Below are 63,665 nucleotides of genomic sequence, written 5' to 3' on the forward strand. Positions count from 1 at the left end.
CGGATGCAGTGAACTAGCTTGCAACAGCAACATTCCTGCTAGGCAGCCAGCGCTGAGGGCCAGGTGCAGACTGAAGCCATCTTAAAACAGTTCCGAGTCAGACCACTCACCTGGCCATGCTAACCACATCACATGCCATCCGCCTTCTAGCTCTGCAGGCAGTCATCCCTCTTAGCTCCAGATGTCTGAGGCAAAAATGAGCTCTTACATCAAGTCCCCAGAGGCTGTGGGCATGTGCCTTCCAGGGTGTGCTGAGCCTTGCTGCCCATGGGGACTGGATCATTTGTGCTTTTATCTCCAAGTGGGCCCCATCCTCCAATACAGGTCCTGGAGCCATTTGGCAGTGCTACAGAATGCTCTTCAGGGCCTTCCAGAAGGTCCAGGCAGGGAAAGGCTGCATGCATGAGCCCATCGTGTCCGGAGCAGCTGGGACAGTGTGTCCTCAGCATGGTCTGGAACTGAGTGGTGTCAGTAACAGTGGCTAGCCTGGCAGTCGAATGTCAGCACAAATGGGCACGCAGGGCCCAGGCCCAAGCTCCCAGACCCCAAGACATAGTGTTGCTAAGGCCTCCGGGGGAAGAAGCACCTCAAATGACTCCTCATCTCCTCTCCCCCAGGAGCAGAACTGATGAGCGTGGCCGGGAGTGCCACACATCTCTCTCTAGAGGCAACTGAGTCTTTGGAGAATAAGTAAGAGAGCCTGGCCCTTCCCCACTTCTATCCCCCCAAACGGGTTTGGCCCCTTCAAGGCAGCAGAATGGAATGCATGTTGCACTGGGCACAGCAACACCCTGCTGCAGGCCCTGGCAGGGAGATCCAGACTAGCTCCGTGTCTGTTCTTGTTCCCCGGGCAGCTATCGAGTTCCCCTGCTAACAGGACTGATGCTGTGTGACCCTTCTGTGCTGCTCTCTCCTGGCACAGGTCAGGACTACAAAGACCATTGGTGTTGATTTTCCCCAGGTCTGCTGTGAAACGCTGGCTCGCTGCCATTGCACAGGCACTCCCTTAGGCAGCTGTTGGAAGTGGCTCCTGTTGGCTGACTGACTCTTTGGTGTGTTGGCTGCAGGTTTTGTGATGTTCCTCTTCTTGGGGATTCTGACCATGCTCAGGCCCAATATGTACTTCATGGCCCCTCTTCAAGAGAAGGTGGTGTTCGGGATCTTCTTCCTTGGAGCAGTGCTATGCCTCAGCTTTTCCTGGCTTTTCCACACCGTCTACTGTCACTCGGAGAAGGTCTCCCGGACGTTTTCAAAGTGAGTCGGCTGCAGCAAAACAACCACAAAACTGTTCAGCAGCAGCTGCTAACTCCTGGTCGTGTCCTAGCAGCAGGCTGACCTAGCCCAGCCTTAGCCTGCCAGGCACTGAACAACATAGTGTGCGGGGCTTTTGGAGCAGATCTTGCTCAGGCCAGTCTGCCAAAGGGATTTGTCCACCAGGTGCTGCTTTGCACAGCACTAAGATTGGGGGGAGGGAAGAGGGGGGTGCCCTTAGCCAAAATGCCTTGATGTGCCATGGGATGTTACATAGCTGCTGCTCTTCACCCCAGCACTGGCTGCATTTCAGTAAGGAAGTGATTCCCATGTGTATCATTTGCAAGCACTTGGGGATGAAAGAAGCTGTCAGCATTCCTGTGCAAACAAGGACTAAGAGCTACTGCTTCCCCCTGAGATTGTGCCAGTGCTTGTCCTGTCCATGCTGTCACTAAACAGAAAACTGCACAGACACACCTAATTCTGCTCCCACCTGTACCGCCCAGACAGACCCACCCTCCTACGCTTCTGCTCCACAAACTCACTTGGAACGCAAACAGAAGCACCCACAATGCATTGCTGCAGTTCTTCCCAGTCACATTCCCCCTAGCTAGGCCTACAGACGGAGGTAGGGTCGCAAAGTCTGGAGGGCTACAGCTGGAGAGCCCGCGGTTGGGCTGCGAGAACGGGATCTGAGGGTGTAGACATGCCAGAGTGAGGGGAGTGCACTTCCAAACTGACCCCTGGGTTTCTCTCTCTCTCTGTGTTCTAGATTGGATTACTCAGGAATAGCACTGCTGATTATGGGGAGCTTTGTCCCCTGGCTCTATTACTCATTCTACTGCTCACCGCAGCCTCGGCTCATCTACCTCTCCATTGTCTGCGTCCTGGGCATCTCTGCAATCATTGTCGCTCAGTGGGACCGGTTTGCAACCCCCAAGCACAGACAGACCAGAGCAGGTAGGAATGCTTTTCATTCAGCCACAAGCTCTTCAGCTGGTGTTAGTGGATGTTGACTTTGTACATGCTGGGTGTGGGCGGGGCCACTCCCACTGGGTGTGACATGGAAAGCCCCACAGCCTGACAGAAGGGCTTGCGGCTAAGGCACTTAACAGGGACTCAGGAGATCTGAGATCATTTCCCACCTCTGGGTAGGTCACTTCATTCCTCAATCTGTAAACTGGGGATAAAGAGGCTGCTTCTCCCAGAGAACTACAGTGGCTAACTTCAGTGCATGAGCCATTTGGGGATCCATAGAAAAGCTACCAATCGCTGTGGGCACAATCCAGTTGCCCCAGAAGGATTCACTCCACCAGTTTTCTGGCAATGGAAACTCCCATCACTGTCCTTGTCTTTAGCTTCCTGCAGTACCTTCCTTGCTTTGCAATACAGCAATGTTCCAGGAGAGAGCCCGTGTTGGGCTTCGAGTGCCGATCTGGGTAGACTGGCCTGGAAATGCAAGTGGCACAAGCCTGGTGCCATTGATGTTAAGGCCACAGCTCTTAGTGTCCTCACTGGAAACAGGATCACACCCTTTATTTGTAGGCCACTGAGTGCCTGGGCGAGCTGTCACTTTTGTGGTGTGATTCTGGTGTTGGCTGGTGTGGAGCAGTGGCAGCCTCCTAGGAACTGGGGTCAGTGACTGACATACACATCTGCTCTTGATTTGGGTATGCGGAGCCAAGCCTCCACAACCCAGCTCTAGTGAGAAGAGCAGGAGAAGGGCCTGAAGCATTCCAGTGTGACAGCTGTATCTGGCCAGCCTTGGTCCTGAGCTGCTATTAGAGTTAAAGGCAACATACATTTCCCTCCCACAGCCACAGGGCAGAGGCATGGCTCTGCCACCTGGCAGCGATGGCTAGTGCTGGATGTTTACTAGTCCAGAAGGCACAGGTAGTTTTCACTTAGATGTAGCTTAAATGAATGTTCCTGTGCTTCGTGCCCCAGCTGGAGTCCTGGCTGCTTCCCCCAGGGCTGTCCCACTCCTGGCTGTGCCGCGAATCGCGGGGTCATACCGTTGTCAGAGTCCCCCTGATCCGGGAGACTCGGGCTCACTTGAAACAGAGGCTGCAGGCAGCACAGGGTTCTTGTGATCCTTGTTCAGGATTGTGCCACAGCGGGAAGCTAGTCAGCCTGCTTAGCACTGAGGCCTGGAAGTGGATGGAGGTCATCTAGTGCAGGGAGTCTCGACCTTTTTCTTACTGAGGCCTCCTCCTTACTGAGGCTGTAAAAACTCTGTGGCCTGCCTGTGCCACAACAACTGGTTTTCTGCATATAAAAGCCAGGATCAGCGTTAGGGGGTAGCAAGCAGGGCAGCTGCCTGGGGCTCCATTGTAATGGGCCCCACACAAAGCTACTTTCCTCAGGTGTCGACTTCAGACGCGGGTGGTGGGGCTCAGGGCCCCGAGTTTTAGACCTGTACAGTGAAGCTTCCGCTTTCTGCCCTGGGCCCCAGAAAATCTAATGCTGGTCCTGCTTGAGGAACCCCCTGAAACCTGCTCACAGCCCCCCAGGGGGCCTCAGAGCCCTGATTGAGAACCACTGGTTTAGTGAGCCCAGGGGTTTCCTCTCTGCTCCCTCTTTGACCGGCTGAGAGCCGGTAACCCTCCAAGGGGAGCAGGAGCTGCAGAATTGCTGCCAGAGGTTGTGACTTTGTCCAGGGAGCCCTTCCCAGAGCAGCATTCACCAGAGACACCTGCTTTTATCTCTTCTTCCCCACCCCGACCCTGCCCCATGCCTCGAGCCAGGTTGGCTTTGCCAGTCACAACAGTTACTGGTGCCGAGGGCACGTGGAGCCGGAGCATGGGAATTGTCTTGCAGTACAGCTGAAAACTGGTTGGCTTGTTCTCAGCAGGGAATGATTCCCCTGCTAGACACAGACCCAGCAGCTCTTACCCCAGCTTTGTGTCCTCTAGGCTGTAACCCTTGCTGGAAGCCAGGGTGGGTGTCCTGGCAACTGCTTGAACAGGACAGCCACTGAAATGGTGGAACCAAGATCCTTCTAGCCCGCCTGAGGATCCATTGCTCCCTGAGCGGTGGAGATAGCCCAGCTGGTGAGATGTCCCCCATGGGGGCTGCCGCATGGTACATCAGGAACAGCTGTGCATTAGAACAGAGCGGGTGACATGGGGCCCTTCTGCCAGAGGCCTGAAGAGGTAGCGCCTGGTTCTATCAGCCAATGGATACTCTAGAACGCGCCTCCTTCCCAAAGGCTCTCTGTTCTCTCCACGGCTACCGCGTCTGCTATGCTCAGCGCTGTGGCTCACAGGCCCCCTCCCAGCAGCATGGCCAGCCTGTGTCCTACTATCCTAGGTCAGTCCATCTCCCCTGGTGCCTGCCCCTCGCTGAGCTGGAGCCCCCCGTCTAGCTGTGCTCCAACCGGCAATGCAAGGGCAGCCAGACCCCATGCTGTGAACACTCCTCGCCTGGGGAAAAGTTCAGAATCTGGGCCAGGCCCACACTTCATGGTTTGCTGCTGCTTTTAATGTGCTGCACTGACCTGGGAGGGGTGGCTGGGAAACCACAATGCACTGACTTGCCCCCTGGCCAAATCTCTAGGGTTTGTGCCTTTGCCCAAGGGGTGGCACAGGGCATGGAGCTGCCTGCCTTGAACTCCAGCTCTGCCTTCTGGTTCCCCCATCCTGCCCCCAACATGCTCCCTATGGGCCATGCACGGAACTTCTCTATGTCCTACAGGCCCTGTGCGCCTCCTTTCCCTCCACCCCTAGCCTCTGATGCGGCCTCTGCTATCTGAACAGGAGCATTCCTTGGTTGCTCAGATTGCAGGGCCTGGGGTGACACCTCACCAGTGTCTGGTCCTGGCCAGGCATAGAGCTGTGACCTGTGGGAGCTAGGAGTGCCCCAGCAGTGCTGCCACCAGGGCAGCTGGCAGTGCCCTGTCAGGGACCCTTTCCTGCACCCGGCTGAAAGATGCTGCTGCTGGTTGGGCCTGCTAATGAGGATGGGATGGAGTGAAACAAGGAGGGGGCCGTGCCCTGTTAGGTGGAGTGAAGCTGGCCTGAAGCCCCTAAGCTGAGCTCTCAATCTCTGTGCCTGCAGGACCCCCAGTGCCGGGGTTGGGGCTGGTGAGGCCTCACAGGGGATGCATGGCAGAGGCCAGCAGCCCCGTCCCCCACGGGGAGCTCATGGAGTGGAAGGCAGCTGTGGGATATGGCACTTGCTGCACAGTGGCACTCCAGCTGGTAGACTTCCTGCCTGAGGGGCTAATGCATGAAACCTGCCCTGGGACCACAGGAGCTGGCGTGCAGCCCTAGTGGAGAGGTGTGGGACAGAGGCTGGGGTAGAGGGAAGAAGCGGAGCTGGTGCCAGGCTTGTTTCTGCCTGTGCTGTAGGTTCTGAATATGCTGATGCTGGGCACAGGCTGCCAGCTGCCCCAAAGGGCAGGAGGTTCCTGCCTGGTGGCACACCTTCTGGAGTTTGAAACCCCTTGATTGCTATCTGGAAAGGCCCAGAGGCTGCTGCAGCAGAGACCTCCTTTCTCTGGGCAGTGGCTTGGCAGCCAAAAGCTGCCACTCAGCTGTAGAAATGAGCTCTCTCCTCCCCAGTCATCCCTGTCAACCTCCCTCTGCTCTCCCCAGTGGGGGGGGGGGGGGGGAGTGGAGGGGCAGCATACCTGCATTGGAGCATTTCTGCACTTGGCCACTTGCCACCTGGGCTCTGGGCTGAGCAGGGCTGCAGTGGTTAGTGCTGCCTGTATCTCGGCTGAGCTGCTGTAGCGGTAATGATTGTAGTGTCCTGGTGTGCTGCCAATGGCCCCAGGTGCTTGGTGGAACAGCTCACGTGCTCTGTTGTATGTGCCACAGTCTGCTACAGTCCACACTGTATCCCCACGGGAGCCTCTCCCAGTCAGCACCAAGGTCACAGCCCCAGAGACCAGGAGGGAGTCACATAGGGGAAGGCCACGCTGTATAAAATACAAAACCTGTTATTGCTGGCCCTTTCCGAAGATGAGTAGAACTGCACCAGGGTCAGCCAATGCAGGGTTAACCCAACCAACCCATTCAGCCTGGGCATCTCTCTGGCAACACCAGTGTATGTATTGAGGGGAACAGTTTAACACGACACAGAGACTGCACAGCCATGGCCGGTCCCCGTCCCAGAGTGCCTGAACACCTTCACTGCTTGACTTCTGTGCAATTACATTTGGTGCATTGACCTAGATTTTGCTGTTTAATTTCCCTGTTTTTGAAAAGAAAACAAGCCCCAGGCCAGTCAGTGCTTTTCAGTGCCAGCTGCTGGAGTGGCACGGATCGGCCTCGCTACTTTGGCCACAAAGGGGTGTGTATCTGGAGCTGGCTTGAAACCCCGCTCAGTGGCAGTGCAGATCATCTGAGCTGGCAGTGTTGTAACCTAGACTCCCCTCTCAGCCGAGGTTTTGAGCAGGCTTCCACCGACCATGCAGTGTTTGCTGGGTGTTTCTGCTTACATGACCACAGTTAACAATTCTGCCATTTAAACCTACCTGCTGCTTGTTCTGAATCCCAGACTGGGGGGGTCTCAGCTCAGCTGCTGTGGCGAGGGCGCTGTCTGCGGCCTCAGGAAGACATCACTACATCAGTTCCATTTGCAAATTTTTCTTTGCAATTCGACATCTAGAAATCTTTTAAAATGGTTCGATTCTACAGCAAGTGGTGGATGCTGCAGACAAGCTGGTTCCTGTGTGCCTAGTTCTAAATGCTGCATGGGCCCAGAGAGCTCAGTAGACAATCGGTCTGCAGAGAAGGCTATGGACACTGGGGAGCATGTGTCAGTGTTGGTTCTGAGCTGATCATAGGGTTGTTCTCCCAGCGTTAGCCCCAGGGCCTGCTGTGCAGAGGCAGAGCCCAGCTCTTTAAATGTTTACGTTTTTCCGGGGGACTTTTTGCAAACGACTAAAGGACCAAGTCCTTGGGGAGCACAAGTAACCCTGACAGCTCCGTGTTGGGCAGTTCAGCCCTTTCTGAATTGCCTATGCCAAAAAGCCCCTTGCATTTCCCAGACTTGGCTTTCATGGAACTCAAAAGCAGCTACCAGGACTCGGCTGAAACTTTACCCCAAAAGTACATTTCCATTTAGCTTGGAGAGAGCAAGGGGGAGAGCAGTGCTTGGGGAGCCGGCTGTACTGAAATCCAGCCTGCCCCACAGGCAGTGCAGGGCAAAGCTAGAACCAGCCCAGAAGGTGCTGAATGAAACCTGCTGCCTGGGTTCTGTCCGATGGGGGAATGACTGGTTCAGTAGATTGCTAGTGCGATATGTGGTCTCTTGGTCTCCCGTTAAATGCAGTCTTGGGGCTGAGCTCTCCAAACAGTTTCCATCTGACTGGCACATGAAGGAGTCTGGTCTCAGTCCACTCCTACTGTCCCATCACCAATGGCCCATGTAGGCCTCTCTGGAAGGCTAAGCAGGGCAGCCAAGGCTCCTGTCTGTGAAGTCAGCCTATTTCCATTGGTACTCATTGCTCTGCAACTCTTCTCCCTCCATGGGCAGCCTCTGGGGGGCAGCTTGAAGGGATGTGGGAGCTATTCATCCCAGAGCGGTCAGTCCAGCAACTCTCCCCAACACTCAACTCCCTCCTGGCCTAGAGGAGACCTGCATTCTGCTATCGTGGGAGCTGTAGGACAGCCTCCGGCTCAGGTGCCTTGGCTGTATTTTGAATGAAGGCTGAGGGCTCACACTCTCTCTCTCTTTCCCCCAGGGGTATTTTTGGGGTTGGGGCTGAGTGGCGTTGTGCCCACCATGCACTTCACCATCGCTGAGGGGTTTGTGAAAGCAACCACTGTGGGCCAGATGGGCTGGTTCTTCCTCATGGCTGTGATGTACATAACAGGAGCAGGGCTGTACGCTGCCCGCATCCCAGAACGCTTCTTTCCTGGCAAGTTTGACATCTGGGTGAGTACAGCCTTTGCTGGGGGCATGGGTAGAGCCTACCTTCTCCTTGAGGGGTATCTTGCTGAGAAAGCCAGGAGAAGTGATGCTAGATGCACTCCAGAGGGCAGCGTGGGGCTGGACCCAGAGCTTCTGGGTTAGACTCATCTGAGAGAGCTCTGGAATGTGGGGCTTTGCTGGGTAATGAAGGGCAGATTGTGAAGAGAGCAAGAGGGGCAAAAGAGAAGGCAGGGGTAGCCTGTGGTTCTAGGATTCAGCATGCAATGCAGCCTTGCTGCTTAGATCAGGCTGGAGCAGTGCATGTGGGGTTTGTAGTCTCCATGGGCCAGTAACAAGTGCTGTTACTGCCCCTAAAGCTCTCCAGTCCCTGGGTCTGTGGCCTCCCATTGCTCTCTTCAAAATGGACCCCGTACATCCCTTGCTTATTGCCTTTTGAGGCTGAAGTAGTGTTTCTTTTCTGGGGCAGTGATTTCCCATTGCCTCAGCCTTTCCAGGGGAACCCAGACTGAGCTCGGCAAGCCAGGCAGCTTCAGCAGTGGAGCCAGCTGTGCTCAGGGAGTTGCCCTGCCTAGGTCATCTGCGGGCTCTGCAGCCCAAACCATCTAGGTCCCTCTTCAGAATTGTAGGTCATGTCTATTGATATCTTGGCCTCAGTATGTATTTCAAACTGAAAGTTCGAAGGCCAGTGGGTTCCTTCCTGCAGCTCTTAGCTGCTGTCAGGGGCTAATTTCAGAGGAACTTGACTCTGCCATCAAGTCCAGCTCCAGGGAAGGCAGCTGGCTCCGCTCCCCTGCAATTAGCTTGGCTTGTGGTTCCACACGTACATAAGAGGAATGTACCTCTGTGTCCCAGGCAGTTTTAGTTCCAATGGGGTGAGATAAATGGCCCGTTTCAAATAGAATCTCCCTTTATCCTGTGTATTGAGCTTTTTCCCCCTGGCATTGAGATGTAAACTACCAGATAAGCAGTGGAACCAATAGGTCATGACTAGAGGTACTAAAAGGACCCTTGACCAGTCTGCCTGGTTTGTGATGCTGCAATATACATGGAGCTCTGACAGTTCAGGACAGGACTCACCTTTTGTGGTTGTTGACTTCTTGCTGGTCTAACTTTTAAGGGCTTTATCTCACCTTCCCACAGTTCCAGTCGCATCAGATCTTCCATGTGCTGGTGGTGGCTGCAGCCTTTGTCCACTTCTATGGAGTCTCAAACTTGCAAGAATTTCGCTATGGACTCGAAGGGGGATGTACGGACGACTCTCTGCTCTGAGAACATCTAATGACTTTAGTACCAGCTTCCTAAGTGCTTTTTTAAACTACTACTTTGCTAAAATCAAAGGAAGACTCAACTCTTTGGGTTTTCTGTTTTGTTTTTTAAGAGAATGTTCTCCAGCAAAGTCCATAATGACCAAATCCTTGCTCTGTCTCCTAGTGATTTGCTGGACATTGCCAATGGTGGCCAATAGGAAGAAGCACGTTCAACTATTAGCCCTTCCTGGGGAGTAAAAACCCTCCTCCACCACACAGTGTTCTAATCACATTAGGATTTTCTGTCTAGTGCAGAAATTCTGTTTCCGAAAGTCAAGGGTGCAGATTGCCTGCTCCCCAGCACACCAGGGTGGACCCATTTTTAGCCCAGTTCTGGAGAGACAGGAAACTCATGTATTAGTCCATGATCTGGATCTCCTCCATATCTGAAGGAGCAACTCACCGCCTTCCTGAGGACTGGCCTGAGAGCCTGCAATGCTAATGAACAGGGGCTGTTCACAGGTTCATGTAACTTACCTTTTAACTATCTTTTTCTTGACACAGTAATGTAAATGGAATAAGAGACTATTTAATATTTAATACTAAGCTTTAAAGAGAAACTTGGTGCCACTTCAATGTGTCTGCCCATGAGCTGTTTGTGGTAACACAAGAGGGTCAGGACAGTATTTTAGGGGAATGTAGAGCTGCTGTAGCTGACTGAAATAAAAAGGTCAATAGTTATTGTCATGCTGGGAGCCTCCGTGTCCTGGTTTGTCAGCTGTCAGCACTGGGCACTGCCAACCATGAGAATGGAAAGGTGGCTCCTGCTGAGGCTGGGGTAGAGCCTGCAGCTAAGCCAAGGGGGGTCTGCTGCTGGGCTGTGGGTCCGGACGAGGCCACGAGCACAGTGCTGAGAGCAGAGACTGCAAGTTTGGCAAAATGGTGATAAGGGGGGACTTCAACTAACCTGCTCAAATAGCATAGCAGCTCCAAATTCCTAATCCATTCAACGATTGCTTCTTGCAGCAGGAGAGACTGACTTGTCAGTAACATGCAGGGGTTGGATCAGGAAGTAATAGCAGCTTACCCACTAAATAATGGTGTCTTGGTCTGTTAGCCAGTTCAGCAGTGTAGGTTCGGTGCCAGAACCTTTCGAAGGGAAATTCCACCACAGTGAGACAGCTCGTTGCAAAGGCCCTGAACTCAAAAATGAAGGAAGTAAAATTCTTTATATGGCATAGATGCTCCATAAAGACAGAATAGGACAGTCTCTGAAGATGTGTGTACCGCTGAACAAGTAGTAAACTATCTGGCTAAAGGTCAGGGGGCTTGAGGTTATCTGAGCCTAGCGCTCCTTTGCAATGTGGAAATTTAGCCCCAGTGAAGCCAATAAAAAGGAGCATAAACTACAGCTGCAAGGTGAGTGGAATGAACAGGGCTAAGCCAGTATTCAGAAATCTAACAGAAAACACACCTTCATTGTGGCTGAGAAGCAGGAAGGGCTAGAGCCACAAAGCTGCTTGGGGAAGTCTACACTACAGCGCTGCATCAGCGCAGCTGCAGCACATCTGGTGCAGACCCCCTGTGCCCAGAGGAGAGCGCAGCACCAACAGCATTATTATGCCACCTTGGCGAGAAGTGGAAGCTCTGTTGTTGGGGGAGCAGCTCCTGTGGACAGCATGACACTTGTGTCGCTCAGGGAGGGGTGGGGGTGGCTTTTACACATCCTGAGTGACATAAGGTATATTGACTTAGGCAGCTTAGCATCTCAGGGCAGGGCCACACTGTCCACTCAGACCAACCACTGACCTGCTGCTGGGGCCTTAGTGCAACCTGACAGCTAATGAGCTGCACAGAGCCCTCTGTGAAGCCTCCCTGGTAACATTCTCAGGCTCGGGCTTCCCAACCTAATCCCACAGGTGTTCTCAGCATGCCCAGACAGGAATGTGGATGTGCATACAGACCCTGGCGTAGGGGGAGAGAATGGGGAATACTGGGAATAGAAGGGCAGAGCCCCGGGTCTGAGGAGAGAGTGTATGGATCCCTGGTAGGAGAGGGAGGGAGGAAGGAGGCAGGGCCCCACGGGGTGGGGCAATTTGCCCCAGGCCCCCATGAGAGTTTTTCAGGGCCCCTGGAGCAGAGTCCTTCACTTGCTCTGGGGGCCCCAGAAAACTGTCACGGGGCCTGGGCCCCTGGAGCTTCTGCTCTCGGTCTTTGGCAGTGGGGGGGTCCTTCCACTCTGGGACCTGGGGTCTTTGGCAGCAGCGGGTCCCGCTTCAGTGGTAATTCAGTGGTGGGGGGCCCCACCGTGGGTCTTCCGCTCCGGGACCTGCTGCCAAAGTCCCCCGAAGGACCCCCCCTGCTGCTGAATTACCTCCAAAGTGGGGGCCCCCTGCTGCCACCAAAGACCCCAGGCCCCCTGAATTCTCTGGGCAGCCCTGGAAGGAGGTGGCCACGCACACAGCTCAAAGCATGATGGGAGGAGGGGAGGGAGAGAAATGGAAGCATGTCAGGAGCCAGGCATGAGGGGTGAAGAACCCAGTCTGCAGAAGTTAGGAAGTGTGTGACCCTTGATGATCTGGAAATGTGAGGTGACAAAATTCACGCCTAGATCTACAAAGAGACTTAAGTGCTGAATTGTTTGTTTAAGCCCCTCTGACAGCTGGTTCTCAAAACCACCATTGAGCTACCACCTAACCCCTGAGGTGCTTAAGTTCCACTGGTGGGCCTGACCCAACCCACCGCCCCATGGCTGAACACGTGACCCCTCACGCTGAAACTGCAGCCCTGCCAGCCTCAAAGCAGGATTCTCAACTCGCATTCACCTGCCCATCTCAGCAGCAGAGCCTGATCCTGCAGGTGTTCTGGGAGCATGCCTAAGACCTGGCAGCTGTCTGTCACAAGGGACAGCTGGTGAGTGTCTATGTCTGTGTCCCAGTTTAGTGGTCAGGACACTCACGTGGGCTGTGGGAGACCCAACTTAAATCCCTGCTCTGTCAGATTTGGAGCACCACCTGGAAGCCAGCTCTCCCCCAGCTTGGGTGAGTCCCCTCTCCACCAGGCTCTTGGTTATAACAGGGTGATTTTGTGTCAGAAAGGTCTGGGTCATAGGTGTAGTTTGCTGGGGGGAGGGCATTGCAAGACTCGGGCAGGTGTGGCATATGCCTCCCCTCATGAGGCTGTGTTGGCCCCTCCGAACATATAAGTCAGACTACACCTATACTCTGGGTGTTGTCTGACAGGGCAAGGGCTGGCCTGGTATTCAACTCCAGATGAGGGTTCACCGGTGCAGGGAGCTGCCTCCTACCTGTCAGTGGGAGTTAGGCACCCAAATACCTCTGCACAGGTGAGAATCCTGAGTGCAGGGAGCTGCCTCCTGCCTGTCAATGGGAATTAGGCACCCAAATACCTCTGCATTTCACCCCTGGCTGGCTCTGGTGCGGTCTGCTTGGCTGGCTGGCCTCTGAGGACCTTTTCTTAGGTGCCCAATCCTCTCTGTGGTGAGGATGCCACTCTCTAGCAGGGCACCAGGAGTTAGGTGCTGCAATGCCTACATGAATTTAGCATTTAGTTCTGTAGATTGGTCAGGACTAGAGGGCCATGAGCAACACCAGGGTGATCGAACCAAGCTAGTTGAATGAGCAACATGATGGCAGATTAAATTCAGGTGATGCCTGTGGAAGGGGAAATGTGTCATCAGAATGGATGTTGATAAATTGCAGAGGGTTCAGCGAAGAGCTACCAGAGTGATTAAAGGATTAGACCACCTGCCTCATAGTGAGAGGCTCAAGGAGCTCCATCTAGTTAGTTTAATCAAATGAAGGCTAAAGTGTGACTGGATCACAGTCTGTAGGTACCTTCTTGAGGACCCAAAATGTGATAATGAGCTTCTATTTGAGCAGACAAAGGTAGAGTGAGAGCCACTGGCTAGAACTGAAGCTAAACAAATTGAAACTGGAACGAAGGTGCAAATGTTTAACAGTGAGGGAATTAACCATGGGAACAACTCACCAAGGATCACGGTGGATTGTTCATCACTGGCAATTTTAAATCAAGATTGAACTAGATTTCAAAAAATCAGTCAAACAGGAACAAAGTCACGACAATCCCATGGCCTGTGTTATACAGGAGGTCAGCCCAGATGAGCCCCGCTAGGACCTCCGGCCTTGGGAGCTATGAACACACTTCACCTGATCCAAAGTTAACTGTCACTTGAGGAAAGAGACTGGCTCATCCCAATGCACACCTCACTGCACACACCAGCTCACTGTGAGGCTGTGGGCAAATGAAACAAACAAAATATTAGACGGTCAAAGGAACGGGATGGAGAGTATTACAGAGAGTATTAGTAGCAACTGCACAAGTGGTGCAGCAATGAGGGGAAAAGGTTCAGCAATATAAAGTAAGGAGATAAAACAGAAATGTATAAGTAAAAGTCTGCAAGGGTATTAGGGAGACATCACACACATTTTAGCCATTCTGTAGCTTTGGGGTCAGCTGTGTGGAGTCTGGAAAGGCCTGACAGGCCAGCACAAGATGAACAGCCATCCAGTAGGTGTGCAGCATTGTTCACTGCATCGCAGCGACAGAGCGCTGTTCTTGAGACCCCAGGTGTGGTCATTTGCCTCTGAACTGGGGAACAACGCTGCTTTGTTGTTGTCCTGCACTCTGAGAGCGCCCGTGGGTGAAACGAAAGCAGCCAACAGAGGGCTGAATTTAGACATTCCAGATCCCAGTTATGGTGGTGCTGAGTGGTACTCGTTAGTGCTTCACTCTCCATTTGTCAACATGCTATTATAATGCCATTATATAAATAAATACTGTGTGTGGTACTAGTCCCCCAGCTCAGAAAGGATATTGAAGTAGCAGAGGCGGTTCAGAGAAAGGCGTGGAGAATGAAGAGGAACTTAGAAAAACTCTCCTCCAAAGAGGTTGAAAAGACTGGGATTATTACAGTAGAAAGGCGACAAATAGAAGCAGACATGCTAAAAATATACAAACTGATGCCTGGTCTAGAGAAGGGAGAATGGGAGCTTCTGTTCTCTGGCTCATACCATAAGGAAAAGAGACATTCAATGCAATTAAAAGGATGCAAATTCAAAACTGATAAAAGGAAATACTTTTTTTACACAGCGTGTAACTAAACTGCAGAACTCACTGCTAGAGGAAGTTACTATTAGCAATACTCAAAGGGAGCTTGGGCATTTATGTGGCTAATGACAAGTGTTAGACTATCTTGCTTTAAAAATAAAGTTTTGGCTGGGCTAAAACATTCTGCTTCAGGACTTGAACGGATCTGATTACACAGAGACTTTCATGGGCAGGAGGCAGCAGAATATACACTGTTTGCTACAGCAGGTTTCCTACACCTTCCTCTGAAGTAGCTGGTTCTGGCCTTGGGCAGCAACAGACCACTGGACTAGGTGGGCCTTGGGGCTGAACCATCTGGCCATTCCCCCATACCTAATTGCATGAGATCAAGTGTTATTTACCTTAGCCTCAACAGGTGGGCTGGGGGCATTACAGCCCCAGCTACACCATGGGGCAGCCTGGGCCTGCCTGAGTCACAGCCTCTCCCAGTGCTGCTCTGCACATGGGGCACTGACCTTGAGGCTGGTACAGCATGTCCCCTCCACTCCCCACTCTGCCAGTGCTGCAAGCAGGGCCATGGTCCATCAGGCTGCTCCACCCCATTGAGTTCCACAGAGGGGATGCAGGGTTGCAGGTGTGAGCAATGCCTTTGTATAGCCACACCAGTGAGGACAGCACAGGCAGGGTGATGTCACGAGACAAGGTTCCTACCCTGAAGCACTATAAGTGACTCCCAGAGTAGGGGGTGTCTCCCTGCCCCCACATCCTTTCCCTTGTCCCTGAACTACTGCCCCCCCAGCCTCTGGGCTGCCCTCCCTGCTGTGCAGCGGGTGCTGGTTGCAGCCAGGCCACAGTCCTCACAACTGCCCTGTCTCCCCCGCAGGTGATGGAGCCCTGGTTCTCCCATGCTGCTGTACTCTGAACCTTCTCCGGAGACACTTTTATGGGGCCTCCTGCCCTAATCTATAAGGCCCCGCAAGCTGCTTTGCTCCCCAAAGCTGTAGGCCAGGCATGCTCAGGCACAGGCCTATCCTCTATTGGCCCAAGCTACAGGATTGCCTGGTGCCCACCCCAATATGCACAAGTATTTTTAACTAGCCTCCTCTGCCAGAGGCAGGGCTCAGGCTATGGGCACAACCACCCTGCCCTTCTGCACCTTGGCATGGTCTAAACCCTGCCCTAGCCAATGGGCCAGTTAGCTTCTTTGCTGGAGGCAAGGCAGGCGCTTTGCCACTTGGGCCCTAGCTTTCAGTGATCTCCGATCCCCTCCCACACTGCTCTCAGCCCTATGGCTGTGTCTATTCTGGCAGCTTTGGCACTCTGCCACCATTGCATGCTGTAGCCTAGAGTGAACGCTTGTTGGCCCTGCTCGTAACTGAGCTCGAGGAGCACCTCAGCCCATCTATGCTATAGCTACCAGGAGCAGGAGCTTGCTTGAGAAGTGTCAGCGCATTTGTCTCATCCATCCTCCTGAATCTCCCCACTTAAAGCTAGCGCTCTTTCTTTCCTTTGCTTCCACTGCTAATCTCCAGTCCTGGTAGAGTGATGCCCAAGTGGTTATGACCTGCTGGCTTCCCACTGGGCATGTGGCAGGGGTGTACTGGCACCTCCATTTTCTGTAGTGAAGGCTGTGCCATGTATATGTCCTGTGACAAAGTTCCTCCTTTAACTTGGTAGGTCCTGCGCTTATTGGCAGATTTGCTCACCTCAGTGATCTTCCCCTCTGGTGGAACCTACAGTCTGGGTCAACTCCTCCCATGTCTGATTAGGAATTGCGAGGTTTGGGGGGGAACCCAGGCCTGCCCTCTACTCCAGGTTCCAGCCCAGGGCCCTGTGGATTGCAGCTATTTATAGTGCCTCCTGTACCAGCTGCATCACAGCTACAGCTCCCTGGGCTACTTCCCCATGGCCTCTTCCAAACACCTTCTTTATCCTCACCACAGGACCTTCCTCTTGGTGTCTGATAATGCTTGATTGTCTGATAATTCCTCAATCCTCCAGCAGCACACCCTCCCAGTCTCAGCTCCTTGCACCTCCTGCTTCCAGCTCCTCACACACGCTTCCTCTCCTCTTTGCCTGACTGGAGTGAGCTCCTTTTTAAACCCAGGTGCCCTGATTAGCCTGTCTTGATTGGCTGCAGGTGTTCTAATCAATGTAGCTATCTCCACTGCCTTCTAGAAAGATCTTAATTGGCCCCAGGTGCCTTGATTAACCTGGAGCAACTGCCATTTGGTTACTATGGTCCTAGGGATTTGTTTAGCCTGGGGCTAACATACCTGTTCCTCAGTACTTTACTGTAGCCATCTGGCCTTGCCCCATCACAGTCCCCAGAGCATGGCCTCACCTCTGCTCAGCATCAGGGCTACCCCTGTCTGTCTGTCCACAGGGCCTTCATGTTAGTATGGGCAATGGGGCAGTTGAGTCCTGCTGGCAGAAATGGGCCCACTATGGGTGTTTACTTCAGCAGGGTGAGATGGGCTGGGCCTGGGGAGGGGTTCTCTGCATGGAGAGGGGGCATCCAGAGCAACTGATGTACTCAACTGGGATAAGCAAATATCTAAGAATGCATAGTGTGATGGAGACGGCGCAGGTTGCTGTGTTCCTGACCTTTGTGCCTTCATCAGCAGATCCCCAACATGCTCTGCTCACCAGGTGCTCCAAGAGCAACTCATTAATGTGGGAAAGGAGGCCGCTGCCACACCCTTCTCTTAGCATTGCTTCAGCCTGTGCAGAGTCCAGAAGATTCCTTGGGGTAAAGCACTACTGGTCTGTGCATGTCTTAACAATACCGTTTCTTCTCTCATGACCCCAGCTCCAAGGCTGTGTTGAGCCCAGAAGCAGTCATTCATAGTGCTGGGAGACGCAGTCCCCTTCAAAAGTTCATTTTAGCATCAAAAGTGGAAGCCATCCCCAAATTACCACTGGACACCCACCATCCCTGCTTCACAAACCTTCAGATTTGGCTGCAGTTTTCTGGGTACTCAATGCAAGACTCCCCCGGCCTTTGGTTATGGCAATGAGCTTCCCTTCTCCACTGTGAGGTCATCGGCTTGAAAGCCAGCACCAAGGTATCTCAGACTGGCCCCCCAAAGACTTTCAGCTGTGACACACTCCAGGAGCTGCTGCTGGAGGGCTTGTAACTGTTCATAGACAGGGGGCTGCTGCTGAAGAATCTGGCAGTATTTCCTCCTTGCTGTTTTGGCCTTGATCCATCGTGGTTGCTCATAGACAAATTAGAGCCAGGGTGTGTGTATACACCACACAGACATACCCAACCACAGGGCAGAATTGAGATTGTATAGATGTCTCAGCTGGGCAGCTCCCTACCTTAACATATTTAGATTCTTAAATTTAACCTTAAATTTGAAATCTCCTTTTATAATTTTTGTTTCTGGGATAATTACACATCCCAAACATATTTAAATATGCAAGATTGGATATCTTGCATGCAGGAGTTTGAAAAAGACTGGCCAATAAGTTCTCTGAACCATCAATGTTGATTTTTAATAAATCTTGGAACACTGGTTATTTTTTCAGTCCTCTGGAAATTCCCCAATCTCATGCTGTCATAAACAGATAGTTAAGAGTTAATATCTCTTTTACCTGTAAAGGGTTAAGAGCTCAGTAAACCTGGCTGACACCTGACCAGAGGACCAATAGGGGGACAAGATACTTTCAAATCTTGGTGGAGGGAAGTCTTTGTTTGTGCTTTTTGTTTGTTCGTTGTTCACTCTTGGGACTTAGAGGGACGGGACATCAATCCAGGCTCTCCAAATCTTTCTGAATCAGTCTCTCATGTTTCAAACTTGTAAGTAATTAGCCAGGCAAGGTGTGTTAGTCTTATGTTTGTTTTCTCAACTTGTAAATGTTTCTTTTTGCTGGAAGGATTTTACCTCTGTTTGCTGTAACTTTGAACCTAAGGCTGGGGGGGGTCCCTCTGGTCTATAGGAATCTGATTACTCTGTAAAGCCTTTTCCATCCTGATTTTACAGAGATAATTTTTACCTTTTCTTTCTTTAATTAAAATCTTTCTTTTTAAGAACCTGATTGATTTTCCATGTTTTAAGATCCAAGGGGATTGGATCTGGACTCACCAGGGATTGGTGCGGGGAAAGGAGGGGGATGGTTAATTTCTCCTTGTTTTAAGATCCAAGGGGTTTGGATCTGTGTTCACCAGGGAATTGGTGAAGTCCCTCAAGGCAACCCGGGGGAAACAGAGTGCCCCAGACACTGAAATTCTGAGTGGTGGCAGAGTTACCAGATCTAAGCTAGTAATTAGGCTTAGAAGTGTCCATGCAGGTCCCCACATTTGTACCCTAAAGTTCAGAGTGGGGAAAGAAACCTTGACATGGTGGGAGCGGTAGGATTTTTTAGGAACCTTTGTCTCCTTTCTAGCTGCTTGAAAAGCAGCCTGAAGGCAGAGGTGTTAAGTTTTTTTAACAAGGGTCTTTGTTAAGAGGAGGCTTCAAGCTGTAAGCAAGCAGCCAGCAAAAGGGGGTATAGCTAGTTAGAAAGTCTCTGTTAACCAAGCAGCCCTGCTGACTGCATCCCAAGTTTCAGTGAGCTGCAGAGGGGTGTGGCCAGCACAAGAAAGCAGAAAAATGAGTACCAAGGAAGCAGTTAAACAGGAACTGGCTAGGCTGGACGCAGAAGAGAAAGCCAAAGAGGCTGATCACAGGAGAGCTATGGAGATGAAAGAAAAAGAAATGGAGATGAGAGAAAAAAAATAAAGATAAAACAAAAAAAATAAAAGAAAGGAAAAGAGAGAGAAAGCATGAACTGGACTTAGCAAAGGCTAAGCAGGAGGGACCAGCCAACCCTAACAACCCTTCTCCAGGTACTGTTTCCCATCCCAGAAAATTTCCCACCTACAAGGCAGGTGATGACTCTGAGGCCTTCTTAGAAAATTTTGAAAGAGCCTGCCTTGGGTACAACATCTCTGCAGACCAGTACATGATAGAGGTGAGGTCACAGCTCAGTGGACCCTTAGCAGAGGTGGCAGCTGAAATGCCTAAGGAACACATGAACGATTATAATCTTTTTCAAACCAAGGCCAGAATCAGAATGGGGCTAACACTTGAGCATGCCCGTCGGTGGTTCAGAGCCCTAAGATGGAAACCAGATGTGTCATTTACCCGACACGCCTACCACATTGGAAAGAATTGAGATGCCTGGATATCAGGAGCAAGTGCTAAATCTCTGGAAGAGCTGTCCTTCCTAATGCAAATGGAGCAGTTCTTAGAGGGTGTTCCTGAGGAAATAGAAAGGTACATCCTAGATGGGAAACCCAAAACTGTAACCGAGGCGGGGGAGATTGGAGCCAAATGGGTGGAAGTGGCCAAAAAAAAAAAAAAAAAAAAAAAAACTAGCAAGGGGAGCAAATATCAGAGGGGGCAAACCGAAAATAAACCCTACCACCGGTGGCAACCCAAGACCCCACCTATAACCCAAGGAAAGCCCCAGACACCCTATTGTCCCACCTCACCAGTCTCCAGCAACCCACCTCGGCCCAGTGACCAGTCAGCTGGGCGATGTTTTAAATGTCATGAACTGGGACATATAAAGGCCAACTGCCCCAAGAACCCCAGCCGAGTACAGTTCATTACACCACCATCACACCAAAGATCTCCAGGCCCAGATGCCTCTTAAATACCCTCGGAGCAAAGGGAAACCTTGAGAGTGGGCGGAAAGGTTATCGCGCGGAGAGACACCGAGGCACAAGTGTCAGCTATCCACCAATCCTTAGTGAACCCCAAATTCATCAACCCAGAGGCCCAAGTGACAATTCACCCATTCACGTCAAAATCTTGAAACTTGCCTACAGCTGAATTGCCTGTCCAGTACAAGGGCTGGTCAGGAATGTGGACTTTTGCAGTCTATGACAATTATCCCATCCCCATGCTACTGGGGGAAGACTTGGCCAACCAGGTGAAGTTGGCCAAGAGGGTGGGGATGGTCACACGCAGCCAAGCCAGGCAAGCTTCCACACCCGTCCCTGTTCCTGAGCCGTCCACAAGGACCCCATCTGTGTTACCAGAGACCCAGGCAGTGGTGGAGGAACCGGATCCCCTGCGAACGACTGCAACAGCCATAGTGCATCCAGTCCCAGAACCGGAACTGGAAAAGCAACCAGCACCAGAACCGTTGCCAGCACTGACGCCAGCGCTTGCAAACCCATCTACAACTCCAATGCCAGAGGGCACCAGCGGGCCTGGACTGGCAGAAGCAGCAGACAACCCTACCCAAGAGGCTCAGCCAGAGCCTGAAATATCACGTAGTGCACCAGCGGAAAGCGGTTCACAATCAATGAAAACAACCCCATCACCTACATCGCTTCCAGAGGGACCAAGCCCAAGTCCACAGTCTAGGGAGGAAGTGACCTCTCCAGCATCAAGGGAACAGTTCCAGGCTGAGCAGGAAGCAGATGACAGCCTTCAGAAAGCTTGGGCGGCGGCACGGAGCACCCCACCGCCTCTCAGTTCTTCTAACCAATCCCGGTTTGTTGTAGAACAAGGACTTTTATACAAGGAGATTCTTTCTGGTGGACACCAGGAAGACTGGCGTCCTCAAAGACAGTTGGTAGTTCCAACTAAGTACCTGGGAAAACTCTTGAGCTTAGCTCATGATCATCCCTGTGGCCATTCTGCAGTGAATAGAACCAAAGACTGTTTGGGGAAGTCTTTTCACTGGGAGGGAATGGGCAAGGATGTTGCTAAGTATGTCCGGTCTTGTGAGGTGTGCCAATGGGTGGGGAAGCCCCAAGACTGGGTCAAAGCCCCTCCCCGCCACTTCCCATAATTGAGGTCCCATTTCATCAAGTAGCTGTGGATATTCTGGGTCCTTTCCCAAAAAAGACCCCCAGAGGAAAGCAGTACATACTGACTTTCATGGACTTTGCTACCCGATGGCTGGAAGAAGTAGCTCTAAGCAACACCAGGGCTAAAACTGTGTGCCAGGCCTTAGCAGACATTTTTGCCAGGGTAGGTTGGCCCTCCAACATCCTTACAGATGCGAGAACTAATTTCCTGGCAGGGACCATGAAAAATCTGTGGGAAGCTCATGGGATGAATCACTTGGTTGCCACCCCTTACCACCATCAAACCAATGGCCTGGAGAGGTTTAATAGAACTTTGGGGGCCATGATACATAAATTCGTAAATGAACCCTCCAATGATTGGGACCTAGTGTTGCAGCAGTTGCTTTTTGCCTACAGGGCTGTACCACATCCCAGTTTAGGGTTTTCACCATTCGAACTTGTGTATGGCCATGAGGTTAAGGGGCCATTACAGTTGGTGAAGCAGCAATGGGAGGGGTTTATGCCTTCTCCAGGAACTAACATTCTAGACTTTGTAAGCAACCTACAAAGCACCCTCCGGCACTCTTTAGCCCTTGCTAAAGAAAACCTAAAGGATGCTCAGGAAGAGCAAAAGGCCTGGTATGATAAAAATACCAGAGAGTGTTCCTTCAAAGTAGGCGACCAGGCGCAACAGGCCCATAAGATGGAAGCGTCATGGGAAGGGCCATTCACAGTTCAAGAGCGCCTAGGAGCTGTTAACTATCTCATAGCATTCCCCAGCTCAACCCTAAAGCCTAAAGTGTACCATGTTAATTCTCTCAAGCCCTTTTATTCCAGAGACTTAAAGGTTTGTCAGTTTACAGCCCAAGGAGGAGATGACGCTGAGTGGCCTGAAGGTGTCTACTACGAAGGAAAAAATGATGGTGGTGTAGAAGAGGTGAACCTCTCCACCACCCTGGAATGTCTGCAGCGGCAACAGATCAAGGAGCTGTGCACTAGCTTCGCCCCAATGTTCTCAGCCACCCCAGGACAGACTGAACAGGCATCCACTCCATTGACACAGGTAATGCTCACTCAATTAGAACCCCACCCTACAGGGTGTCTCCTCATGCCCAAGCTGCTATAGAATGGGAGATCCAAAGCATGCTACAGATGAGTATAATCCGCCCCTCTAACAGTGCATGGGCATCTCCAGTGGTTCTAGTTCCCAAACCAGATGGGGAAATACGCTTTTGCGTGGACTACCATAAGCTAAATGCTGTAACTCGTCCCGACAACTATCCAATGCCACACACCAATGAGCTACTGGAGAAATTGGGACGTGCCCAGTTCATCTCTACAATAGACTTAACCAAGTGGTACTGGCAAGTACCGCTAGATGAACCCGCCAAAGAAAGGTCAGCCTTCATCACCCACGCAGGGGTGTATGAATTTAATATGCTTCCTTTCGGGCTGCGAAATGCACCCGCCACCTTCCAAAGACTTGTAGATGGTCTCCTAGCAGGATTGGGAGAATCTGCAATTGCCTACCTCGATGATGTGGCCATTTTTTCTGATTCCTGGGCAGAACACCTGGAACACCTGGAAAAGGTCTTTGAGCGCATCAGGCAGGCAGGATTAACTGTTAAGGCTAAAAAGTGTCAAATAGGCCAAAACAGAGTGACTTACCTTGGACACCAGGTGGGTCAAGGAACGATATCTCCCCTAGAGGCCAAGGTGGATGCTATCCAAAAGTGGCCTGTCCCAAAGTCAAAGAAACAGGTCCAATCCTTCTTAGGCTTGGCCAGGTATTATAGGCGATTTGTACCACACTACAGCCAAATCGCTGCCCCACTAACAGACCTGACCAGAAAGACCCAGCCAAATGCACTTAAGTGGACTGATGAGTGCCAGAAGGCCTTTACCCAGCTTAAGGCAACACTCATGTCTGACCCTGTGCTAAGGGCCCCAGACTTTAACAAACCATTCCTAGTAACCACAGATGCGTCTAAGCGTGGTGTAGGAGCAGTTTTAATACAGGAAGGACCAGATTAAGAATTTCATCGTCGTGTTTCTCAGCAAAAGACTGTCTAAGAGGGAAAGCCACTGGTCAATCAGTGAAAAAGAATGCTACGCCATTGTGTATGCCCTGGAAAAGCTACGCCCATACGATTGGGGACGGCGTTTCCAGCTACAAACCGACCATGCTGCGCTGAAGTGGCTTCATACTGCCAAGGGAAGCAACAAAAAACTGCTACGATGGAGTTTAGCTCTCCAAAATTTTGATTTTGAAATTCAACACATTTCAGGAGCTTCTAACAAAGTAGCTGATGCACTCTCCCATGAAAGTTTCCCAGAATCAACTGGTTAAAAATTGTCCTTAAAATGTGGAAAATCTTGTAGTTTTATATAATTAGTAGTATATGTAAAGGTGCCTGTGTTTTATTAATCTGTTTATTCTAAAGTTCTAGGAAGAAATCACCGCCAGTGTGGTTCCACACTGTCTGAGATTTGGGGGGGCGTGTCATAAACAGATAGTTAAGGGTTAATGTCTCTTTTACCTGTAAAGGGTTAAGAAACTCAGTAAACCTGGCTGACACCTGACCAGAGGACCAATAGGGGGACAAGATACTTTCAAATCTTGGTGGAGGGAAGTCTTTGTTTGTGCTTTTTGTTTGTTCGTTGTTCTCTCTCAGGACTGAGAGTGACGGGACATCAATCCAGGCTCTCCAAATCTTTCTGAATCAGTCTCTCATGTTTCAAACTTGTAAGTAATTAGCCAGGCAAGGCGTGTTAGTCTTATGTTTGTTTTCTCTCAACTTGTAAATGTTTCTTTTTGCTGGAAGGATTTTACCTCTGTTTGCTGTAACTTAGAACCTAAGGCTGGGGGGGGTCCCTCTGGTCTACAGGAATCTGATTACCCTGTAAAGCCTTCTCCATCCTGATTTTACAGAGATAATTTTTACCTTTTCTTTAATTAAAAGCTTTCTTTTTAAGAACCTGATTGATTTTCCTTGTTTTAAGATCCAAGGGGATTGGATCTGGACTCACCAGGGATTGGTGGGGAAAGGAGGGGGATGGTTAATTTCTCCTTGTTTTAAGATCCAAGGAGTTTGGATCTGTGTTCACCAGGGAATTGGTGAAGTCCCTCAAGGCAACCCAGGGGGAAACAGAGAGTGCCCCAGACACTGAAATTCTGGGCGGTGGCAGAGTTACTAGATCTAAGCTAGTAATTAGGCTTAGAAGTGTCCATGCAGGTCCCCACATTTGTACCCTAAAGTTCAGAGTGGGGAAAGAAACCTTGACACATGCCAATATTTTAAAATGGTAAATGGGACAATCTAGATAACTACAGGCTGGTTAGCCTGACATCCATCCTGAATGAAATCATGGAAAGTATCATACATGATGCCTTCAGGAAAGAGATAAAGGAGGGCAGCATAACTGATGCCAAACACCATAGTTTTATGCAAAATGGGACTTGTCAAACAATCCTGATGTTTTTCATGAGATTACAAATTTGGTAGATAAGTGTAACTGACACACTGTATGCAGTCTTCTGTAAGGCATTTGACTGCATGACATTACAGTTTAAAAAAAATCAGACTATTCATATCAATTTAGTGCACATTAAACAGATTAAAATCTGACTGATACATTGCAAAAAGTAAATGTTAGTAGGGAATCAGTCATTGGGTGAGGCTTTTAATAGGGTCCCACAGCGTTCAGTCATTGGTCCAACATTATTCCATATCTTTTATCAATGGACTAGAATAAAATATAAAATTATTGCTGGTGTCACAAAATTGGTGGAGGGGAAATGATGATGCAGGTCAGTTCTACAGAGCAATCTGAATCACTTACGCTGGATTTTTCTAGAAAAGAGATGTTTTAATACCACCAAATGCAAGTACGTACATTTAGGAACAAGGAATATAGGACACACATACTGGATTGGGGGGGGTATTAAGTGATTCTTAAAAGGATTTACAAGTCACCATGAACAATACACTGATCAGGAGCTCCTCTGCTGTGGCTAAGGCTATGTCTCCCCTGCAATCACACAGTGACCAGACAGACCCAAACTAGCTAGCTCAGGTCCTGCAGCAGTGAAGCTGTGGCAACACGTGCTTCAGCATGGGCTCCACAAGCCTGCCTGCAGCCCTGGGTAATTACTTGGGAGGCTGGCTTGCAATGAAGCATGACCTGCTGCACCCTCATTGCTCTGGGACCTGCGCTGAAGGTCAATAAATTCATGCTGGAAATGAGCAAATTTTTAACAGTGAGGCTAGTTAAACATTGCAACAAATTGTCAAAAGATGTACTGGAGTCTCCATCATTTGAAGTCTTTCATCAGGACTGGGCAACTACCAGCAGCTTATTTTATTTAGCCCACCACAGCCCAGTTTGGAGCAGGCAATTTGGTGGCACTAGAGCCAGGAAGGGAGGAGGCTGGGGCATGGTGGGGGGAGAGCCCCACCTGTGAGATGCCACAGCCTCACGTGATGCGTAAGAGCCAATGGAACAGGTGCTCACTCTCCAATCCCCACATCACCCTCCTCCAGGAGCAGGACCCATTTCTCCCACATCACACACCATGGCTTCTCAAAGGGATTGTAGTGGTCAACTACTGTCTTAAAGTTACCCTTCTCAACATTAAATGTCTTTCTAAATTATACACTAACTCAAATTATAGGCCTGATGCAGAGATAACGGGGTGAAATTCTGTGGCCTCTGTATGCAGCAGGCCAGACTAAAAGATCACCATGGTCCCTTCTAGCCTTAAAATCATGAATTCCTGTAAGGCTTTTTAAAAATATTGATATATACTCTGCCTTAACTCCACTCAACAGTTTAGGATTGAGTTTCTTTTTTTAATTATTAAATTGTTCATATATGGAACAGTAACCAAGAGACCCAAAGAGAATTCTACCATGTGATTATAATTTCAGTTTAGAAACGTCAGTCTTAAGTCAATTTTATAAAACGTTCGCTTTTAGAGTCATCTGGCAGTTTTGTCTCACTCACACAGCACAGCTCACTCCACTTTCCTCCTCTCCCTGTTGAGTAGCTCTAGTCTAATGGATTTTCAGTTTGGTTGGGTTTATTTATTTGTGTTTGACCAAAAATAACCTTTCATCCTATTCTTCATAGCTGGGAGTTTCTCCTTCAGCAGAGGTAGGTACATAAAATCTTCAGAGAACTCCCTAAGAACTGCCCTCTAACAATGGGACTAAGGTCATAAGCTGCCCTTTGCAAAGATGGCCATTACCATCATTGTTCCCAATGGGAATAAAGCCCTGCTGCCTCACAAAGGATGGTGCTATACTCCACCACCTCTGCTCAGGAGGCACTGAGGAGCAGGTACATGAGGTATTAACCATCTTTGCTATGGCCTCAGTCAGCAAAAAACTTCAGTACTTTGGGAATTTCTCAGTCCACCTTTAGTTTCTGTCTTGCTTTATCAAAAATAAATGTGTTTTGCACAAGTGATCATCACAAAGCTCAGTTAAAAAGGAAGGAGATTTTAAAATTCAGAATAGATCTTACACTCCACATACTTGGTATTTGCACTAACAATATTTATTATAAACTATTTCCCCCACCCCATTTTGTACACAAGCATCTTTAGATACATGGTAATTCTCTGACATTCTTTTTTCTGTTTAAGCAAGCATGATCACTTACTAGTACTAATCCACGAAGAAGATATGGCTGACTAAACATATTGTGCTTATTTGAGTACAGTATTTGTTCCAATCCTTTTAAAATGACCCATTTCAAGGCTCAGGCTCACAAACAGAAAAGATTTAAAAATATGCGTTATAGACACTATGTATTTACATTTTCTTGCTCAAATGAGCTATAAGCTACAGCCAAACCTCACTAATTCCCATTAATGACAGAAAGAGACCCAGTGTGAAAGCTACCACATTACAAACATTAGTACCTAAAGTTCCACAAACCAAGGATACTGCATCACAAAATTGAGTTGCTCATCCCCCCCAACACACAGATGTAGTGTCATTTTAATTATTTATTATGCTAATTCATATACTAGTATGGTAAACAGTTTTGTAAAAATAATGAAGTCCTTGAGGTCTCATACTGTCATCACATCTTTGAGCAGCGGAGTAAGGCAAACATTTTTATGCATTATAAAAGCATGGAAATCATTGAAGTTCTGCTTTAGTTAATACCCGGCCCATGTTCAAAAAACATGACAAATATTTTCTTTCCAACTGCACCTGAGGAAATCAGTAACTTTTTATTAATGCAAATAACACTCTCATCAATACAGAACTTTTCTTCTGAAGTATTTTGAGCATTACACACCAGTAAAACTAAGAGAAAGGTCAGGAATCAAGGCACAGTAGCCCTGTAGGAAGAAGAATTCTGGAACAGGCACCTTTTATAAGCAAGATATTTTACTTACAATTTGGCTTTAATTTGTGTGGAAAGAAATATTTTATGCAGCACAAAGGAGAGTTACAAAAATGTATTACTCTTCATTGGCTCAACACACAATATCCTCCCCAAAATTCACCTCAGGAGTGTTGATTGGAACTCATGTAGGTGAATGAATTTTCTTAAAATAAACTGAAATGCTCAGTATTGTGACCTACATGTGATACTGATTGTGAAGAGAGAGGACAAGTTCTATTGTTAATGGTTAAATAATGATTAATACCTAAGGCTAAGATCTTGTCACGGATATTTTTAGTAAAAGTCAGGAACAGGTCATGGGCAATAGTAATAATAATAATAATAAAATCACGGAAGCCCATGACCTGTCCCTGACTTTTACTAAAAACATCCATGACAAAATTGGGAGCCTTGGCATCTGCACATGGACTGGGAGCTCCAGGGTCCCCTTCCACTGGTGGCTCCAAGTGGCCGAGGTTTCCCCCAGCTGCCCACAACAGCCGGAAGCTCCAGGGGTCCCCCCTGCCACTGCAGCGGTGGGGATCCCCTGTGCTGCCCGCCGTGGCAGGAAGCTGCAGGGATCCCCCGTGCCACCTGTGGTGGCCGGGAGCAGCAGGGGGCTCCTGCATCTCCCGGCCTCCACAGGCAGCAGGGGACCCTGCAGCTTCCGGCCAGCGCTGGCTGAAGGCATGGATTCTGTGACTAAATCGCACCCTTGTTAATACCACACTTCAGAGAAGTCCCCAAGGAAATTCAATTCATTCCATATCCAAAGTAGTACAGCATTCTGTTTGATCCTCATCTTACGCATTAACGTGTTATGTCAGACATATCAACTTTACAACAATGGAATCCTATGATGAATAAATATATTTATGATCTTCTAAAAGTTCTCTTGTGCACCTTTACAATGAAAAAGTGCTAAGTGTCCTCTTGCCATAGTTTGCACAAAGAGGTCTACCATACACTTCCAATTTTCTGAATCTTGGTTTTCCAGCACTTTATAAATGACAGCTCACATGTACAATATGAAACAGTAGAACAATGTAATCATTGATATTGCCTATAATCTCCAAATGGGGAGGGCTGCAACTGGGAGGGATCATCTGAAAATTGAGGGCCTGTTAAAGGGAAGAAAATAATTAATAAAGGCAAAAGGAAGATTAGTAGGACAGTGATTTATGACAAAATATTATGATACACTTTCAAAGTATTGTCTGTTTGCATAAATCCTTTCTGGATTAGCAGGACCAAGAATAAAGAAGGCTTCCATGTACATCGTCTCTTTCACTCAATGAAATCAAAGCATTACTCACAAAAATAAAGCCTCACTCATGCAAGGTTGGTTATGTGTTTTCATCCCCATTTTACAGACAGAAGACATGCGGTACGGAGAGATGAAAGGAAAGATTTTCAGAATTACCTGCATAATTTAGGAGCCTAAATCCTAATGACTTCCAATGGGATTTAGACACTTTGCCCAGTATCAGTTAGCCAGTGTAGCTGAATGACTACTACTATGGAGCCCTGACTTCTAGGGCTTAGCTCTGACCACTACATGCACAGGTTTTTATTATTTAGACACATGCAGCGTAAGACAGGTAAACAGTTAACACTCCTTCACTAATAACTCACACGTGTTACAAGAAACTACAGAACTGGAATTAATTTGCAAACTGGACACCATTAAATTAGGCTTGAATAAAGACTGGGAGTGGATGGGTCATTACACAAAGTAAAAACTATTTCCCCATGCTTATTTTTCCCCTACTGTTACTCTCACCGTCTTGTCAACTGTTAGAAATGGGCCATCCTGATCATCACTACAAAAGGTTTTTTCTCCTGCTGATAGTAGCCCACCTTAATTGATTAGTCTAGTTATAGTTGGTATGGCAACACCCATTTTTTCATGTTCTCTGTGTATATACATCCTTCTACTGTATTTTGCACTGCATGCATCCGATCAAGTGGATTTTATCCCACAAAAGCTTATGCCCAAATAAATTTGTTAGTTTCTAAGGTGCTACAAGGACTCCTCGTTCTTTCTGTTGATACAGACTAACACGGTTACCACTCAAACATGATTTACAAAACAATTCTGGATCAAAGAAGAAAGTTTATGATAATTTGGAGACACCAATAAGAATGCTACTGAACAGACGCTGAAATACCAGGTCCACAGGAATTAGTGTCTTAAATATACCTAAAGGCCTGTGTAAGTCACGACTTCACAGACTCCATGGAAATAGTGAAATTAGCTCCTCCCCACTGAGGCTGCAGCTGCTCATTGCAGGTTAGCAGGCCTTGACCCATCCTGGAGGAGGACAGGGAGGTGGTGGGCCAGTCCTATCCCAGGGACTAAGAGGAGCAGCTTCACCACGTGGTGCAGCTGGTTCAGCCTGGCCCAGGGCAGGGATCATGGCCCAGCTTGCTTTGTGCTCAGATTCAGCCCAGGACACCACAGCAGACAGAGGGAGAGGCACTGAAAATGCAGTGATTGGGAGCTCCAGCCTGGCCCAGCCCACAGTGGTCCCCAGCAGACCCAGGGGAGACTGTGTGCAGGAGCCATCCACCAACTGAAACCAATGCCAGCGCCACTTGGAACACAAGCAGGTGTGTGAGAGGGCCGACCGCAGTCAGAAGAATTGGGGTGCAGGGATGGTTCCCAGTCTCATTCCTTGCCAGCTGGTGCTACAGTGTCTCCCCTGAGCCCGGTTGCTGTGGGGCAGGCTGAGGGTCCTAATCACCACATTTCCACTGATGCTCCCCCCAAACAGAAAGCAGCAGAATTGGCCTGGTCCAGAGCTGAGTGCAGGGCAAGCTGGATGCCAACTCCTACCCCAGACTGGTCTGGACAGCAGCATATGGTGACACTCTCTTACCCTGCCATCTTTCTCCACTCCCCAGGACAGGTCCAGGACTGGAACAGTCTGCTAACTCCCGTGAACAGCTGCAGCCTCAGCAGGGAGGTGGAAGCAAGGATGCTCACTTCTGCCTCCCTGCAACTGGAAAAGTCTTTTGGCTGCCATGCATACCCCATGAAATACAAACATTGCCCCAGCTTGTTGTTATGGGGGAGCACAGATAGTGTTGTATAGATAAATCCCTGAGAAATCACAATTTATTTATTTTTTAAATCATGGCAGCATCATGGAGCAATTTTGTTTTATTTTTAGGTTGGCCTGTTACTTAGATCGTCTACACTGCATGTGCAATAGTGTTTTTGTACCCAGGCTGTGAAAGGTACCTATGACTTTGTTACAACTCTCAGAGGTATGTTCACACATAAGCTTTTTTCACAACAACTATCACACTTTTGCCTGTTTATCTCAGTGCATTCTGGGGAAAAAAAAATCTAGGCAGCTATCCTAGCTATCCTCATTAGAAGACAGAATGCTCAGAGGACATGTACAAAGAATGGTACCAGCAATACAGAGATCAGTGCACTCTAGGATGTCCTACTGCACAGAGAACTGGGAAGGAGGAAGATGGGCAAACCTAACTAAATACTACATAGGCACAGATGGGAGGCTCTGTCTACACTGGAAAACTTTATAACCTTGTTGTAGAAACACAACCATGCATCATTGTCAGCTGCTGGCAAGGCCAGCACATGCAACTCCCAGGGATACCAGCCAGGTATTAAACATGTTTTATATCGATCCAGGCCATGTTTACAGCCAGCTATGTAAATAACTGGTTACAAACTCAGTTAACCAGAGTCTCTGACTTCATTTTCTTTTAAAGAGATAGTCTCTCACTATTATAGTTGCAAAGAAAACTTTTCTCTGTAAAGATTTCAATATTTTAAGCACCGTAATGGTCTATGAGTATTAACCCCATTCTACAGATGAGACAACTGAGGCAGACAGGTTAACTGATTTGAACCAGTAAGTCAGAGGAAGAAATGAGAACAGACTTCTAGTCCTGCTGCTATAAACACTACACTGTCCTTCCTTCCTCTGAAAATTATTCAAATACAAGAACATAGGCCAAATATATCTAGGAATGCTATATTCCTAATGATGAGGTGGTAGAGACCAGGTGTAAAGTAGGTGGCCTGGAATATCATGCAATATCGAAATATAATCAGGGAAAGTGGATCTCCACAGTCACTTAAGAGATTTGGGGTCCTCACTAACTTAAAATGGTTGTTTCTCGCTCCCTTCCAGTCGAAAAGAGCCTTTAGAACATGAACTGTGGTCTATGTTAGTCTGCAATCAAATAGGAAAAGCTTCCCAAATTAATCTTATTTATGTTTTGATGCTGCATGTTAATTATCAGTGACATTGATCCTTCATGTTCTTGGAAATGCACACAACTAAACAACACTTATACTTTGTACCAGCACAGATGTGCTATTTGGGCCTGACACAGCAAAATGGATGGGAACACCTGCCTTATCTCAGTACGTAAGTAAACTTTGTCACAAAATGTCCATGTGAATGGCTTTTGCCCTCCAGATAATAGTCTCTCTCAGAAATGGCATCACCACATCATATTACTGCCTACAACATTAATCTGCCTTTCTTTTTCATTAGGTCCCTGAATATACCTGACCAACTGCATCACAGAAGAGAGACTATTATCTGCAGGGCAAAAGCCATTCACATGTACATTTGTGACAAAGTTTACTTACGTACTGAGATCTGTTCTGCTGACCTGTCTATGTGTGAATTAATGTGGAAGATGAGAAGGGGACAAAAAGGTACAAATGTGATAAGGTTGGAGGAAGGGATGCAAACAAATTCACTCCTACAGTACCTATTATATATATTTTTAAAAATCTGCATAATTGAACTATACATTGGAAAGACAAATATAGAATGAAGACAATCAGAATCCTAAAGACATCCTAAAAAATGAATCCGGTATTTCAATACTTGAAAAAGGAATCTGGCCATTTCATTTCCCATAAACTGTTGTGCTTGAGTGTTTGTATTCTGAGAAAGCATTACAAACATTTTGAGGTACTGTAATCTGAAGTGCAGAACACATACCATTTGGAAATTGTGTGGAGGCAAATCTTGTTAATAGGATACCAGCTCCTTCAATTAAAGCTAGAAGTATTCCTCCCATAGCAGCTGAACCAACCATGGCAACTGGTCCATCTAAAAATGTCAGAATACAAAACAGATTGCTTTTCAAAACCCTGTTTTATACAGGATTGGCAATTTATACATCACTTTTAATAAATTACCACCACTCCAGTGATCTGACTGTGAAGTAGATTTGTCACCGCTGACATTACAAGAAAAGATATAATTACCACACATAATTGTCCCTAATGAAACAAGATAGTACTGGTACTCTTTAAGAGTACAGACATTTTAGTTTGCTTTTCTCTAGCACCTTCCATCCACAAACTTCAAAATACTTCACGATGCCCTAGTGAGTTAGGTGCTATTTATTATTTGCATTGCAGTAGTGCCTAAGGGCCCTAGCCTGGACTCCATTGTGCAAGGTGTTGTAGCGTTATCCTCATTCTACAAAGGGAGATATGAAAGCAAAGAAAAGGTATTTTGCCCAGGGTTTCACAGACGATCAGTGGCAAATCTTGACTCCTAGTTCTGTGCTTTAATCACTACACAATCCTTCCTCATAGTATTGGCAGTGGCCAAACAAAAAACTCAAGCACATGCTTAAGTCCATCCCTTTTCACAAAAGTATCTAGTCTCCAGATTCTGTGCTGGAGTTAATAGATGGGAGTCCAAGTTGTCATTCGTGGACATATTTAACTCAAGATTAAAGATCATATTATCCAGATTAAAGATCATTTTTACCATTAAGAAACTAGACTATTTAGAATATTTGTATTTATAAAAACAAATGTACTTACTATATGTAAAATACTACTATCCATGCTTAATTTGTCATCCACAAAATTAGATCTTCAATGTCCATTAAGACCCACAAAAAACCCTTTCAACTAACAGTGTTGTCATCATTAACACACTCAACAAAACATTGTTGAGAAGGTCTAACTGCTCTACTTCCAATTTTTACAAATAGAACAATTCAGGAGAGCATTAAGAACATGTTTAGGTCCCATGGACTACTGAGAATACTTCCTGAATTGGGCCTAAATGGAGTATTGCAACTTTAAAAGTAAACTCTAATCCACCATGTTAAAAGATCTTTAAATAACCATTTTGAATGTATTATGCCACTATTGATAAAACAGTCAAGACAATTACAACATACTATATTCTTAAAAATAGAAAACAAAAAGGGTTAATATTGCTTTTTAGGTATACGGGATTCCAAAGTTTCATAAAAGATAAATGAAGTTCTTTCTAATTACCTGATCATCACTGAAATGTCTGACAGGCACAAAAAATTGGTGTTTATAGTTTAATACAAAGGCTTTTCAATACCCATTGCCCCCAGGTCGCAGTTCCTTACTTCTTGAGGCCAATATGGCTCCAGTTAAGGCACCACTTGTGATTGAGTTCCATGGATCTTCTTTACCCCTCATTTTCACCATACTACAGTCAATCATGGAAAAGAGACCACCCCAGACTGCAAAACTACCTGTTTAGGAAAAAAAAAAATTTTAAAGCACAGTAACCAAAGCTATACTCCAGTCACATTATAAAGTTGTGTGTTGGAATATTTTAGGAAATTTACTTTTGAGCCTTAAAATATACCCAAACTCACAAAAACTAGATTAAAACATTAAATAAACGAAAATCAGGAAATATCCTTACTCATCCAATAAAGTGGGTAATAATATTTACTGTTTTGCATTAGACAACAAAATGCCTCCCAAATATCAGTGACTGTAAAGCCATTAAGCCATCCTACTACTGCTGACTTAATGATCAGAGGATCTTTAGTATTTAACTATAAATTTAACAGTTTAAAGGTTTTTTCCCCTTCTGCCAATGGAACCATCATAGAAGTGTAGGACTGGAAGGGATCTCAAGAGGTTTTCTAGTCCAATCCCCTGCACTCAAGGTAAGTATTGTCTAGACCAGTGGTCACCAACCAGTCGATCCTAGAGGATCTCCCAGTCAATCGCGACCTCCAGTGGCATAGTGTAGCTGCCTTTAAGGCAGACTCCCTGCCTACCCCAGCCACCCGCCGCTCCCAGAAGAGACCAGCGCAGCCTCGGGTGGGGGGGACAGAGGTCTCCCGCCGTGCGATGTGCCTGCCTGCAAGCACCACCCCTGCAGCTCCAATTGGTCGGGACAGCTGCAGGGGCGGTGCTTGCAGAGAGAGGCAGCGTGCAGAGGCACGTGCCCCTCCCACCCCAGGGGCCACAGGGCCATGTTGGCCCCTTCCGGAAGCGGTGTGGGGCTGTGGTAGGGACGGAGCCTGCCTTCGCCTTGCTGTGCCTGCTGCCAACTGGGAGCCACCAGAGGTAAGGGCTGCACGGTGGGAGGCTGCACCCCAAATCCCATCCCTTGCCCCCTCCCAGAAACAGTACTCCATACCCTCTTCTGCACCCCAACACTCTGCCCCAGCCCCTCCTGCACCCAAACTCCCTCCTAGAGCTTGCACTCCTCACCTCCTCCTGTACCCCAACCCCCTGCCCCCTCCCACACTGCAACCCCCTCAGCCCCAGCCCAGAGCCTACACCCCTTCCCGAACCCCAACCCCCTGAAAGTGAGTGAGGGTGGGGGAGAGCAAGCAATGGAGAGAGGGGGGATGGAGTGGGCAGGGCTTTGGGGAAGGGGCTAGGCAGATCCTGGGTTGCCTTTAGATTCAAAAAGCGATCTTGAGCGTCAAAAGGTTGGAGTCCACTGATCTAGATCATCCCTGACAAGTATTAGTCTAACCTACTCTTAAAAATCTCCAATGACAGAGATTCCACAACTTTCCTAGACAGTTTATTCCAGTGCTGACCGTTAGGAAGTTTTTCCTAATGTCCAACTTAAACCACCCTTGCTGCTTTTTGTCCTGTCCTCAGAGGTTAAAGAGAACAATTTTTCACCCTCCTCCTTGTAACAACCTTTTATGTACCTGAAAACTTATCATATCCCCCCATCACCCAGTCTTCTCTTCTCCAGACTAAACAAATCCAATTTTTTCAATCTTCTCTCATAGGTCATATTTTCTAGATCTTTAATCATTTTTGCTGCTCTTCCCTGGACTTTCTCCAGTTTGTCCACATCATTCCTGAAAAGTGGCACTCAGAACTGGACACAATACTCCAGTTGAGACCTAATCAGTGCAGAGTACAGCAGAACTACTTCTCATGTCTTGCTTACAACAGTCCTGCTAATACATAAAAATCATAAATCATAAACAAATGCTGTATGACAGTTTAGTATCTTATTTCAATACTGCTTTTGTCATCTACAAAACATGTTTAATATTAGTCTGTATGGCAGCTGCCAGCAGAATGCAACTGACAAGATTTCTAGAAAGGCAAATTAAAAAACTACCTAACAAAAATCTAGTTCAGTACATTTTCTTGCAATTCTTTTTATTTTGCAGTGCCTTCATGCTTGTAAAAGCTTAATGCCAGAAAATAAAAACAGGAGACTTCAGTCCTCTATTTTAAGAAGGGCACGATGAACAGCAACAATAGCTTCTCCAGAATGCAATACCAATTTTTGTGCTCTTCAAGAAGTCTGCTGCCATCAATGCATTTTCTTCCTTCAATTTTTCCCTCTTGCAAGATCTAGTCAATATTCCTTCCTCTTTCCTTCTTGAAGTAAAATTACCCAGAACATGCAACTTTGTTAGAATAGCAACAGCGAGACAAGGAATATAACTTCATGTATACCTTATTACCAAATCACCTTTAGGGGTGATAGGATTGTTAAAGCTTCATTTTGACTAAATCCTTGAAACAGCCACCAAGAGACCAAATATGGATAATAATGTTGTGATTTTGGACAGCTGTCCACTGAGACCTGCGACTCCTTTTACAAAAACAACATACTGTAGGTCAGATCCCTTTTTGGATCTACCCCCAACTGGCTGACTCAGACTCAGCACTGCAGTGCCTAACTTTAGGTGCCCTGACACTTAGTGGAATCCATAGCTCCAAGTTAGGTGCTCAAGCTCCCTATACAATGTATGTGGAGGGTTAGGCACCTAAAAAGTGTATTTACAAAAGCCAACAGAGTGGGGAGCTGCCTAAGTTAGCCCATAGGAAACGTAAAGCTAGAAGGGACCTTGAGAGGTCATCTAGTCCAGCCTCCCAAACTGAGACAGGATCAAGTACACTTAGATCATCCCTGACAGGGGTTTGCCTATTCTGTTCTTCAAAACTTCACTTGGAAGCCTGGTCCAGTGCTTATCTAGCCTTGTGGTTAAAATTTTTTTCCTAATATTTAGCCTAATTCTCCCTTGCAGCAGATTAAGGTCATTACTTCTTCCTACCTCCAAAGGCCATGGAGCAGTAATCACTATCTTCTTTATAACAGCCCTTAACATATGTGAAGACTTACCATGTTCCTCCTCAGTCTTCTTTTCTCAAGACTAAACATACCCAATTTTTTTAAACCTTTCCTCACAGGTCCAGTTTTCTAAATCTTTTATCACGTTTGTTGCTTTCTTCTGGACTCCCTCCAACTGATCTATATCTTTTATAAAGTGTGGCAGCCAGAACTGGCACATGGTATTCCAGCTGAGGCCTCACCAGTGCTAAATAGAGCAGGACAATTACCTCCTGTGTCTTACATACAATACTCCTGTTAACAACGCACCAGAATGATAACTTCACAATTGCATCTCATTGTTGACTCATATTCAATTTATGATAGACTATAACCCCCAGATGCTTTTCAGCAGTGTGACCACCTAGTCAGTTATTTCCCATTTTGTAGTGTGGTACTTTGTACCTGTTTTTATTGAATTTTACCTTGTTGATTTCAGATCAGTTCTCCAGTTTGTCAAGGGAATTTTGAATTCTAATCATGTTCTCCGAAGTGTTAGCAACTTCTCCCAGCTTGGTGTCATACACATATTTTATAAGCATCCTCTCCACTCCATTTCGAAGTCATTAATGAATGGCAAGGAAGGGTGTGGTATAAGCCCCGCCCTTTAAAGGGACTTAGACACCTAACTCCAAGTCAGAGGGAGAGATTCACAGCCATGAACCCTCTCCTGGAGTTAGGCATCAAAGCTAGGTCAATCCTTTCTAGCAAAAAGCAGAAGGAGAAAGAAGAGGTAGCAGCAGCTATCACTTCATTCCCTATAGTTCTGTGGTCAGTGCATACAATTCCCAAAGAGGAGCAGGGTCTTGAAGTTCAGTCTCTCACTTCCCAAGTGAGTGCCCTAATCACTGGGCTGTGGGGTATCCTGGGATAGGTTTCTCTCTCTGGTTCCTGTTAAAGCTGGTCAACTTTGTATAAAATAATTAAATATTCATTGGAATAGGGACTTCAGCCTCACTCTTTATATCCCAGAGGAGTTCCCTAATCACTGAGTTCTAATGTCACTCTCACTTTCTCTCTGGCCCTATCCACTAGGCATGCTCTAAGGTGACCTTTGAGCACTCCTACTGGATCAGGCCCCACAAGCAAGATAGGTGGCAAACATCTAGTTTGGAAATCTCACTGGGGCTTAGGTATGAAGTAGGTGTCAGGTAGGCGTGCACACTACCAGCAGAAATGTAGGCACCTGAAGGGTTAGATGGCAACTGAGTATTGAGGGTCTAAAATTTGACTTAAGTGCCTCAAATGGCAGTTAGGTGCTTTTGTGGATCGAGTCCTTAGAGGTTCTGAATCCCATCCAAATCCCCTGAGCTATTCTGTTCCCTTGAAGTTCTCTTTTAAAGTTGGAAAAAGACTTAACAAAACAGACTTAAGTGTACAGACTGCAATTACCTCCCAATTGTGGTGCTCTGGTTTTAATAGCTGTCAAACTTCCCCTCAGCCGGTGGTTTACACCCTAAAATAAACCAAAGACGACAATCAGAATGAAAAAAACCTGAACATTTAATTTTTACAGCTAATTACATTGCACGCTTTCAGACCCAGCTATAGTTATTACTAAGCATCTGGAAGTTTTCATTATAAATCTGTTTTTGTCAGGAATTTATTAAAAACAGCCATTTCATACATAAACTGATGAAGTGGAATTGTTTTTAATTCATATAGTTATCAATGCTTTCTGACATTTTCATTTTCAGTTAATATTTAGTATGTAATTATAACGCCTGTAAACTACACAAATAGTTGAATATAATTGTCTGTGATGATGTAAAGTCTAATTGCTGGACCACTTATTTTTTCCTTTACCTTTTTTTTTTTTTTTTAAACCAAGACACCAAGTAATGTTTTTACCACATTAAAAAAACAATGTTACATGATAGTATTTTACATTTATATTATAGTAGAACCTCCGAGTTACAAACACCAGAGTTACAAACTGATCATTTAACCACACCCCTCACTGGGAATTGGAAGTACACAAATCAGACAGCAGCAGAGACCCCCACGAAAAAACAAAAGGCAAATACAGCATTAAATGTAAACTACTAAAAAAAAAAAAATAAAGCAGTATTTTTCTTCTGAACAGTAAAGTTTCAAAGCTGTATTAAATTAATGTTCAGTAGTAAACTTTTGAAAGAACAACCATAATCTTTTGTTCAGAGTTGCAGCTACTTCAGAGTTACGAACAACCTCCATTCCCGAGATGTTCATAACTCTGAGGTTCTACTGTAGTTCCTTTTCTCCTGAATGATCCCAAATTGCTTCACAAAGTATACACGCAGAAAACCAATGAAATTCAGAGTGGAAGCATGTCAACAGATAATTCTTGTACAACATAATGCACACAAGTGAACAGAGAGGAAATTTCATCCACATATGCTAGGGAAACCTACTTTTATGAGAGACTGCCATGGGAATGTTAAAGGGAAACTGTTATTACACTTCTGTCTAAAAATATATCATCTATTACTGTTACAAGCAACTCCCAAGACTGCTATACTAGAAAGATATTAGTGAAAATATTTAAATTTTCAGTTTTACAGCAATTTTTCTATAGTCAGTTTTACTATTTCTCCTACAGAATTTTTGTTTCTCCCGTACAATCAGTTTTCGTCATTTGTGTCTTTCACACCGCAACAGTGAAGAGAAAAATATTTTTTAAAACATGAAAATACGGTTTTATCTTCAAATTTAATAGAACTCAAAAAAAGTGTAGCAAATCAAACTATTTTAAACTCTTAAAAAAAAAAACTTAGATTTTTTTTTTTTAAATTAAGATGGTGTCACTTTTGCATCCATACAGAACAGAGAGGAATTCAACTTTTAAGATCAATAACCTTTCCAGAATGGAGAGAGGTAAATAGAAGTGTTCCCAAGGGGTCTGTACTGGCACCATTGCTGTTGAACATATCCATAAATGATCTGGAAAATGGGGCAAACAGTGAAGTGACAAAATTTGCAGATGATACAAAATTACTCAAGATAGTTAAGTCCAAAGCAGACTGAGAAGAACTATTGAGTAACTGGGCAACAAAATGGCAGATGAAATTCAGTGTTGATAAATGCAAAGTAATGCACATTGGAAAATATAATCTCAACTATACATACAAAATGATGATTCTCAGAAAACATCCACTCAATGTGCACAAGTAGTAGCCCCACCACTGGATGAGAAGGGGTTTAAACAGAGATCTGCCACCTCTTATGTGTGTGTCCTAACCCAGTGTTCCCAAACCTTGTGTGTCTTTTTTTTTTTTTGCAAAGCACCATCACATATACGCATCCTCCACCCTGGCACCGCAACCCTAATCAGTAGCATAGCTGGGGGGGGGAGGAGGGGAGCGGCCGCTCCCCTGAGTACTCACTCGGCGCTTTCCAGCACACCCGGGTATTCGGTGGCACTCACTTGTGGCTTCACTGTGTGCATCTTGCAGCGGTGACTCCTGCGGCTGGTGCTTCTCCTGCTCCCCCAGCCCTTGCTTTGTGTCAGCCGGGTGATGCTCCTCTCTGTGCCCGCTGGGGAGTGCCTGTTAGTTTGTGGCTCCGGCTGCACTTGGCTGAGGACTAATCCAGCGCGGGTTTCCCACAGGCAGCTCCTGGTGGCGGCAGCAATTCGGCAGCAGGTGCTTCAGTCGCTTCGGCTCTTTGGCGGCAATTCAGTGGTGGGGGGTTCTTCAGTCTTCTGCGGCAAGACTTGGGTTTTGTTTTTCTTTTCTTTTTTTCCTTTGCTGCTTCACAGAGGGTGGCACCTTTTTTAATGTGTTCGCTCCCCCGGCTCTTAGAACCTGGCTATGCCACTGATCCTAATCCTGGCCAAGTGTGGAGAGGAGGCTTTGGGCCAGGGGAGCAAGCCTGCCCTGCACTCACCTCACAGCGACAGCTCCTGTTTTACTGAGCTCAGTCCAGCTCCCTGCTCTCGGCATTGCGACCTGGTGCAGGGGACAGAGTGCGACTTAGTTTGGCAGATGAAAGATGTGGTCCAGCTGCCCCTCCAAGTGGCACTGCGACCCCAGGCACCAGGTCACAATGCCTGGGAAGGGACAGGAGCCACTGCTGCAAGGTGAGTGCGGGGTGGGCTTATTCTTCTCATACACTTCTCCTGGCCTGCGTGTGTGTATGTCTGCCTAGGCCAAGGCCCAGTGACAAACTTAATCCGGCCCTGGACAGGGCAACCCATCTAGAACCTTCCCATGATGCACTGGTGGATCAGGACCCACTGTTTGGGAAACACTGACCTAGCGGACGGGCTTTTGTGAATCTCGTTCTTAGGTGCTTATCTCTCTCCACTCATTGTATAGAAAGCACATGCACCCAACCCAGGCTTTGTGAATCCCAGTGATTTTCTAGGCCCCTCCTGTAGGAAGATGTCTCAAAGAGGTTTCCCTGGGGCTGCCACCAGCGGTATAAGCTACAGAGAACATGCAGCAGGCATTGAGCTGGTGTAGAGGCACAAGACTTCTAAACAGATAGACTTGGAATCCATGTGGCTCGTGGGTGATTTACCTGGCCTGCAACTTGTTCTGCCCTGCTTCTCAATACGATGACTGGGGACAAGTACTTCATAGAATATCAGGATTGGGAGAGACCTCAGGAGGTCATCTAGTCCAATCCCCTGCTCAAAGCAGGACCATTCCCACAACTGAATCCCCAAATCCCTAAATGGTCCCCTCAAGGATTGAACTTCCAAACCCTGGCTTTAGCAAGCCAATGCTCAAACCACTGAGCTATTTCCTCCTCTTAGGTCACTCTCACACGTTTACTGTTGGAAGGAAAGGGAAGCAAAGCTACTGCTAGTTTATCTACAAGAAATTATTTTACTCACCACTGGGGAATTTCTGAACCCTTTGATAGCCTGGAAGATTCCACCACCTATGGCTCCCATTGTGAAGGCACCACCACAGTCATCCACTATCCGCCAGGGGCTAAAGAGGGGAAAAAAAAAAATTAAAGTGCTGAAATCCATGCTAAAGAACATGAAAACTACCATCATTTCTCAATTATACATTAGCTTAGTGTACCCATGCTCTCCCAAAATACTTACAAAACTCTAAGATTTTCTGGCAATTCATGTACAAAGTTAATGACATGTTATTCGAAAATGAGAGTGAAATAAGACTGCCAACTGCAATATCTGTCACATCTAGTTTACTGACTTCCCAGCAAGACCAACACCATATTTACATACAACAGAACCCCATTTAACCAATCTAATTGGGACTGGGGCCAAACTGGATAATGAAAAATTCAGATAATCAGAATAAAGAAAGCTCTTTGACCAATCTGTTATTTAAAGATGCAGAGTTACTTTTAAACTAGCTGACCCCTCCTGGAAAAGCATTAAAACTTACCCCTCCTTCTTATCTACTTAACTGAAAATACAACCCCTAGTTCTTGTGCAGCAAGAGAGTCGGGCCACCCACCCTGCCCAGGGCTGACAGTCTGATCCACACTGCCTGGTTTGGTTAATACGGAGAGCCAGAAAATGGAGGCTTGGATAAATGGGGTTCTACTGTACTTAGTGGCACAGAAATCATACCAAAACAAACCAATGATTTATCTATAGCTTGACAACCTGCCTCGCTATGGTGGTGAACATCTTCTGATTCAAAAGGAAGATTTAACCTCTCTCTCCAATCATGCACCTAGCCAAATTTCCCCTCCTCTTTGCTCCCTTATAATGGAACTCTCCCACCCTCCCCTGGTGAAACTGATTTAAATTCTTCTCTTATGCACCATGTTTCCTTGAAGCACACAACAACAGACATTTAGGAATTACCAGACTGGATCAGGCTCAAGATTTATCTAGTCCAGTATTCTGTCTCTAGCAGTAGCCAGCACCAGAAACTTCAGAGGAAGGTGCAAGAACCCTGCATCAGGAAAATGTGAGAATCTGCTCCCATATTATGTCTCGTCCTGATCTCTAACAATTAGAGAATGGCTTCAGTCCTACAACATGAAATTTACTAACCCTTCAAAGCTATTAATTACAACAATTCTACATAGTCTCATAATCCATATACACATCCAATCCCTCTCTTTGAATACTTCTGATTTTTTAGATTCAATGACCTCCTATAGCAGTTAGATCCAGTTTCAATTTGCCACCTTTCAGTTTCATTTAATGTCATTTTGTTCTTCTGTTATGAGCCAGAGAAAACAGAAGCTCCCAAATCTGTCTGTAGACCATTTTATATATTTCTCTCATGTCCTTTCTAAAATTAAAAAAAACCAAGAACAATCTTTTCAATCTCACTTAAGAGTTTTTCAAGGCTCCTTCTCTGAACCTCCTCTACACCTCTACAATATCCTTTAAGAGACAGAGTGACTGATACCACACAGGTTTCAGAGGGCTGGTCCACACCAGGGGGGGGAAATGGATCTTAGATACGCAACTTCAGCTGCGTGAATAACGTAGCTGAAGTCGAATATCTAAGATCGGATTACTCACCCGTCCACACCGCGCGGGATCGATGTTCGCGGCTCTCCGTGTCGATTCCGGAACTCCGTTGGGGTTGATGGAGTTCCGGAATTGATATAAGCACGCTCGGGGATCGATATATCGCGTCTAGATTAGACGCGATATATCGATCCCCGAACAATCGATTTTAACCCGCCGATACGGCGGGTAGTCTGGACGTGGCCAGAGTGGGAGCCGTGTTAGTCAGTATCAGCAAAAACAAGGAGTCCTTGTGGCATCTTATAGATTAACAAATGTATTTGGGCATAAGCTTTCATGGGCTAAAACCCACTTCATCAGATGCATGCAGTGAAAAATACAGTAGGCAGGTATAAATACACAGCACATGGAAAAGATGGGAGTTGCCTTACCAAGTGTGTGTGGGGGGCAGGGTCAGTGCTAACGAGCCAATTTAATTAAGGAGGGTCCCTGTGTATTTATACCTGCCTACTGTATTTTCCACTCCATGCATCTGATGAAGTGGGCTTTAGCCCACAAAAATGTATGCCCAAATAAATTTGTTGGTCTCTAGGATGTCACAAGGACTCCTTGTTGTTTTTGCTGAAACCACATAGTATATTCTAAATGAAGGCAAGCTGTTGATTTTTACAGTGGCATTATATTCTCCATGTCATTCTCCATTCCATTCCTCTTTCATCTTAACATTTTGTTTGTTTTTTTACCTTGCAGCTGCATATTCAGAAGGCAAGAGCACTGAGTTGTTCATAGAATTGCCCCAGTCTCTTTTCTGAATGGATAAGTTAATTTAGAACCCTGTGGCTAAAAGACCAGTTCAAATTTTCTCTTCAATCTGCCATCCCGTTGCCCATTCAGCAAGCTTGATTAGATCATAGAATCAGAAGGTTAGAAAGGACCACAAAGGTAATCTAACCTCCTGCCAAGATGCAGGATTTGCTCTGTTTAAACCATCCAAGACAGTTGGCTCTCTAGCCTCCTTTTGAAAACCTCCTGTGAAGAAGCTTCCACAAGCTCCCTAGTTAGTCTGTTCCATTGCCCTACCGTTCTTACAGTTAGGAAGTTTTTTTCCTGAGATTTAATCTAATCTTCTGTGCTATAGTTTGACCCTGTCGCCTCTTGTCCTGCCCTGTGGCAAGAGAGAACAACTTTTCTCCATCTCTTTTATGGCAACCTTTCAACTATTTGAAGACCACTATCCTATCCCCCTTTAATCTTTTTTCCAGATGAAATATACCCAGTTCCTTCAACCTTTGCACATATGGCTTGCATTCGATCACTTTGATAATCTTTGTCGCTTGCCTCTGGATCCTTTCATAAGGATATAAGAATGGCCATACAAAGGTCCATCCAGCCCAGCATCCTGTCCTCCAACAGTGCCAACGCCAGGCGCCCCAGAGGGAACGAACAGGCAACCATCAAGTGATCTGTCCCCTGCTGCCCATTCTCAACTTCTGGCAACAGAGGGTATATCTACACTACGGGATTATTCTGATTTTACATAAACCGGTTTTGTAAAACAGATTGTATAAAATCGAGTGCACGCGGCCACACTAAGCTCATTAATTCGGCGGTGTGTGTCCATGTACCGAGACTAGCATTGATCTCCCGAGCATTGCACTGTGGGTAGCTATCCTGTAGCTATCCCATAGTTCCCACAGTCTCCCCCGCCCACTGGAATTCTGGGTTGAGATCCCAATGCATGATGGTGCAAAAACAGTGTCGCAGGTGATTCTGGGTAAATGTCGTCACTCATTCCTTCCTCCGTGAAAGAAACGGCAGACAATCATTTCGCGCCCTTTTTCCCTGGATTGCCCTGGCAGATGCCATAGCATGGCAACCATGGAGCCCGTTTTGCCTTTTGTCACTGTCACCGTATGTGTACTGGATGCCGCTGACAGAGGCGGTACTGCAGTGCTACACAGCAGCACTCATTTGCCATTGCAAGGCAGCAGAGATGGTTACCAGTTGTTCTGTACCATCTGCTATGCCATTGTAAACTGGCGATGAGACGGTTATCAGTTGTTCTGTACCGTCTGCTGCTGTCACGGGTGCTCCTGACTGGCCCCAGCTGACGTCGGCCAGGGACGCAAAGACAAAAATGGGAATGACTCCCCGAGTCAATCCCTCCTTTATGGTTTATCTAAAATAGAATCAGTCCTGCCTAGAATATGGGGCAAGTGTACTAGAGAACCAGTGTATCAGAGAACCAGAGAGCACAGCCACTCCGTGTCAGATCCTGCAGAAATGAGCTGCAAGCCATTCACGGGGGGTGCCCCTGCAACAACCCCACTCGTTGATTCCCTTCTCCCCTAACCTTTCTGGGCTACCGTGGCAGTGTCCTCCATTTGTGTGATGAAGTAATAAAGAATGCAGGAATAAGAAACACTGACTTTTTAGTGAGATAAAATGAGGGGGAGGCAGCCTCCAGCTGCTATGATAGTCCAGGCAGGACATTAAATGGTGAGGGGGAGAGGAGCCCAACATCCCGCTGCTATGATAGTCCAGGCAGTACAGAATCTTTTTTTTAGACATGAAAGGGGGAGAGGGGGGGGGGGGCTGATGGAACTCAGCCCCCAGTTGCTATGATGAGGACAGTTACCAGCCGTTCTGTACATCTACCGGGAATAATTCCTATTTTTACCCAGGCGCCCCCGGCCAACCTCACCTGAGGCCAGCCAGGAGCACTCACGGGCTGATGATGTAGACAATGGATAGCAGTCATATTGTACCATCTGCCACCGGGGAGGGGAGGGGAGAGGACGCTGCTATTCATTGCCGCAGCACCGCGTCTACCAGCAGCATGCAGCAGACATAGGGTGACATATAAAAAAAAGTCATGAAACGATTTTTTTCCCTTTTCTTTCACGGGGGGGGGAGGAGGGGAGAGGTGGGGTAAATTGACGACACATACCCTGAAACACCCAATGTGCTTGACCCTACAGGCATTGGGAGCTCAGCCAAGAATGCAAATGCTTTTCGGAGACTGCGGGGACTGTGGGATAGCTGGAGTCCTCAGAACCGCCTCCCTTCCTCCCTCCCTCCATGATCGTCCATTTGATTCTTTAGCTTTCCGTTATGCTTGTCACACAGCACTGTGCTGTGGCCTCTGTCTATCATAGCCTGGAGATTTTTTCAAATGCTTTGGCATTTCGTCTTCTGTAACTGAGCTCTGAGAGAACAGATTTGTCTCCCCATACAGCGATCAGATCCAGTATCTCCCATATGGTCCATGCTGGAGCTCTTTTTGGATTTGGGATTGCATGGCCACCCGTGCTGATCAGAGCTCCACACTGGGCAAACAGGAAATGAAATTTAAAAGTTCGCGGGGCTTTTCCTGTCTACCTGGCCGGTGCATCCAAGTTCGGATTGCTGTCCAGAGCAGTTACAATGGTGCACTGTGGGATAACCCCCGGAGGCCAATACTGTCGATTTGCGGCCACGCTAACCATAATCCGATATGGTAATACCCATTTCAGAGCTACTCCTCTCATCGGGGAGAAGTTCAAAAACCGGTTTAAAGAGCCCTTTATATTGATATAAAGGGCCTCGTTGTGTGGACGGGTGCAGCGTTAAATCAGTTTAACGCTGGTAAAATCGGTTTAAATGCGTAGTGTAGACCAGGCCAGAGGCTAAGGACACCATCCCTGCCCATCTTGGCTAATAGCCATTGATGGACCTATCCTCCATGAATTTATCTAGTTCTTTTAAAAACCCTGTTATAGTCTTGGCCTTCACAACATTCTCTGGCAAGGAGTTCCACAGGTTGAGTGTGTGTTGTGTGAAGAAATACTTCCTTCTGTGTGTTTTAAATCTGCTGCCTATTAATTTCATCAGGTCACCCCTAGTTCTTGTGTTATGCGAAGGGGTAAATAACACTTCCTTATTTACTTTCTCCACACCAGTCATGATTTTATAGACCTCTATCATATTCCCCCCATCCCTTAGCTGTCTCTTTTCCAAGCTGAACAGTCCCAGTCTTTTTAATCTCTCCTTCATACCCCTAATCATTTTTGTTGCCCTTTTCTGAATCTTTTCCAATTCCAGTATCTCTTTTTTTAAGATTGGGCAACCACATCTTCATGCAGTATTCAAGACGTGGGCGTACCATGGATTTATATAGAGGCAATATGATATTCAGTCTTATTATCTAGCCCTTTCTTAATTATTCCCAACATTGTTTGCTTTTTTGACTGCTGCTGCACATTGAATGGATGTTTTCAGAGAACTATCCACAATGATTCCAAGATCTCTTTGAGTGGCAACAGGTAATTTAGACCCCATCATTTTGCATGTATAGTTGGGACTATGTTTTCCAATGTGCATTTCTTTGCATTTATCAATATTGAATTTCATCTGCCATTTTGTTGCCCAGCCACCCAGTTTTGTGAGAACCCTTTGCAGCTCTTCGCAGTCTTAAATATCTTGAGTAATTTGATGTTAAATTTAATTATATTATGGTCACTATTACCAATCAGTCCAGCTGAATTCACCTCTTGGACCAGATTCTATGCCCCACTTAGGACTAAATCAAGAATTACCTCTCTTCTTGTGGGTTCCAAGACCAGATGGTCCAAGCAGTAGTTATTTAAGGTGTCAAGAAACTTTCTCTCTGCATCCTGTTCTGAGGTGACACGTATCCAGTCAATTTGGGGATAGCTGAAATCCCCAATTATTATAGCCTCTCTAATCTCCTTGAGCATTTCGCAGTCACTATCACCATCCTGATCAGGCGGTCAGTAGTATATCACTACTGCTATATTCTTATTATTCAAGCATGGAATTGCTATCCATAGAGATTCTATGGTACAATTTGATTCATTTAAAATTTTTACTTCATTTGATTCCCCGCTTTCTTTCACATATAGTGTTACTTCCCCACCAGCATAACCTGTTCTGCCCTTCCAATATATTTTGTTCCCTGGTATTACTGTGTCCCATTGATTATCCTCATTCCAGCAAGTTTGTGATGCCTATTATATCAATATCCTCACTTAATAAGATGGGTGAACTAGAGTGCTCATATTATTTAGAATTCTAGCATTTGTATACAAGCACTTAAAAAAATTGTCACTTTTCAGCTGTCTGCCATTACATCATGTAATTGAATAGGACTCTTTCATTTAACTGTTTCTCATCAGATCCTACCTGCATTTTATCACATTCCATCCTCTCATTACTAGGACATAGAAAATCTCCATTAATAGCTTCTCCCCAAAGGGATGTCTTTGCCCGAACCACGTGCTCCTCTGCACCCGTCAGCTTTCCCCCAGCCCTTAATTTAAAAACTGCTCTATGACCTTTATAATTTTAAGAGCAAGCAATCTGGTTCCGTTTTGGTTTAAGGGGAGCTCATCCTTCCTGTATAGGCTCCCCCTTTCCAAAAAGATGCCCCAGTTCCTAATAAATCTGAACTCCTCCTCCCTACACCATCATTTCATCCACGCATTGAGACCCTGCAGTTCTGCTGTCTACCTGGCCCTCCGCATGAAACTAGAAGCATTTCAGAGAATGCTGCCATGGAGGTTCTGGACTTCAATCTCCAGGACTTCTCCCCTATCCTTCCCTGTGTCATTGGTACCTACATGTATGACCACTGGCTCCTCCCCAGCACTATACATAAGTCTGTCTAGAGGTCTCAAGAGGTCCACAATCTTCACACCAAGCAGGCGGTTCTCCCTGCTATGTTTCTAACGATCAACTCCCCCTATTACCCATCTCTTCCTAATAACTGGAGTTCCCTAGCCCAGAGAGGTAACCTCAATGCAAGAAGATATTATGACATCATCTGGAAGGAGGGTCCCAACTACAAGATCATTTCCCTCTGCTCCATTTGGATGTTCTCCTTCCCTGAGACTGTCGTCATCCTCCTCAACAGCACAGAGGCTGTCAGACCACGGGTGGGACTGTTCCACAATGTTCTGGAATGTCTCATCTATGTACCTGTGTCTCCCTTAGCTCCTGCAGCTCAGCCACTCTGGTCTCAAAAGCCCGTACAGTCTGAGGGCCAAGAATTCCTTGCACTGAATGCACATATCCAGGTTTTCTACATTCCTTCTATTCATTGGTGAGCAAAATTGGACACAGTACTCCGCCTCTGAGTCCTAACCAGCACCAAGTAGAGCAGTACTATCATATCCTGTGATTTGCATGCTATGCCTCTGTTAAAGCAATCTAAAATTGCATTTGCTTTTTTTGCAACAGCATCCTATTGCTGACTCACATTGTAGTGATCAGTGCTGCTGCCAAGACAGTTTTCCAGTATTTGTGCAGTTGGTTTTTCTTCTTTAAGTGTAGCACCTACATTTGTTTTTGTTGAATTTCATTTGGTTGTCTATAGCAGTGGTTCTCAACCAGGGGTACGTGTACTCCTGGGGGTACTCAGAGGTCTTGCAGAGTGTTCTCAACTCATCTACATCACTGCTTCCTCAATGTAGGGCTGCAGCCCCCAGGGGAGTCACAGGACAGGTTGCAAGTGCAGGGCCGGCAGTAGGGGGCAGCAAGCAGGGCAATTGCTCAGGGCCCCATGCTACAGTGGGCCACACCTGCTTCAGCCCCATGTGGTGGGACTCAGACTTCAAACAAGGCTTACAAGTGAAAAAACAAGCTGAAGCATCACACTGAAATGTAAGTACAATATTTATATTCCAATTGATTTATTTTCTAATTATGTGGTAAAAATGAGAAAGTAAGCAATTTTTCAGTAATAGTGCCCATGCATCACTGTGACATTTCTGTATTTTTATATTTGATTTTGCAAGTATTTTTTAAGTGAGATGAAACTTGTCAGTATGCAAGACAAATCACTCCTGAAAGGAGTACAGTAGTCTGGAAAGGTTGAGAACCACCGGTCTATAGCCCAGTTCTCCCATTTATCAATCCCTCTGAATTTTAGCTCTATCCTCCAAAGTATTAGCAAAGTCCCACCTTTGCGTCATCCGCAAACCTGAACAGTATGCTCTGGATTCCTACCACCAAGTCATTATAAAAATGTTACCACCACCAGACCCAGAACAGAACCCAGCTGAACTTCACTTGAGACCCCCCCCCCCCCCATCCGACATCATTCTATTAACAACACTTTGCTGGCAATTGCTTAACCAATTATGTATCCGCTTAACAGTGGTTCCAGCGAAGCACCATTTCTCCAGCTTGCTTCTCAGAAGGTCGCCTGGCTCACTCCGAAGACCCGCAGCTGCCTCCGGCCCCGACTCACCGAAATCACGCTGTGAAGCTGGTCAATTCTGAGGCTGCCCCGTTATTTTTATAAGGGCATCACAGCTGTAACTCCCCCCGTTATTCTCCAGCCTGCCCTCCCGGCCTGTGGGCACAGCTGGCTGCCACCGGCCCCGCTCGCCGAGCGGTGACCCCGGTCCCGCCTCTGCGGGGCGCTCCAGGGGCTCCCCCCGTCGGCGCCAGGCAGGGCTCCCTCGCCAAGAGCCCGCGCGGCTACGACGGCCTCGTGCTCTGGGGCGGCACACGCCATCCCTCGGCGCGGGGCTGCTCGGCAGGCCCAGTCCCGGACGGCGCGCGCCCCCGGCTGGGGGAGGGGCCCACGGGCCCGTCATGGCGCTGCCCAGCGCCCCGCGAACCGGCACAACCCCCAGATCAGAGGCGCGGGGCAGCGGCCGCCCGCGCGCCAGGCAGGGAGCCCGCCAACGGCCGCTCACCAAGGCTCGCGCGCGTACTCCTCCATCTTGGGTCAGCTGCAGAGCCCGAGCCGGCAATGAATGAGTCACGTGACTGACCTAGAACACGTCCGCGTTCGCTCGCGACCCTGAGGCAATGCGGTTGGCTCCAGCCGTGGCGTGCTGGCCAATGGGAGTCATGGAGGGCCGGCCGGGCGCGCTGTCATTCGGAGTGGGCGGTCTTCGTCCTTTGACCCCAAACCACCTGATCCCTGCTGAGGCTGCTGGAGCCTGTAGGGGGCAGCCAGGGTGATCGGCCCAGGAGGGATGTTGCCTGTGCCCCACCCCCCCCCGGGTAACCCCAGGGTGGTGTGTTGTCTGTAGTGCCCCTCCCCCCCTCACACTGGGAGCCCAGGGTGGTGGATTACCTGTGGTGCCCCCCCACCGATTCACAGAGCAGGAGCTGGCTGTGATTCCTCCCCTAGAGGGAGAAACATAGGAAGCTAATGGACTTTTGTGAAAAACATAGGAGATGACTGAGTTTGGCAAGAGTTATGTGGATTGCAGAGGAGCCAAAACTGGGACTCGGGTACTTTTGTGGCGCCCAACCCTTATCCTGGCAGCTTCCCCTAACTAAGCAGCCAAGGACTACTCAGACATTCCTCCTATTGTAATTGGGGCAACAGAGAGTGATTCTGGCCTAGCACTGAAGCAGCACTAATCAATGCTTTGAGTGCCTGAGGATCAGCTAACTGAGCTAAAAGTTTTCAACCTTTTTTCATTTATGCACCCCTAAAAAATTTCATATGGAGGTGCAGACCCCTTTGGAGGTGCAGACCCCTTTGGAAATCTTAGACCTAGTTTGTGGATCCCCAGGGAGCCACAGACTAAAGGGTGAAAACACTGTTCTGTGGTAATGACAATCTTTTGCAGACCCCTTAGACATAGTCTGCAGACCTCCAGGGGTCTGCAGAACACAAGTTGAAAACCACTGAGGTAATAGATCCCCCTGAGGACTGAGTTTTCAGTGCAAGCAAAGCAATCAACTGCTCAAGGAAATCACTGAGACAATGGGGAAAAAACCTTTTTCTTCTTCATTTTGCTGTTTACAGAGGTGTTAAAAGGCGGTCTTGTAAACGTAAAGATTTTTTCACTGAATGCAGCAAGTTCATATTTGTCTTCAGTGAGAAGAGGATAGTAGCTTTATTTCAAATGTATTGTTGTGCTGCAATAATGAAGGCTGCCAGAAAGTGGTGCTGTGGATTACATTTAGGTAGGACCCTGAGGGGGAAAAGAAGGGTAAGACACAGGGTACGTCTACACTACAGGATAATTTCGAATTAACTTAAACCAGTTTTATTAAACAGATATTATAAAGTCGATTGCACGCATCCACACTAGGCACATTAATTTGGCGGTGTGCATCCATGGTCCGAGGCTAGCATCGATTTCCGGAGCATTGCACTGTGGGTAGCTATCGCTATAACTATCCAGCCAATAACTTCGATTTGCGGCCACACTAACCCTAAATCGATATGTTAATATCAATTTTAGCATTACTCCTCTCGTTGGGGAGGAGTACAGAAATAGATTTTAAGAGCCCTTTAAATCGATTTAAAGTGCATTGTAGTGTGGACAGGTACAGCGTTAAATTGATTTAACGCTGTTAAAATCGGTTTAACAGCGTAGTGTGGACCAGGCCACAGCGTGAGTGGAAAACCATGTTCAGTTCAAAGCTGCAGCCTGGCTGTATAGCCTCTGCTCCAGTGAAAGCGTGAAACATCTTTCCAACATAGAGTTCATTTCTTGTATTAATACATGTGCGTACATAATGAGCTGATCCCCCAATGCCAGTCACTTGGGAGCTATAGGAATGCCATGGTGGCAACGGGATTCGGGTTCTCAGACAGCTGTTACCCTTTTCTCTAATAAATGGTGGACTGACTGGGGCAAATTAAATGTTAAGGGAACAAGCAAATCCATAAAACTCATCCTTTAGGGAGACTTCTCAGGATGGCTTCCAACATCTCAGGTGCAGCTGTTTTTGGCTGTCACTGCCCAAGTGCCATAATTGCAGTTGCTACAGCCATAGAATCATAGAATATCAGGGTTGTAAGGGACCTCAGGAGGTCATCTAGTCCAACCCCCTGCTCAAAGCAGGACCAATCCCCAACTAAATCATCCCAGCCAGGGCTTTGTCAAGCCTGACCTTAAAAACCTCTAAGGAAGGAGATTCCACCACCTTCCTAGGTAACCCATTCCAGTGCTTCACCTGGTGAAAAAGTTTTTCCAAATATCCATCCTAGATCTCCCCCACTGCAACTTGAGACAATTACTTCTTGCTCTGTCATCTGCCACCACTGAGAACAGTCTACATCCATCCTCTTTGAAACCTCCTTTCAGGTAACTGAAAGCAGCTATCAAATCCCCTCTCATTCTTCTCTTCTGCAGACTAAACAATCCCAGTTCCCTCAGCCTCTCCTCATAAGTCATGTGCTCCAGCCTCCTAATCATTTTTGTTGCCCTCTGCTGGACTCTTTCCAATTTTTCCACACCCTACTTGTAGTGTGGGGCCCAAAACCGGGCACAGTACTCCAGATGAGGTCTCACCAATGTTGAATAGAGGGGAATGATCACATCCCTCGATCTGCTGGCAATGCACCTACTTATACAGCCCATAATGCCACTAGTTTTCTTGGCAACAAGGGCACACTGTGGACTGATATCCAGTTTCTCATCCACTGTACCCCTAGGTCCTTTTCTGTAGAACTGCTGCCTAGCCATTCGGTCCCTAGTCTGTAGCATTGCATGGGATTCTTCCATCCTAAGTGCAGGACTCTGCACTTGTCCTTGTTGAACCTCACTAGATTTCTTTTGGCCCAATCCTCTAATTTGTCTAGGTCCCTCTGTATCCTATCCCTACCCTCCAGTGTATCTACCACTCCTCCCAGTGTAGTGTCATCTGCAAACTTGCCAAGGGTGCAGTCCATGTCATCTTCCAGATCATTAGTGAAGATATTGAACAAAACCGGCCCTAGGAGCAGCCATAGAGGCACTCCACTTGATATCGGCTGCCAACTAGACATGGAGCCATTGATCACTACCAGTTGAGCCTGATGATCTAGCCATCTTATCTCACCTTATAGTCCATTCATCCACCCCATACTTCTTTAACTTGTTGCCAAGCATGCTGTGGGAGACCGTATCAAAAGCTTTGCTAAAGTCAAAGGAATAGCCATGAAAGTGTAAGGGGGCTGTTGGCCCCTTACTAAAACTCGATGTGGTTTTTTTGGTAGCTGGCTCCCAGTTACCAAAATGAAGGGGAAGGGTCAATGGGAAATCAGGACCCTGAAATTGACAATCCCCAGGAACAGTGGAGAGAGGCCAATGCTCCAGGTCAGCCTGATTGACAGGGCAGGCAGGCCAATGAGGGAGTAGAAGCCTGGGATCCCATCCTCCACGTGCACTGGAGCTGCTTGAGGCAGTGCAGGGCTAAGCTGAGCTGGGAGCAGAGCTGCAACAAAAGCCAGAGAAGCCGCCCAGGAAGCAGATCTGTCCTGGGAGGAGAACTACAGAAACCAGAGCTAGAGGGGCCAGAAAAAGCAGCTTAGAGAGCTGAAGGCTGAGGCAGGGTGGAGCTGGAGCTGAGACTGGGGCCATACAGAGCTGGATGTGGTGAACAGTTGGGCAGAGTGAGGGGGACCCTGGGCAGCGGGCCCAGCTCAGGGAGATGCCCCCAGCCAAGAGGCCTTGCAGGCTAGACTTGGAGGGGGATCATAACCCCAATGGGATGGGGGTGATGCTGGGAAGAAGGGTCCTGCCACCTAGAGCTTGAGGTTGTGCAAGTGTCTGACCCACAGCATCCCTGCAGCACAGTCATGGCCTGGGACATGTGAGGAACAGACTGTGAATTTCCCTTACATTCCAGTGATGCTGGTTGTGATGTCCCTGTGCCACAGAGCAGGATTATGAGTTTTCCCTTAACCTTTCTCATTTTTCCTTATTTTTTTTAATTGATTGCTGTTAAATAAATTGTATTTGCTTTGAACTATATGCAATGATCAGTCAGGGAAATGTCCAGTCTGGAGAGCACATCCTGGAGTGGGGACACCCTAGCCCCTATCTTAAGTGACCATGACAAGGTTGGGGGTCGAGCCTCCCAGGAATCCTGGGCCCAGTTTTGTTGGGGTTACGAGGACTCTGCCACACAGCAGAGTGGAAGGGGAGCCCATTTTACCAGGTTAGTGTATAAGCCAGGAAAGTTCCCCACAAACAATAGTGGGCCTATTCCCCCCCCTTACAAAAGTGGTATCAGATAGGTTGGAGGGGGAATAGTATGCTAAGTGGTGTCCTAGCAGGCTGCTGAGAAGACATTTCTGAATTTGTGGGCCCCAACATTATCAGAATCCCCTTCCAGTAAGGGATTGATTATTTTCTTAATTTAAAACAACCCCCAAAATTAAAATTAAAAACTCCAAATGAGAGTGAGACATCAGGCATATGGGGGGAGACAGGAATGAAGAGGAATCAGGGCAGGCAGCCTCAGCCAAAAAATGTTTTAATTTCCCATCATCAGTAAATAGGAGATACTTTGTCTGAGGGGCATTATGTGTGAAAGTACAATAAGACTCAGGTGAGAAGGGATATTTGTCCCTTGTTAAATAATGAGAATGGAATGTTGGACCCAAAAGGTTCCATGACAATTGTGAATCACAGCTGTATGAGCTGGAAGCAGGTGGTGAAGAGAGAGATTACTTGCTTGAGGGTCTGTATGCCCAAGAGCATCGTATTGTAAAACGACAGAGAAAGCTTTTGACTTCGTATGTGTTGAGTGAGTGATGATTTTAACCTCTGCTCTCTCTGGACATTCTGAAGAGAGGGATTAATTAATTTCTAATGTTGCTCTGTTTGACTATAAAGAAGGATGAAGAGAAGGAAGGATGGGCAGTGGCATGGCAATCTGGAGATATGGAATAAATTCCCAGCTCTGCCACAGACTTTCTACATGGACTTGGGCAAGACACTTGATCTTACTGTGCCTCAATTCCTTATCTGTAAATGTGGCTAATAATGCTCCTGTACTTTACAGGAGTGTTGTGCAGACATGCTCATTAATGTTTGAGAGGTGTTTCATTAATATGGTGATCCTGATAAGTACACAGACTGATAGAACCTCACTTAAAATATGTTGCTGCATGTGAGCTTCCTTGAAGGACATTTATTTTCCATATGGTATCACACCCATCTTATGTCTTCATCTTTGACAACTCGATGCTGTCTCTGAACTGAATTCTCTTGGTGAAATTCATAATATCCATAAATGGACAAATCCTTACACTTCTCCTAAACTTCCCCGGTACATGCATGCCTAGGCTCCTCTACATTAGTCCTTTCCTGATGTTCACAGTGCCTCCCATTCTAGTACAGACAGTGAATTTCATTAATGTGCTATTTTACTTCTTCTAAATCGTTAGTTAAAATGTTAAATAACACCAAACATAATACTAATCATTATGGTACTCACAAGATACTGCCCTTCAACTTGGCCTTTGCCTTCTTCTTGGCCTACTGATCTGTAAGAAAAGGTGGGACAGATTGTGACTTTCTCAGCCTCTGACGAATTTTAGGAATGCAGAGGAGCACCACACAAATACGCTTCTAGAGCCACTCTGCATGTGGTGAAGAGCGTCTGAGTGAATGTCTCCAGGGGCCCTAAGAGGTGCACACAGAGTGACAACTGCTGCACAGTTTAAAAGGATGCAGCATGAAGTCTATGACTGGAGTTGCCCACTGTTCAGGAATGCAAGGGGGAAAGAGATCCCTGCGCACACTTTCTGTGACACCCTGTACCTCATTTTCACCACTTTTATATGGTTCTGATATGTTTTGTACAAAGTATGCCTTGTGAGGTGTCATTTGAAAACTCATAATCTACTGAACATCATTATCCTGTTTAAATGTGTGTGTGACGGGTTGGATCACAGAAAGCCCCTTGGGAACTGCCAACTGATGTGCCAAGACTACTTCTGCCCCTGCTTTCCTGCCCTGGAAGCTTAGGACTCCAGCACCTTGTCTTGTTGAGCCAGACATGCCAGTCTGCTCCAACACAGACCCAGGGTCTGAACCACGTGCCCCAAAGCTGCAGACTTAGCTGAAAGCAACTAACAGAAATGTTCCTGTCTTTAACACTCAGATGCCCAGTTCCCAATGGGGTTCAAACCCCAAAATAAATCCGTTTTACCCTGTATAAAGCTTATACAGGATAAACTCATAGATTGTTTGTTCTCTATAACACTAATAGAGAGAGATGCTCCCCACCTGGTATTAATACATACTCTGGGTTAATTAATAAGTAAAAAGTGATTTTATAAAATACAGAAAGTAGGATTTAAGTGGTTCCAAGTAATAATAGACAGAACAAAGTGAATTACCAAGTAAAATAAAGTAAAACATGCAAGTCTATGCCTAAGAAAGCTGAATACAAATAAACCCCACCAGTTCCAGTAAGCTTCCTTTTACAGACTAGTCTCCTTCTAGTTTGGGTCCAGCAATCACTCACAGTCCCTTTAGTTACTGTCCTTATTTCCAGTTTCTTTCAGGTATCCTTAGGGGTGGAGAGGCTCTCTCTTTCACCAGCTGAAGACAAAATGGAGGGGTCTCCCAGGGGTTTAAATAGAACTTTCTCTTGTGGGTGGAGACCCCCTCCTCTCTCCTATGCAAAGTCCAGCTCCAAGATGGAGTTTTGGAGTCACATGGGCAAGCCACATGTCCATGCATGACTCAGTTTTTACCAGTAAAGCCACATTCCTGTGAAAGCTCAGACATGGATTGACATCTTCAAATTCATTGTTGGCTTATGTGATTTTTGATTGAGCATTTAATTTGCACGTTTCTCAAGAAGCTGACCAAATGCTCTGCTAGACTAGTTAAAATCAAGCAAGTATACAGCCAATATTCCTAACTTCAAGTACAAAAATGATACATGCGTACAAATAGGATTAACAGATTCAGTAGATCATAACCTTTACAGAGATATGTTACATGGCATATGTAGCATAAAACATTCTAGTTATGTCATGTATACATTCATAAGCATATTCCATAAAGCCTTATGGAGGACACCATCACAGAGTGTATCAACATTGTACAGGGAGCTATGAGACCTTGCTATGTGATTGTTACTGAAATATGATGTAGTTCTGGGTAACGCCCTCAGACTATTTTCTCAAAGACAATGGCAGACTTGTACACCAGCAAGGTGCTAAAGAGCCATTACCTACTTGGACATCCACAAGCGAGGGAGGAAGGTATAAACAAAGTATTTGCAATTCACCTGAAGGACAGCTTGTACACAGTGGAACTGCTGACCCCATGACCCAGCAAAGACTTTTCCAGTACAAAGGGTCAAAATATAAAAAGGGTGGAAAAGGCCTCTGGCTACCTCTCCACTCCACCTCCCAGGACATCAAGGAATACCTGAAGAACACTGAATTAAGGGGAGTGGTCCTAGGCTGGAAAAAAAACCACCCTGCGAAATACATTGCAGCTAATGGTGAGATGACCTATTTTGCTTTTAGAACTATTAGCCTGGGTAAAGTTTAGAAATTAGACTGTGGTTTTATCTTTTCTAACCAATTCTGACTTGCACACATTATCACCTGTAAATCAGTTAAAATCTATCCTTCTCTAGTTAATAAACTTGCTTTACTGTTTTATCTAAACCAGTGTGTTTTTTGAAGGGTTTGGGAAGCCTCCGCATGAGACAAAAAGGCTGGGGCACATTCGTTACCCTTTGTTGGAATGATGGACTGATTTATGAATCTGTGTACAGTCCAGTGAGCTACTGAATGGTACAAAATGCATATTTCTGGGAGGCAAGGCTTGTACTGAGGGGGGACGTGAGTATCGCCCTGTATCTATTCATGGATGGCTAAGCATAGTATTCATGTACTGAGCTGGGGGCGACTTTGCATGCTGGGAGTGATCAGAGCCTGAAGAGGTTTGCTGTTCACTAGCAAAGCATTGCAAAAGGCACCCTGGGCTGGAGAGTTAAGGGGACCTACCAGCTCAGCAGTTCGGGTTGTACCCTGGGGAATGTCACACTTTCCCAACCCCTAGCTGTTATTGTTCCAAGAAAGGGCAGCCAGAACACAGGCCTGTGTGTAAAATACTCTGAATGTGTTTGCTGTATCTCTTAAGTATCTAGCCTACGTTTTCATGCACATACATTGATTTGTGTTTGTTATGTAGTTTACAAAGTCCTTTATGCGACAGATGCAGTGCTTTTTACGAAGCACAGAATATTCAGACTATTTTATTAAATTTAGAAATGTTACATGTATCTTTGTGGACTGGCTAGTGATTGAACCAGGAATACAATGGGAGCTAAACGATCTCCTGGAGGAACTAAAATCACGGAGGAAGCATTAAATACATACATTCTCTACTAGTGCCAAGCACCATATCCCAATATATGGTAAACAAAACACATAGGAGTCAGAGGCCAGCAACCTTCCTCCATATTTTGCACACAGCTTTGAGAAGTGTGCTGTACCACATCCTGGCCAATCAATCACATTGTTGAATCCCAGTTGCCATTCCCCTGAAAATTGGCACCAGTCCCTGCAACATTTGCTTCGGCAATCTCCCTCTGTTCATCTGATCCAAGTGCCCCACAAACTCAAGTTTTCTTCATCGTACTCAACAAGTCCTGCAACTTGGAAGGGGCTGAGACTAGCTGACACCTGCAGTCCTTTCTAGCCCCATGGTTCTACATGTCTAGGATCATCTTGATGAGATCAGGTATCACTCCAGTTATGCTGTGAATTTGGGCAATTACTTCCTTGTTAGTCGTGTGCTAAGTACTGCTAACATGCAGCAGTTGCCTGTAGAATTTCCATTTGAAGGTAGAGAACCTCTTAATGTCCTGTTTCTATGCATCTGACGAAGTGGGTATTCACTCATGAAAGCTCATGCTCCAATACGTCTGTTAGTCTATAAGGTGCCACAGGACTCTTTGCTGCTTTTACAGATCCAGACTAACACGGTTACCCCTCTGATATTTGTTTCCTTACTGTCTCACATGCATACAGCAAAATGCTGAAGACAAGAGACAGCAGCAATTTCATTTTGTGCTTCCTGGTGTAGTGCCCCTCGCCACTTGGTTACCTCCTTTAATGCTAATCCGCTTACAGGTTTTGATGGACAGGTCTGGGTTCTTTTGGATCCTGCCACCCACTCAGCAGGATGTATCTTCTTTCTTTTTAATATGAAATTATTTGGTGGTGCCTCTACCCCCCTCGCTCCTTCCTGGCAGGGTCACTAGGGCAGCTTAGGCGGAAAATTCTACCTACAGAATAATCCCCACTTACTTGCCAGATAGTTGGAGACTTCCAAGAAATAACACAAACACCCAAAAATATATTCAACAAAATAATTATATTAAACAAGAGACAAATACAAAAACAACATAACAGGGTGAAACACTATTTTTAGGGTCAGTGGTGCCCATACTGAAAATACCCATGACTTTATGTAGCAAATGTAAAATTAGTGTCCTGATGGTACGCATACTTTGCTGTGGCCCTTGATGACCTATAAACCACAGAATTTCTTCTCTGCAGTGGTTTAGCAGTGTGGCTAATTGGGTTCAGTACAGCCCAAAGGACTCACAAGTGGGAGGAGGTGGTAACTCCCTCCACAGGTGTAATAAGCAGCAGGTTATAAAATCTTCAAACCCTTACTCCCTGGCTTGAGAGCACAGTTCAGGGAGTAAGGGGTCCCCAAAACAAATTCCCTGACTAACTAAAAGATGGTGCACTCTCAAACTCCATGAATGATCCTCAGATTCGAAGATGACTCTGCACTCCTCAGTTACTGCAGAGGGGCTGCTGTTTGCTGGCAGGGATCCTCCTCAGGCAGGAACCAGGCTGTGTTGGTCCCAGGATTTCCCTTCACCACAAAGGGGTGCAGCGCTCAAGGTATAGGTTATACAATTACAGAAACATCCAAACTGTAGCCTCCTAGCCCAGCCTCCAGTCACACTCAGCAGGCAGCTTCCCTGGACTAGCAGAACTGACCATGTGGTGACTGGTCTCACCTAGGGAGCTGGAGGGCAAATCCAGCCTGGCTGGGGAAAGTTCCCAGCAAATGCTACAAATTGGGAATCACCAGTGGGGAAGGAAAAACCCAGCTGCGGGATCTGCTGTCAGGTCCTTAGAAGCCTGTTCTCAGAGGAAGCCCTGCATGCAGGCCTGGGACGCACCAGCTCCCCACACAGACAGTCCTGCCCTTTTCCTGGCTGGCCCCAAACTGACCAGAAAATGGCTTCTCCCTGGGAAGACCTGTCACTCCCTATTGGTTGTTGGCCAGACTCTGAGAGTAAGTCTACACTACGGGATTATTCTGATTTTACATAAACCGGTTTTGTAAAACAGATTGTATAAAGTCGAGTGCACGCGGCCACACTAAGCACATTAATTCGGCAGTGTGCGTCCATGTACCGAGGCTAGTGTCGATTTCCGGAGCGTTGCACTGTGGGTAGCTATTCCGTAGCTATCCTATAGTTCCTGCAGTCTCCTCCGCCCTTTGGAATGCTGGGTTGAGATCCCAGTGCCTGATGGAGCAAAAAACATTGTCACGGGTGGCCTCACCCCTCCCTCCGTGAAAGCAGCAGACAACCGTTTCACACCTTTTTTCCTGGGTGAACTGTGCAAACGCCATAGCACAGCAAGCATGGACCCTGCTCGTGGACGTTGTAAACACCTCGCACATTCTCGTGCAGTCTATGCTGAACCAGGACCTGCAAAGCCAGGCAAGGAGGCGGCGGCTATGGCAGAGCGGCGATGAGAGTGATGAGGACATGGAAACAGAATTCTCTCAAACCACGGGCCCCTGCACTTCGGAGATCCTGCTGGTAATGGAGTAGGTTCTAGCCATTGAACGCTGATTTTGGGCCCTGGAAACAAGCACAGACTGGTGGGACCGCATAGTTTTGCAGGTTTGGGATGATTTGCAGTGGCTGCGAAACTTTTGCATGCGTAAGGGCACTTTCATGGAACTTTGTGACTTGCTTTCCTCTGCCCTGAAACACCATAATACCAAGATGAGAGCAGCCCTCACAGTTGAGAAGCGAGTGGCAATAGCCCTCTGGAAGCTTGCAATGCCAGACAGCTACCGGTCAGTCGGGAATCAATTTGGAGTGGGCATATCTACTGTGGGGGCTGCTGTGATGCAAGTAGCCAAAGCAATCATTAAGCTGCTGCTACGAAAGGTTGTGACTCTGGGAAACGTGCAGGTCATAGTGGGTGGCTTTGCTGCAATGGGATTCCCTAACTGTGGGGGGGCGGTAGATGGAAGACCAGGGCACCCAGTACGTAAACCGCAAGGGGTACTTTTCAGTGGTGCTGCAAGCACTGGTGGATCACAAGGGACGTTTCACCAACATCCACGTAGGATGGCCAGGAAGGGTTCATGACGTTCGCATTTTCAGGAACACGACTCTGTTGAAACGGCTGCAGCAAGGGAATTACTTCCCAGACCAGAAAATAACAGTTGGGGATGTTGAAATGCCTGTAGTTGTCCTGGGTGACCCAGCTTACCCCTTGATGCCATGGCTCATGAAGCCATACACAGGCAGCCTGGACAGTAGTCAGGAGCTGTTCAACTACAGGCTGAGCAAGTGCAGAATGGTGGTAGAATGTGCATTTGGCCGTTTAAAGGTGCGCTGGCGCACATTACTGACTCGCTCAGAGCTCAGCCAAACCAATGTCCCCATTGTTATTGCTGCTTGCTGTATGCTCCACAATCTCTGTGAGAGTAAGGGGGAGACCTTTATGGCGGGGTGGGAGGCTGAGGCAAATCACCTGGCTGCTGATTACACGCAGCCAGACACCAGGACGATTAGAAGAGCACACCACGAAGCGGTGAAATTAAGTCACTATTGTTTAAAAATCATGTATTCTTTATTAAAAAGTCATTATAAAAAGAGGGAGAGAACTGACAAGGTATCCCGGGTGTGGTTTGGGAGGAGGATAGGAGGGAAGGAAAAGGCCACTAAAAATATTTCAAAATAATGACAGCCTTTTGGTTGGGCTGTCCATGGGGGTGGAGTGGGCGGGTGCACGAAGCCTTCCCCCACGCGTTCTTACACGTCTGAGTGAGGAAGATATGGAACATGGTGAGTGGTGAGGGTGGTTACACAGGGGCTGCAGCGGCACTCTGTGACCTCGCTGCTCTTCCTGAAGCTCCACCAGACGTCGGAGGGTGTCAGTTTGATCACACAGCAGCCCCAGCGTTGCATCCCACCACCACTGATCTTCCTGCCACCACCTCTCATCTCGAGCATCTCTCCTCTCCTCACGTTGGTCCCTCCTGTCCTCACGTTCACTGGCATCTTTCCTGTAATTTGATACCATGTCCTTCCATTCATTCAGATGAGCTCTTTCATTGCGGGTTACTTCCATGATTTCAGAGAACATTTCGTCTCGCGTCTTTTTTCTGAGATAGCCTTCGGGATGGAGTAGGGAGGCTTGA

General features: G+C 47.0%; 2 protein-coding genes across 4 annotated transcripts in view; one reads left to right on the forward strand and one right to left on the reverse strand.

Moving 5' to 3' along the window:
* ADIPOR1 (adiponectin receptor 1) overlaps positions 1-10,130 on the forward strand; it is a 24,318-nt gene extending 14,188 nt beyond the window's left edge. For all 3 annotated transcript variants that reach the window (XM_050956311.1, XM_050956309.1, XM_050956312.1), the window contains 4 exons: positions 1,068-1,254; positions 2,024-2,211; positions 7,946-8,139; positions 9,277-10,130. In XM_050956311.1, the coding sequence (XP_050812268.1) occupies positions 1,068-1,254; positions 2,024-2,211; positions 7,946-8,139; positions 9,277-9,405 (698 nt within the window). In that variant the 3' untranslated portion in view covers positions 9,406-10,130. The remainder of the gene's footprint in view (positions 1-1,067; positions 1,255-2,023; positions 2,212-7,945; positions 8,140-9,276) is intronic.
* A 17,368-nt stretch (positions 10,131-27,498) lies between these two features.
* Positions 27,499-51,277, reverse strand: TIMM17A (translocase of inner mitochondrial membrane 17A). Its single transcript, XM_050956481.1, has 6 exons — positions 51,174-51,277; positions 41,893-41,992; positions 38,463-38,526; positions 34,081-34,209; positions 32,676-32,786; positions 27,499-28,796 (listed from the first exon to the last, which is right to left on the reverse strand). The coding sequence occupies exons 1-6, from the start codon at positions 51,197-51,199 to the stop codon at positions 28,726-28,728; spliced, it is 501 nt and encodes a 166-aa protein (XP_050812438.1). The 5' UTR covers positions 51,200-51,277; the 3' UTR covers positions 27,499-28,725.
* Positions 51,278-63,665: the final 12,388 nt, after the last annotated feature.

The sequence above is a fragment of the Gopherus flavomarginatus genome, chromosome 5 (genome assembly GCF_025201925.1).
Source record: "Gopherus flavomarginatus isolate rGopFla2 chromosome 5, rGopFla2.mat.asm, whole genome shotgun sequence".
In the NCBI taxonomy this organism is placed as follows: Eukaryota; Metazoa; Chordata; order Testudines; family Testudinidae; genus Gopherus; species Gopherus flavomarginatus.

What these genes read in the sequence shown, in the direction of transcription:
- TIMM17A (XM_050956481.1), bottom strand. Translation starts at nt 51,199, where the DNA reads ATGGAGGAGTACGCGCGCGAGCCTTG. An exon ending in GAGTACGCGCGCGAGCCTTG is followed by an intron (nt 41,993 to 51,173) that starts GTGAGCGGCCGT and finishes TCCCCTCTTTAG; the next exon opens with CCCCTGGCGGATAGTGGATG. An exon ending in CAGAGCACCACAATTGGGAG is followed by an intron (nt 34,210 to 38,462) that starts GTAATTGCAGTC and finishes TTTCCTAAACAG; the next exon opens with GTAGTTTTGCAGTCTGGGGT.